General features: G+C 37.9%; 5 protein-coding genes across 7 annotated transcripts; 2 read left to right on the forward strand and 3 right to left on the reverse strand.

The window, feature by feature from the left end:
- Window positions 1-1,989: 1,989 nt before the first annotated feature.
- LOC115625287 (organic cation transporter protein) lies at window positions 1,990-30,284 on the reverse strand. 2 transcript variants are annotated; one of them, XM_030520298.1, is made up of 7 exons: window positions 29,913-30,284; window positions 9,912-10,318; window positions 8,522-8,795; window positions 7,377-7,644; window positions 5,333-5,624; window positions 4,317-4,643; window positions 1,990-3,114 (listed from the first exon to the last, which is right to left on the reverse strand). In XM_030520298.1, the coding sequence occupies exons 1-7, from the start codon at window positions 30,052-30,054 to the stop codon at window positions 2,962-2,964; spliced, it is 1,863 nt and encodes a 620-aa protein (XP_030376158.1). In that variant the 5' UTR covers window positions 30,055-30,284; the 3' UTR covers window positions 1,990-2,961. The 2 variants fall into 2 exon arrangements, with proteins under 2 accessions (XP_030376158.1, XP_030376159.1); XM_030520299.1 differs by lacking the exon at window positions 29,913-30,284 and adding an exon at window positions 23,558-23,875.
- An 11,176-nt stretch (window positions 30,285-41,460) lies between these two features.
- LOC115625072 (helix-loop-helix protein 13) lies at window positions 41,461-44,489 on the forward strand. Its single transcript, XM_030519960.1, has 6 exons — window positions 41,461-41,586; window positions 41,701-41,882; window positions 41,951-42,161; window positions 42,315-42,382; window positions 43,978-44,127; window positions 44,189-44,489. Exons 1-6 carry the CDS (start codon window positions 41,540-41,542, stop codon window positions 44,314-44,316), a joined length of 786 nt encoding a protein of 261 aa, XP_030375820.1. The 5' UTR covers window positions 41,461-41,539; the 3' UTR covers window positions 44,317-44,489.
- On the reverse strand, window positions 44,419-47,247 carry LOC115625070 (growth hormone-regulated TBC protein 1). Of its 2 annotated transcripts, none has more exons than XM_030519958.1 (5): window positions 46,935-47,247; window positions 46,700-46,868; window positions 45,497-46,125; window positions 45,328-45,440; window positions 44,419-45,270 (listed from the first exon to the last, which is right to left on the reverse strand). In XM_030519958.1, the coding sequence occupies exons 2-5, from the start codon at window positions 46,717-46,719 to the stop codon at window positions 45,052-45,054; spliced, it is 981 nt and encodes a 326-aa protein (XP_030375818.1). In that variant the 5' UTR covers window positions 46,720-46,868; window positions 46,935-47,247; the 3' UTR covers window positions 44,419-45,051. The 2 variants fall into 2 exon arrangements, with proteins under 2 accessions (XP_030375818.1, XP_030375817.1); XM_030519957.1 differs by having other exon boundaries at window positions 46,700-46,871.
- A 23-nt stretch (window positions 47,248-47,270) lies between these two features.
- On the forward strand, window positions 47,271-48,318 carry LOC115625071 (MICOS complex subunit Mic26). Its single transcript, XM_030519959.1, has 3 exons — window positions 47,271-47,359; window positions 47,439-47,651; window positions 47,703-48,318. The coding sequence occupies exons 2-3, from the start codon at window positions 47,488-47,490 to the stop codon at window positions 48,238-48,240; spliced, it is 702 nt and encodes a 233-aa protein (XP_030375819.1). The 5' UTR covers window positions 47,271-47,359; window positions 47,439-47,487; the 3' UTR covers window positions 48,241-48,318.
- A 1,473-nt stretch (window positions 48,319-49,791) lies between these two features.
- Window positions 49,792-55,910, reverse strand: LOC115625451 (serine proteinase stubble; the record flags this gene model as incomplete). The annotated part of the gene is made up of 9 exons (XM_030520499.1): window positions 49,792-50,040; window positions 50,105-50,254; window positions 50,326-50,623; window positions 50,701-50,890; window positions 51,832-51,960; window positions 52,222-52,309; window positions 53,000-53,256; window positions 53,517-53,725; window positions 55,429-55,910. Coding segments are annotated over 9 exons (1,938 nt in total), but the record flags the coding sequence as incomplete, so codon positions are not given.
- Window positions 55,911-72,089: the final 16,179 nt, after the last annotated feature.

Genomic DNA, 72,089 nt, shown 5'->3' on the forward strand with positions numbered 1-72,089 from the left:
TTGTGTAAATTAATATACAAAAATAAAAATAAATAAATTGTAATCATGTAGGCCCAACATAGTCATCGAGAAGAATTTTAACAGCTGCTAATCTTTTTTCAGAACTCCATATACATATCTCCTATAGGTTGCGAAACATTATCGTAATAAAAAGCATTGTTTTCCATTTAATTACACATAAATTTATATGTTTTATTTGTTACCCATTAATTGGTTGCCCTTTAATTTTGTCAATTTCATTTACATACATATAATTCATAAATTAATTCCTAAATATATTTTTGAGGGTACAGGCGACATTTGCCGATGTGCAGATAACAGGACTCAACATCTTGACGTTCATGATTGAAATTTTATTTTATGCAGCCCTAAAGTTTTTAGTTTCCATTTTAACTTTTCTTCTTTTTTTTTGTAAATAGAAGACTTGTTTAGAACCCACCGACATAGGAAAGTATTACACTTTCTTCCAGTCTAACATAAAATGGGCGTGTTCATCATTTTAGGACAAGTTTTAGGTACTGGTACATTAACATTTTATTTTCTCTTTTAAAATTTGTATTGGGTTTTTCGACTTAGCTAAAATACATACATACATACATTTATTTGCTTATACATAAATATTGCACAAAATTGGTTCGATGCATGTTAAATGAAATTAAAGGGCCACTCTTGCCTTCCTACACATATTGTAAGTACAATAACAAACAAATGTTGTAGTCGAAATAAATACGTAATTAACAATAATAGTATTAATAATAATAATAAGTACAACAAGCATTTTGACAGGTAGCAAGTAAAATTTGCACAGAGCTGTAGGGACCCCAATGTACTCGTAGCCTTGATCCTGTTTACACATTGAAAGGAACTTAAATAAAGCTCTCACAGAATGTAAACAATAGCTTTAATTTGACTAAATTCTACAACGAATACATACATAAACAATACATGCTCACATACACATATATTAAATGCATTGATATTGGAAAATGTTCTAATATTTTCAATCTTAAATTGTAATATTTGAGAAAACTTGTAATTAACAAATAATGGCGCTTTATCTCTCCCCCTATCCCTCCCTATCCTTCTGTCTACACATACATACTATATATGCCTTTATATACAAATACATACTATACTTTGTATATCTATGCATAATTGACTGATTATTAATTGTTGTCTTCTGGTTATGTATATTATATATGTTTATATATATGTGTACATAGTATATTTGATTTATGCTATGCCGAAATGATTAATTGACTACATAGTATACTTGAGATAATATTTTCATTTGGCTTTCAAGCACATCTACAAGTATGTATGTATGCCACAGGGATACCAACTAGTAAGTAATTTGAATTTTTTCGATCGCCAAAAAATGTAGATTTGCGTTGTGCTGGTTGGTGGTTGGGATAATGACTAACAGTTAACAATAGACGACCATACGGAAGACGAAATCAATGCGATTATGTACTATATACGCTCACTATAAAGCTTTATTTGGTTATTAGCCATAAATACTTTAATAACACATCCCATTTAAACAAGATCGTTTACCTGCCTTTGACCTTTCACTGATCATAAGTGTAAATACGTAATTAACCTACAATGGGATTATTTTAGAGATAACATTCGATAGACTTCATTAATAACATCAGTTAAAGAACATCAGAACTGGCAGAATGTTCGGTTTTTTTTTTTTGTAAAAACATGATTTTTAGACTGCTTCCTAATTTATTCACAAGTGGTATCATTTATCTGATCATATATTGTGCGAAAGGATATCCTGTAGATTTTAATGTTAATTGTTTCATTTATCTTCATTTTTGTTGGGATTGAACAGCAATGAACAACTGCTTTTCAATTAATTGATTATAGATATATACTTGTTGTATGTTGTATCAAATATTGAATGCTTAAGTAATACTTCAAAATCAAATCGATATATTTATAGTTGTATAATTAAACCTTATTCTTTCTTTAGTGCAAAATAATATGTTTAAGGAAATTCGATTTGATTTGGAGTAACATGCTTAGCGGTTTATTGGCATAATTGGATATTATAGCAAAAAAAATGTACCGTTGCCAAACATTGCTATTTTTATGTAGAGTTTTTTTTTGAGTAGGAGTATTCCATTCTAGCACAAGATACGTTCGGAAAAGTGATACCACGTTTTCTTTCACGAGAAAAAGATAAGAAAATCGGTTGAAAATTAACGACAACTTTTCTCTATAGGGTTTGGTCCAAGTCTCGAGTGTACCAGAAACATGACGGCCGTAGTCAGTATTTATATGGCTTGGGTGTTCTGCGGATCAAACTAAATTTTTAAAAACAACATTGCGACCATTTTGATTCATGTACTGTAGATTAGCTGACTTTTTTAATAATCCTTTTAAAACACTTCCCAAACGTACTCTGCTTTCATAATTGATTTCTCTACATCGTCTATTTGAAATATCACACAATTTGGCATTTTCGCCAATAAAATTGACTATTTTGTTGTGTTGATTTGGAAGGACGTTTCGGAAATATTCGGATTGTATCTCTGTCGAATAGATGAATGCTCTATAACTAGACACTTAAAATCCTTTACATATTGTGTGAAATTTATATGCTCCGATGTAACCGGAGAACTTCAAAGAGTAACTAAATTACTTAGATGCTATATTTATTATTTTTAAGCTAAAACCCATTTTGTTCTTCTATAATAATTAAAATACTCACTACGTATTGCAAACAAGGTCCTGCCTGACTTTTCGCATATGGCATAAATGGACATTTGATAAATTGAGTTTAGTTTGAAATTGTTGTGGTTAGATGAGGCGGGCATTAGAATAGATTAGATTAGGCTGTTGCTTGTTTTCTTTTGATTTACTGGGAAGTTTTGTTCTCCCCTAATTTGGACCAGCCAAATATTCATGTTTCAGGGTGCAAGAGTTAAAGGGCATTCAAATAGCCCATTACACTTGCTTCGCAGTGCTGGCATCAGATGAAGCATTGTGGTTCGATGTGGTGCGACGCACTGCTGTTTCGGGCAGAAAAAGTACGACAAACCCTCCAAAGATGCTCCAAGCCGTCAGAAGCGTCATGAGCAAGTGCCCCTCGATTTTGTTCTGCAAGTTGACAAAATTAAAAAACACACACACACAATTAAACATTTTGAGAATAATGTTTGATTTGAACCAAGGACCGACATGGCTCCTTTATTTATTTATTATCTATACATTTGTTTCTTATTTTCAGATCCATGGAAATATTTTGAAGTTTCATCCTTATATAGCATGTATTTCGTTATTGCATAATACTTCTTTAATTATGAAAAGGCTGTTTGTAATTTTCAAAAGAGAGCTAAACTAGAAACCGTTTAAAGTCCTTTTCAATTTTTATATATACTTGTAGTATAGTACAGGTATCGGTTCATATTTGGAAGGCGTCAGTCTGTCTGCCCCACAATTGAACTCAACTGAAGAAATGGTGTGGCCTGCGTCGGCTTTTTGAGATAGAAAAGCAGGTGCAGCTATTATTAACACTTTATGTGCGAAATGTGGTCAAAAACTTTTCAATATTTCTATGAAAAATAACATGTAAAGTGTGTCCCTAATATAAAATAGCCTAAGATTCTTCTATACTATAGATGAGTGGTGCTCTGGTTTCCCAGTATCTATCAAAATAAACAGCAGTTGTATAACAGTTTATTTAATCCCAATAATGGTGTAATTGAATACTACCTAAAATATATTGGAATATGTCTGACAACGCAAACTTGACAGTAAAGGAGCTAACAGGAAATTCACAATGTGAGTTCGTTCTTGAGTAATCGCATACAAAATTATGTAAGAGTGGTCACTTATAGTATATAAATGTCAAATTGTTCTGGTCTAAGCTGCGGGCAGATTCTTAACATAATAATAATACGAATAAAAAAAAAAATGAAAACAAGTTGTCGAGTCAAAAGAGTAGCATAATCTGCAATCTAAATAAATATGTACTTATATTTACGAGAATTATATTCAAAACCGATAAATTTGGTTTCTGAGCTTCTCCATTTTAACTGTTCTACAACAACGGACAGACACAAAAAAGTCTCCTATTTATATGTAGTAGTAATAGTATGTTTACATACAACATTTGAATAATGAACGCTACAACTGATTGTAGAAGAGTTAGAGTTAGTTCTTTCAGAAAACACATTTTAGATGGTTGAGACAGACTTTTAAAATTAAGACTGCCTGGCCGTGGATGAACGTTAAAAAAATATGTATGAATGTATTTTGTGATAAAATGAATATTGGCTTTAACATAGAGTATTTCTTACCAATAACGACAAGTACGGCGTGAGTATCAGTGCTAATCCAGCGGCCACATTGCAGGCCCCGACGCCCACATTACGTATGGCGGTGGGATAGAGCTCGGCCGTATAGACGGGCATAATGGTGTTGCCAGCACTGATTGTGAACTTTCCCATCATGAGGAATGTGATCTTTAGCCAGAGCATCTCTTCGCGACCCTCGGTGAAGCCCGCACAGCAGCAGGCGACGCCTGTGCAGAGCAAGGTGGCGCAGAAGAGCCACTTCTTGCCCACTTTGGTGATAATGTACATGGCCACAGCAATGGCGGGTATCTCCACCAGACCGGCTAGTGCCTGCAATAAAAAAGAGCCAGACAGCGACGATGTATTAAATCAGCGCGGCATCAAAGGTGCATACCATACGCTGTCATAATAAATTAAGCTATAAATTAGCTGAGAAAGCTTGTCGGGGTGCGGGTGCCGAAAGCCTATTGCCTGTCACGTCTGTTTGGACAGACGCCAATGCGGCAAAAGCGGCAGAAGCGGCGAAACTCAGGTCGAAAATTCAAAAGATTTTCGGCTGTCATTATGCGCTGCAGGATTTGTGTTGCGTGGGTGTAACGGGCGCTTGTAACATCATAATTTGATTGCCAACACATTTGCCTGTCTCCTGTCGAACTGTCCATCGCTGACATGGACATGGACGTGGCACATACCAGCTGACAAATTCAATTAAGCGCGGACAGCAGCGGGGAATGGAGAGGCTGACATGAGACATCTCTATCCATCTCATGGCTGTCCACTTCTCACGATTTTTGGGACTGTGGAGTGGGCTCGCACTTAGCGCTTGACACTTAATAAGTATACGCAGCATTCTTCTTGATAGATAGAAGTTGGAAGATCGTTAAGTTCTCGCTGCTCGGGGGGTTATGTTCCCTTAATTCGATAAATCAACTGAATGGCTACTGCTGTGTTCATTTAATGGAAATCGCTAACAACTAATTGCCGCAGTCATGGCTCACCTTCACATCTGAGGGACTTACCGAATTCAAATAAACATTTCCGCCAAACGAGCTCATGTTCAGAATAATGCCATAGTAGACCAGATTCATGGTGAACCAAATGCAGAGAAAGCATATCGAAATGCGGCGCAAGTAGCTCGATCTAAACAGGTACGTAAAGTCTTGGGAGCTCATTTCCTGAGTTGGCGGCGTCAGCTGATAATCGGCGGGTAGTTCGCGTCCATTAAATTTGGCAGCTGCCTCGATGATGCGTCGCACCTCGGTAATACGACCCTTGACCAGCAACCAGCGCGGCGATTCCGGCACCACAAACCTGCAATGGAAACACATAAATCGAGATCTCACATAAGTTAATTTTCTTCTTTTCTTTGCCTTGTTTACATTAGAATTTCTTTAAAGACAGGGAAGAGCATGTGTGGATTTATTTAAAATAGCGGCACCCACGCCAACATGTCGGAAATTATTTATTGCCGCTTCTTGTACACTCAGAGAAAAATAATAGGTGTTGCTATAGGTTCCATAGAATCATTTACTTAAAATATGCTTTTCAATATTTGTACAAGTATATAATATAATTACACAGCATTGGTTCAATACGTTTTATCATAACACCAAATAGCTAAAAAAAATTATCTATCTCTCATTAAGAGTACAGGAACAATAACAGGAGCAAAACTATTCGATACACCTAATTCTGTTTTTACAGGGTATATTGGTTCCAGAAGCAGAAGAAGACATTGATCATATGCAAAAATAGGTGATTGGTTCCTCATCTTTAAAGAAATATATATGCAATTTTTAATTTTCAAACCGTGTTATATCGAGGTAGGTATATATAGTTACCATATGTCCGCCAGTCTGTTTCTGGGTGAACTAGTCTATATTTTCTTTTACCAATGTACCTTTTATGCCAGGAAATACTAGTCGATTTTAACAGAGTTCTTTGATAATTTAAACTAAATCGAACTATTATATTATTATAAATTTATAAAATGAATATAATCTGTATATTTATTAGCGATATATATTTTTTTATGTTTTTTTTTTTAAGCAGAGTAGTACATTTGCAAGGTTTTTAAGTTCGGCGCCCTTCCGAAGCATTTAGTTTAAAGAATTTTCTTCAAATCTGGTATAAAATACTGGGTGCAGTATTCAAAGGTCTATGATTTCAGTTTTCTACATTTTTGTAATTTATCAGAATATATATAGAAGAATAATAAAATTAAATTTTAATTTAATGTAAATGGAATTGCGCTTGTTTGATATTTTGTAAAAAAAACTGCGAATTTAAAACAATTTAAAACCACTTTAGAGCTCGGTATATTTTAACGACTTACAGCTGTTAACAACACAAACTAGAACACTAACACTTATTGGAGTACAAATTCCTTCCATTTGATTTTTTCATTTATCCAATAACTTATGTTATGAATGTATATATATTACTTTATTTACACTCCTTTTCTTATCCCGTTGGACCGATGTCCATATGAAGTTAACATCGCCTTGTTGGGCCATATCGTTAACACCTACGGCAGTCGGTGATGATATTGGAGTTATAGAGGTTGAAATAAAAACGTTTTGTGAGCGCCGCTCGGTTACCCGATTTAATGTAAATCGGACTGATACTTCCAGTCACTGGGAATAGGTGCCGCGAAGCCTCCGTACCACAGAAACTTCCGACTGGTATATACTAGAGTGGTCGGGAAGATAGAAAGTTTTAAGACTATCTCCAGGTCCAGAGAAGAAATTCTTTCCGAGACTCTTCCTTCTAGCTTGCAGAAATCGTAAATAAGTTGATGGCATGGCAATGTTTCAAAAATTAATTTCTGGTCCGCATTAATCTGCATGGCCTTTACATGTTTGTTACTTAATCTTAAATTTGTTTGCAATTAAATGCTTCTTTCTTTACCCACAAACATTTGAACTGAATAATTTTTTCTGAGTGTACGCATTGTTCTTTTCATTGTATACAAGTATAAGGTTTTCATTAAATTTTTTATGACTGCAATTAATTTATTGTTTACTTGGATAATTTCTATATACTTGTATTCGGCTAACTTACCAAAGGAAGCATAAAAATATGCCCGGCAGGCCAATACACAGTTGCAAACGCTGATAGTCTTGCGTCAGATAGGCTAGGCCCGAGATGAGCATATAGGAAATGGGCAGCGGGAATAGATTGTACATGCCGGCTATTGTCCTCCATTTTCCATCCACATACTCGATGGCCAATATGAGGCCGGAGTAGGTAACCGACACTGAGACAAGGCCCAATAGTGCGCGTAGTGTTAGGTAAAATTCGAAGGAGCTAATAAAATACAGCCAAAGACCTATAAGAACAGACAGAAAAAGAGAAGCGGGCATAAGAACGTCGAAAGTGAAAGCAACTTAAATAGTAGGGCTTAATGCATTCAATCAAACAGCTTTATAGTCTAAAGTTGATATGAACACAACAAGGTAAAAAGTTGCATTAAATTTGTGTCAAAAATGATTTCCAAGTACCCAAGGAAGCATCATCGACGAACAAATTTTTTGTAATATTACAATTTCCTTCTTTTAAAGTCCTTTAATTATTCTACACATATGTACAGAGCATTTTAAATTCGGGCTTCTCGGCCTTCGCTTCCCCACTTGTTTTAAAAGTAAATCTGCAGATTTGAAGCTCGTTTCTAATTCGACACTACTTGTAAAGTACATTGCAACTAGCTAAAGGCATGTTCAAAGCTAATGACTTGCCTTAATTATTTCATACTTGCTTAAATATATATTTTCTAATCAAGCTCAGTAACATTGACGCAAAAGTAACAACGGCAATAGCAACAAGAACTGATGATTCTGCTTCCTGATGCATCATGGCAAAGCTGCAAGCTCTGCCTGCCCATCACTCATTAGTAATGTCCTTTTGAATGCAAATTTCAATTACACTGTACGAGATTTAATCAGCAAGGACAACAAGGCTGGCAGCACACTCGACATCGACCTCCAGCCACGGCTAAGTTCACAGGCGTCCAGTCCCCAATGCCAGTGCCATTTCCGTGTGCGGCGCACTTGTGAATGCAAAATCGAAAGCAAAAGCATAGTGGCCTTTGCAGTCTGTACAACGACCAGAGCACGCTCCTCTCAGCATGCTGATGAGGTTGATGATGGGCATTGTAAGTATGTATTGTTCGCCACCCCTTGTCCCTGCACCTCTTCACACATACTCACCAAAAATGGTCTGTAGCACGGCCGATATGAAGAGCATTGTTTTGCGTCCAAACCTGTCGGAGAGGTAGCCGGAAATGATGCCACCTGTTGCCACACCAAGCAGAAAGAACATCTCGGCCACGTTTTTCATATGCTCCTTGTCGCACACCAGATCCCACTGAGAGGTCCATGTGTTGCCCACGTTATCATCAGTTGCGTACTCCCAAGCCTCGCACGCTAATATTTTCCCGCCAGCAGCATCCGTAGTAGCATTCGCCTTTGCCTTCGCCTGTTGCTGCAACATACGATAAAATGGGTGCTTAGCTCTCTCCGAGACTGTGAGTGTGCTTGTTCGTGTACAAGTACAAGTATATACTAAGTATGTCATATAGTGCTACAATTTAAGCGAGATTCGCACTGAAATCAGCTTGTTTTTCATATCGCTAGTGCGTAAATAAATGGCAAACACCGGAAGTTCCAGCAAATTCTTATGATAAAATCATGCTTTTGCAAAATGCACATCCAAACAAATTATGTGAAGGTCGAACTCCTTTTAGCGTATGTCTACATTTATTGCTTAAAAGAAGAATCTTAAAATGCTGAGATCGAACCTAGCGGGAGAATCCAGCTCCATAAACTGTATTGATATGCGAATGAAGACATGGTTGAGCTATTTTTTCAGCGTAAAATAGTTGTCAAATTTTAATTTTAATTTTTCTTAGACTCAATAACACAATAACCCAAAAGGAAAATAGGCCGTTAAATAAATCCTGAAAATTTATTTTGTTGTCTTCTTTTCATCATTTACTACCATGACGATGTCTCTGGCCATTTCAACAGTATTTTTCTCAACTGTGATCTCTTATATATTTATTTATTTATTCATCAACAAATAAAGCTGTCGATGTAGAAAATCAATTCAATAATTAACTTAAAGAAAACTAGATTCAAAAGTAATGGAAGCCAATGTTCACAAAATTACCTAGGTTTATATAATGCATTTGTTGTTATTCTTTTAAAAAAAAGAGAAAGTATATTTATCAATTGAACATATTAAACAAACAATTATCTCTTCTACTTTTCAGAAAAGATTTATAACGATTTTGGAAGAGTACTAAAATTTGAAAAATGTACGTTTCATTGAAAATTATTTGCATTTGTAACAAATATTTTTCTAAAAATATTGTTCAATTTTCTTATTGCAAAGTATTGTACATGACAACCCATCGTAAAATTTGCTTTCCTTTGGTTGCAATTAAAAAAAGTGCCTGCAGCTTTTTTTTGCCCCATTTGATACTTTTATTCGGCGTGTGTCGACCGTTAGCCATGGACAGCATGCTGCCTGTTGCTTGTGTGTTGACGGCATTGGACTGTGGCAAATGGGATTTCTCGAATGAAATCAGGGTCTTACCTGCAAATGCGCCACTGATGTCGTTTCGTTGCCCACCAGCGACCAATCGATGTCCGAGCGTTGGTGACAATTACCGATGGAGCCGCTCACATTGCGCCACACGTCGACGGGCAGCTGTTGGAGATGAGCTGGCCGCTGACACCAGAAATCTTTGTTGGCCGCCTGGTATACCGAGGAGGATATGTGGAAGGTGTTTGGCACTTGGAACAGCGACAACAGCACAGTCATGATTAACTGCCATTTGCCATAGTGACCCATGAGGTCGCCAATCACATCGGTCTCATCCTCATCGTCCGCTGCCGACCCACTGTGTGGCGATTCTGTAGCGGCGACGACTGGTGGGCCAGCTTGATGGACCGTTTGTTGGAGGGACGGTTTGACTGCGTCGTGCATTTTGCAGAAAGGAACTGCAAGAAGAGAGGAACAAGAAACAATTTGAAATTAAAGCGATTACCAACTGGATGACGGTGCTTGTAGAAAGGACGAAAAGGAAAAATATTAATTTTATTGCGCATGTCAGCCACACACAAAGGCGCAATTAGTTAAGTGGTTGGCAATAAAATAAGTCAGCCAGTCAGCGGCCGACTAACGCACAATGACCTCTCAAAAACAGAAACTGAAGCTGAAGCAGAAGCAGAAGCAGATTCATTGCCAAGCAACTTCTGCTTAAGCCCGTTTAGGCCAACTTACTATGGGCAACGGGAGCGCTCAAATGCAGTTAAGTCGAGCGGTTGCTGGCTGGCTTGCTTCATTTATTACGCGCCCTTGTGACCTGCCCGCCCCCTTATTATTGGCAGGCACGCCCACCTGCGTTCGATGGAATTCAATCACGTATTACACGATTAAATACATCAGCCAAAGTCAAAGCCAAAGCCAAAGCCACAGCATCAGCATCAGCTAGAGCAGAGGCAGCAAAAGTTGTGCACGAAACTACAAAATAAAAGAATAATAGCGGAGATTTAATGTAATTGCGTCGGGGTGGTGGCGGTGTCGGTGTCGGTGGTGCTGTTCGCTGTTCGTTGTTCGCCGTCAGTGGCTGACTATGCCTGGGCACAGTGTGCATGTCCTTTAGTGTGTTTGTTAGTTAAACTTTTCTTTTTCGCATTGGCTTTGTATTCGAAGCTTTTGTAGCGCTTTGCCATTGTCCTGATTTGCCAACGTGCCGGCGAAGTGCCGGGACATCAATGCCAAAAAGTAGGCATTGCTATAAAGCCAGGGTGCGCAAATAATACAAAAAATAGGAATATATGCTTAAATAACTTTTTTCTCTTCTCTTTTCCAATTCCTTGTTGCTTAGCCGCATTAAATAGTTAATCTTTTTAGCTTCCAACTAAGCGAACTTTTCCTATTCTTTTGCAACATAATCAGCAATTCAGTGCAAGTAACAAATTGGTTTTCAAATTCGTTCAATTTTTGTTCGGCAATAGAACGGTAGTCCGAGAAGTGGTCGCAGGTAACTAATTGTGCAGATTAGGTGATTGATATTGGCCCAATGGTAGTGGATCGGTTTCCAAGTACGTCTCTTCAAATTAATCAGAAACGTTGACCAAAGCGATTTATGAGCGATGACAATGTTCTATTAATATTACATGTACTATTGGACCACAAAACTGGTTTATTCATGAAAACAATGTGAGCTTACAATTGACGTCAAGTGGGAATTTGAAAGTAGTGTAGCAAGAGTGCAGACCAAGAAAATAACACTTTATAGTTCGACTATGCTTCACAAGAGAATATTTTGCCTTTTTACTTGTTTATAGACAAGCAAAAAGTTTTTGGCAAGAATCCGTTTAGATTTTCGTTTTTTCCTAATATTAATACTTGTATGTCGCCCACAAACCACGACTCAACCCCCAAAGCTTTTAGTTTGCTGAAAAGAAAGGGTATTTTGATTTATTTGAATAGCAAATTTGACTTGGCGTGAAAATGTGTAAGCAATTGTGAAAGCAGTTGTCCTGCCCTTCCCCTGCCCTACGTCCAACCCAAAACAATATCGAGAGGACGGATAGAACTAGAGGCGCACAATAAGAACTTGAAAAAGTTTTCAACTGCATTGCTGCAGATTCTGTTGAGGTGTCCCAAAGAATTAATAGCCAAGGCAACTGACGACAAAACTGGTTTCATTTCTGCCACAGGTGGGACCGCTTCAGCACTTAATAAATATTAATATAATAACAATCGCCTTTCCTTTTTGAATACAAGCTGATTGGCAGCTTAAGCTGAATTACGTTTTTAAGTACATACACATGCTGAAATAGTTAATGTATTTACCAGCACACTTGTACTTTTATTAAAATGATTAAATTAGCCAAAAAGTTTATGTCCAAACATCATCTTCATAGACAATTGTTGTAGTTTTAATTGAAAAACACAATATAATTTGTTGGCAAACGTAAAAAATTAGAAAATTGAAATAATGAATGAAAAATTGAATTACAAAACACTTCTACATGAAGTTATTGAGCTGCGAATTATCTTAACTATGTCGATCCAATCAAAAAAAGCTTTTATTAGGGTTATATGAGAGCTTAGTTCGCTTTATTAAAAAAAACATTTTAAATGTTTTTGCTTTAAAAAAAACGTTTTGATCTGCATCGAAAGTCGATCTATCTACTATATTGATCCGTCCACATTGACTATACTAATCCATAGGCAATACAAGTTTATTTCATTTGTTTATCCTGCACCGATAGCTTGAGAAAATCCGAATTCTTCAACTCAAAACCGTTTGCCTGTTAACTGGTAAGTATATGAAAACGGCAAACATTTAAAAGGCCCTTGGAGTGGAGAAGTTGTGAGGCGTCTTCGAACCCATGCAAATTTTTTAGCAAGGCGTCTACTGAAACGACGCACTAAGGGAGGAGGTTTAATGAGAAGGAGGCTGAAGAAGTCTCACCCTATTGACCTTACCAATAGATTTATATAAATTATAAATGTAAAATTGTAAAGAGGACTAAAATCCAATTATTTGTGTTTAGCTACAAGTTTAATTTAAGTTATTCACATAACAGTATAAATAAAGTGTAAATATCTGGATAAAAAGATCCCAAAATGGATCCACAAGTATATGTACAAGTATATTTTGATTGTCCGAGCGTTGATGAACTTAGTATGAAAAATTTGGTAAGCATTAAACAACGCGGGTTTAATGTATATGATTTTGCTTTCCCCTCCCTCTCTAACTATTTAATTTTAATTTCATTCACATCCTTTAATCGGAGGATAGCTGTGGCAACACTTTCCTTCCGCTTCTTCTTTTTTTCGATTTCAAAGAGGCTCGTCTGTCCGGCTTGCTCGACGGTACCATTGTCTAAGGTTCTCTCTTATAGCTGTTGCTAAGACGTGTTTTAAAAAACGCCATTGACTAGTTTCTGTTCCTAAAAAGAACTGACTATACCAGTTAGCAGGACTGTTTTTATTTCAGAATTGAAGAGCTAAACTGAATTGTATCAAGGATTGGATATAACGCAGAATGCATTTTTACACGCCATTAACTTACGTTTGTTCTTAGGAAGAATACAATCTACAAATCAGCGGCACTCTTTTATGTTAGAACTGAGGAGTAAAACGGAATTTTATCAAGGATTGCTTAATAGAACATAGAATCCATTGTAGCATGAATAACGCTCAGATTTAAATATTTAAACACTCAGGCTCAGATTCGCCAGATGTCGCCATTTAGCCGCACAGTAAAACTCGCGCCATACGCCACACGTGATAAGCAGTTAAGCGAAAATTTTCACGCACTTGTAAGCATAATAAACGAAGCGTGCCTGCAAAAAGCCGCAGGCGCCAGCATGAGCAAAACTCAATGTTGAGCCCAGCAAGCTGACAGCTTGCAGCAGCCAGCCTGCGAGGGTGCCGGGATAACTAATTATCAATTTCATAGGAACTGCGCAGGCAGTGTCCCTATGCACTGATGCTTGCACTCTACACACATACAGTTACAGCTACAACTATTCCAACACCAACAACAACAACACCAACAACCACGACAACAGTAAAAACACATTGTCTATAACAGCCGCCGTCGCAGTAACCGTCGCTGTCGTCATCGTCATCGTCGTCGTCGTCGTCGTCGTGTTTTCGGTCAGTGAAGTTGTATCGAACAACGTGTTGGCTGTTGGTTGTTGGCATCCACAGTCCGTCCTCGTCGTCGTCGTATTCGTGGCCAACGCCAACGCCGTCGCCGTCGCCGCCGCCATCACCACCACAGTACGAGTCCGCCTGTCGAAGGTCGACATATGGAACGGCTCAATGCTAAAAACTACGTATGCACTGGCAGGGGCCATCTAAATTGCCTTCAACTCGTGGCGCACATGGCGTATTCGCAATCTCGCGGCGTGCTGAAAATAACAACCCTAATTGCATTTTGCAGCTGCCGACTCGTTGCTTCATTTGCATGCATTTTATAATCATCATTCCCGCTCTCCCAACGATTGGTGATCAATTGTTATGATAAAGCACCAAACAGTGACAATTCATCTAACGAACAGCCTTTTCTCCCTTCTCGTCTTTTAAGCCTTTTGTGCACCTTTTAACGATTCGCACAATGTGCCCCAAACGATAAATCATAAAACGAATTGTCCTTTCGTAATAAGTTAAGTTAATAAGTACCTACTTGTATTTCCTACCTACAAAAAAAAATTGTATTTAAATAATTTACAAAGTTAATAAATTAAAATTATATAATTTAAACAATATTCATGCATTAACTTACACTTGTAGGCATACATTAGCTTATGAGTATATGTCTTTATATTGTGAAAAAAATACGCAGTTAACATTTCAAATCAAACAAATTTCTTAGTGTTGGACTGAAGAAGAAGTCTTTGAAATAAATTTTACGTATCTGAATTGTAAAGTGTTTCAATCGAAAGTTTTAGAAGACTGGGGGTACTTTCTATTGCACAGCTCAGGGAGCCTTACATAAGATTAGATCTAATTTTGTGTGGAGCTCTTCCAATCAACTTTTTGAAAATTTTTGTCCTTTATGGAAGCGGAAGCACGGCTGAAAGTTATAGAATGATGATCCCTAAGTATAGCCTAACTTTAGGGCGCATCTTTAGTAAACAAAGGGGAGGAGCTGCAGAATAGGCTACCTCATCTAATCCATAGATTACACAATGTTAAACTGCTTTTTAAAATTGGTATGCCAATTAGACAAAAATAGTACCAGCTCATCACTATTATTTAGTAGTCCAAAGATCAAAACATTCCTTAATTATAAATTGAGAATTTTCTGTAGCAAAGTTCGCAGTAACCTGCGACAAAGAATAACTAATAGGCTTAACACAACAAGCGTTTAAATGCAAATGTAAGCAGCGCATGTGAAAGTAATAATTAGATAACTTTTAAGAATACATTTCCATATGCATTCAGCATCCATAATAAAGAGAATGCATTCGCGTGAGTAGCTTCCACTATAATGCATTCTCAAGTTCGCACAGACGGACCGACTTTCGATACGGATGCGTTTTGGCGCGATCTTTTGACACGCTTCAGCAACTCGCTCAAGCTTGGATACTCGGAGCCGACTCGCGCCCAGTTGATTAAGATATATGCTGCTAAAAATAATGATTTGTTTCAATTGAAAAGTCAATGTCAGACATTGGTGTGTGCACAGACCATCAACGCCGACGCCAACATCGTCATCATGAGCCCCATTAATAAATTTAAATACTATTACGAGTTGGTTTATTGGTATTGTTAATTAAAAATAAAAACTACACACAGTCCCATTATTTGTACTCAACACATTCGGGCCCTGTGTGCTCAGCTTTGAGTGTCACTTTATTTTTATTCCACTTAGCTAATCAAACTACAATAGCAGCATTCTAAATTCTTCTTAAAAGAAAGATACTAAACTTTTGTTGAGGTTAATTACGGTTGACCAGTTGGGAAATACTCGACCACCCACCTTGAATAGCCACTCTGGAATACTATTTATGCACAAGCTACTACTTCCCCAACATTATCAAAAAAGTTCGTATAAATAAATAGTTATTTATTGAGCGCTAATTGAAGTGCAATAAATAAATAAATAATCCCTGAAGTTGACTCAGTTCTGCTACAATTTGTTTTAGCAATCTTTTTATTATTCATTAATTCTGTAAATTCAATTTGCTCAACTTTTATTAATCAGTTTATGATAATTTCCCAATTAATTCAAGTCCACTGATGCCGGATATTTAACCAAGCTTTTTCCCACTTGAGCGTGGGAACACAAGTGTGTGTTAAAACTCCAGCTCTATTTCTTCAGTTGTAGATAATTTCAAATATTTCAACTGTATTGCATGTTCTTTGGCACTTTCTTATTAAAATAACAACCAAATGAGACAGGAAAATATGATATTCCTTCTGTAAGAGGCCCAATCAAGAAAGTAAGCTTAAATAATTCTTTAAATGTGTTGGCAGCAGACTAGCCATCACTTGTAAGACCTTTAATCTAATCAGTGAATAAAATGAAATATTATGAAATATGTTTTCATTGTAAAAAAAAACAAAAACGATTTTAAAAAATATGTGTCAAGAAATATATAAATATTATGCAGAACCATATAAAAACGTTACAAAAATTTGTCACATTTGTCAAACGAGTATGTAGAATAGGCGCAGTTTTTAGTCAGAAAGCAACAACTATAACATAAAGCGAAGCCAGTGCACTGAGAAAAACCATTTAATGAAAAAATGTAACACTTTTTAGGCGCAATCATTTTAAATATATGCAGTTCTTCAATCTTATGTACTCCAGGCAACATCCAACTATTTTTATGTTGAATCCTATATAAGTTAACATTTTGTTTGAAATTTATGACTTAAATGGAAAGGTTGGAAACATGAGCCTAAAAAAGATCAACTAATTTGTTTATGAAAATACAATAAATATTGTGCCGCTGCACATTAATTAGACAGCATTGTTGTAAGTGCTTTCCTATTTGTTTCCTAAATGCTGCTGTGTCCTTGAACTGAGCATAATGTGGACAAAATATTGTGTTTGTTTTGTTTATAAATGTGCGTATTGGATTTGTGAATAATTTTGTTTCTATTTTGTGGCAAAAGCGAGGATTCCCAGCACACCTCTGCTGTTGCATTTTTGTGCTCACATTTGTTAAAAACTGTTTTCAACAATAGACTTAGAAGTGTGGAAAAAAGTCCACCTGCCGTATACTATATACTTTAAGCTTGTTAGCATCCAAGTATATACATACATTTTCTAAAATGGCATTTTCCCATTTTCTCAGCAGAAAAATGGCTGGTCAGCCTTTGCAGCTGTCATTAAAAGGCTTTGTCATGACTAGCCATCTGAAACGGCCCAAAACGATGGAGTAGTATTCATTTTAAAGATTTAGAAATCGTTCTCTTAAATGTTAATTGCAGAATTATGAATACTATACAAATACATCTGCATTTGCATTATCGTATATCGTATCTAACTTTTCTCCGAGTGTGCTCAAAAACTCGTATAAAAACAAAAAGCTACGGAGCGCAATTATCACAGCCAAATGTATTGTATTGTAGTACTTAATACACTTTTTCACACAAAAGCGAACGCTTAGCTCATGGGACTGTCGCTGTAATTAGCTGCTATGTACATAAAGAGTGCATTCTCTTTCCGAACTGAAGACGATAATAATGATGTTGGCATGCTTTATGCATTTACATGCATACTATATATACATATGTACATACATTCTTATATACAAATATATTAAACTCGGTGGATATCATTTTTTTTTTGTATCCAGATGCTAGTTGTGCCGTTATTCAGGTCTAGTACGCACAATTTTCCACAATAGGGCAATGGCACAAGGCAAAGATAAAGCTGTGATTAGTTCATTATATTTAAGTCATGCAATCCGGTATGAATTGTGAATGGTTTTAATTTATTTCTGAACAGAGCGACTTAAGAAAAAGTCTATACTTTAAAAAACATTATAAAGGATGATATAGTGAGCAGACAACATTATTTAAATTAGAATACATTAGTCTGTATAATTATTTGTATAAAAAAAAAACACTTCATAGACAAGATTAGCATTGACTGAATATATATTTATTGCAAAAGTGCACTAATCAATAACTAATTAATTAATGTAAGCGCGTTTACTGAATGGCTTAAGAAGTGCTGGAAAATATCGCAAATTTTTGGGTCAAAATCTTTTTACTGCATAGGGGTTATGCTTATACTATAGTTTTAGATAGTTTTAGATTTTATTTGGGCTTACTGTTAAGTATTTTAATTCTAATTGTATTTAATGTTTAGGAAAATATAGAAGGTTTTGAGCATATAGGTTTCTAATGAGCACATTACCCCAAGTATGTGTTAATTCTTTTATTATACCCTGTACCCAAAGGGTACATGTAACACACAGAAGGAGGCGTAGCAGACCCCACAAAGTATATATATTCTTGATCAGCATGACAAGCCGAGTCGATATAGCCATGTCCGTCTGTCTGTCCGTCTGTATGTCCGTCTGTCTGTATGAACGCAAGGATCTCAGAAAGTATAAGTGAGCTAGAATAACTAAACTTGGTATACAGATTCTCCTGAGCCCGAGAAAGGACGAGTTTGTTCATTTTTCCCGTTGCACCCCCCACTCCTCCCCTATTCTGTAACTTCCGTAATTCTTGGAATTTTGAACTAAAATTTGGGTGACACATCCATTAGTGATTATATATCCGTATACCAAGTTTCATTATGATAGGTTGATCAGAAAGAAAGTTATAGCCATATAACCAGGCCCAATGCACACGTACATACATATGTACAAGTACACAAACACGCATAGACACGAGCCTGATGTAAATGTAAATTTATGTATGCATGTATGGAATATTTTATATTTAATTTTTTAATTTTATATTTAATTAATTAATTAATTAATGTAATTAATTTATTTTTTGTGGAGTGGTACAGGGTATTTAAGAGTTGAGCCTGCTCGACTTTAGCATTCCTTTCTTGTTTTCTTCTCAGAAGCTATATTTCAATTTTTAAGGACTTTCTACCTTCAACTTACAATTCAAAAAAAAGAAAAATAATGAAATATATGCTTATTACAAATAACTTTATTTGGGAAGCAGGCGCACACCGAATTTTTAAGGTGGTACAACGCGGCGTATGCGCAATATCCACCGTTAAGTTATTGCAACAATTTCGGTGAACTACTTATCAATACTTAGACGTGCATTTAAACCAAACAGGCATATTTCAATAAACACTAATTGTGTGATAATAACATTATGAACAACATTTGTATTTGCATAAGCAAACAAATGTGCTAAGATACATATGTTCGTGTACAAATTTTGAAATAAGTGTGTAGATATACATGTATGTAATTGTTTACCCTAACGTGTTCAAGTACGTGCCGCAATGGAAATTTCGCACTAGTCAATTAAATCGATTTGGTGATGAGAATTTCGCGTAGGCAAGCTGAAGAAATATGTGAATTCGGGTATTATATGTTTGCTATAAATTGTGGTTGATTTATATAGAACATTGAAACTAAATGTGCAATAAGTCAGGCTATGACGATGCATATCGAAACACTTTATTTGTTTTCAGACATTAAATGCCAATAAATAAGGATATACTCGTAAATTAAACATTACAAATTGAAAATCCAATTCTAAACCATTTTCAAAAATTAAGAACTACACAAAGCAACACAGTTTTCGGTACAAAGATGAAAACCGATTTGGGATAGCTCTAGCTAGTCGATCTAAACATGCCGATTAATATAATGATATATGTAATTAAGAAATATATGAAAAATAAACATTTTGTAGAATTAGTTGTAAAAATCCCATTTCTCGTAAATTAAAAATTGAGAAAAAAGTTGTCAAGAAAAGAATGCATATCTTAAATATTCTCAATGCATATCCTAAATATTCTTTTTAAAGACTAAGCGAAAAACATAATTACAAGACCTATTTTAGCATTTTGAACACATATATTTTTACATCCAAAGTATAAATGTAAATCGAAAACAAAATAAATATGTACAAAAAAATCGACATTGTTGTGGAGTTTTATTTTAATTTTAACCGACTGTTCGCATTAAATAGCCGGCTGTTATTTGATTTATAGGTACGTGATGAAAGTTTTTAAATAGGTTTTAAAGTTACAAAATAGTTCAAATTGGAAAATCACAATCAAATTAGAGATCGGCTTGAAAATCATCACCGAAGCGTGTAAAATTGAAAAAACAGTTATAATTATTCTAATTTTGTTATTCTTTGTGGAAACGAGAGGCAACTGCATAGTAAAAAATAATAATGAATGAATGATGAAATAAATTGAAGCGCGTAAAGCATTTTCCGCTATATACGCTTCACTGCATCTCAACACAAACTTTACTCCTCTATGGCAATTGCCCGCAAACTATACGAGTATACCCTACCATGTCAGCGCATCTTATGCTTAATTAGTAAGTATTTTAAGCTTTGCGCAACTCACGAGTGATGGATCAGATATGACAACAATGCCAATATGCAGAACGGTCTCTAAATGCCTTCGTGTTTTAAAAAGGACCATTACGTAAAGTTCAGAACGTTCTATAACTGTGGGGGGAGTAGGAATAACATACACTCCACACACAAATAATAAAAGCTGTCGCAAAGGACAAAAAGGAGTTCATTTCCGAGGTGTAAGTCTATGAATAAACGTGCGAGTAAGTAATAGAGCTAGTAGTTATATAGATCTTCTTAGAACCACAATCAATTATACAAACAGCTTGAATCGGCAGGATCTTGTTTTCCACCGACTTCTTACCTAAAAGAATACAAGAATAGGCAAATATTTTGTTCATAACAAATGACTGGAAAGCTAAACATAACCAATCGAAGCTAAGTATAACAATTCCTTGTCTATTTCTCGGCTTTATTAATCAGTGCATGCATTACCTAATACTTAAATTTTTCCTTTTTATCCATTTTAAAATTATTAGCTCGGCTTTTTCACATAAAAGACTATACTAACTTTTTGTTACTTTTCATAAAGGAGAATATTTTTGTAAACCTGAAACTGGGCCATTTTCTAAAGTGCTTGCAAATTCTTTGCAGTATATGGTTGGAGTATCATTCAAGGACTATAATCCGTTAATTGTGCTCAGTCGGAAGCATTCAAATGAAGCTCCACACTTTAAAATTGTGGCACGCCTTTTCCGTATCACAAGCACACAGTCTGAAAGGCACTTAACAATTTGTTATCGAAGCGCAAGCAAATTTCAACGGAAAACCAAATTTGCACATTTTACGAACTTATCTCAAAGTAGGCGGTCCACACATACATACATGCACGCACACATCAAAAAGCGCACACACACACAACATCAAATCAATTGGGGCTCAACCACAATACAAAGGCATTAAAAATTTCATGACGTGGGCGTTCATTATTGGTTTGTGGGCGTGGAACCTCTTGCTAATAAACTAAAAGGTATTCGCGTATATAATGTAATCTGAATAAGAAATGCAACTTGGCTAAATGAGAACGTCCCCACAATCAAATTCAACCCAGCCTCTTTGTGGCCGGAAATACCTTTTACGTTCTCAAAAATAACTTTTTTAACGCTGCAAAGGAAAGATATAAAGCAATCGTCTTTATTCTCCCATTGAAATATTTTTTACAATTTCGTCTTATTAGTATGTTTCTCCTTGTGCTATTTTATAAGGTTTGCATATGTTAGCCAAAATCGCACAAATCCTCTAGCCACTTATACTCTATTCCAAAGCCGCAATTGGGCGTTCAGCTTTCGTGACAATGTTATCATTATCAGAGCAAATGTAATCCAAATGAAAATTTGAAATATTAAATAAAATTGATACAAATAATCTTATATCTTAGGGAAAATAAACGAAGAATAACTTTTTTCAGATAGTACTCAAATTATAATCTCATATTTATAATCTGTGATTTTTTAAAGGCAATATCTGATGCTAAGGTGGTACGCCTCTGAAGCTTATAACTTAGAGTTTATTGAGAAATCACTAATGGTTTTAAAACGATTTTTAATTAAATAAAAATTTAACCGGATTGGATAAAGTGTAAATGGAGGCTTTTATTTTGGTAATATCATCATAATATCATCAGAATGCTCTTTAAAAGTTCGTACTTATTTACGAATTTATTTTAAATCGGAATTGAAATTGCCTCGAAATCATAGTTGTATTTATAGGGTATCTGAAGTGACGAAATCTTTCCCGTGCTTGTTTATTGCTGTTGTTGTAGCTCTGATTGGTTACCAAAGACATGCGGTCATAAGCTATAAGCATCCTCACTTCGCGTCTACATGTTTTTGTACTTTTTAATGTATTCTATTCTACTTATTTTCCATTGTTATGGGGGTGATTTGCAAATCAATTTTCGTTGGGATTTTGGCTCGCTGCTGCCGTTCATTGTTGTTACATAGTTTGTGTGTGCGTGCGTATGTGTGTGTGTGTGTGTGTGAAGGAGGCTCCTCCATTCCTGGCTTATTAATCGAACAACAAATCTCACACAAGCACAGTCATTCTGTCATTTTAAATTAAACAGCTTTCAGTTACAAATTGGCATAGCGTTAAATGAAATTTAGAAAAACGCTGTCTGCAGACTATTTAAAGAATTTTAAGGGCTTGGAAAATCATAAATAAATAGAGCTTCTGAAATCACTAATAGGATAGGGACAATAGAACCATTTAACTGAATGAACATAAGGAACTTGGAAATTAAATTTATACTATAGATACAGCCGACTTACTATATGTTAATATATACTTAGTAAACACTTGCCAGGTCTGTTTTTCTATTTTTAAATATAATAAAAATAAAATTTAGAACCCATGTAATGGTTAAATATCAATCCATCCAGTTAGATAAACCGGAAGAACTTAAAAATGTGGATTATTAAAAATATGGAAATCAAATGATGTGCTTTCTATTTAGGATAAGTATAAAGGCACTCAAGTTGGTTTTTGCATATGATTCCTGCTTAAGTCATATTTCCGTATTCTCAATATTTTCTTCTTAAATCCTTGAGCAGGACAGTCTCAAGAAATTCTGAAATAGTATTCGTTCTCTTTAAGAATTATACATGTACTAGTTCTACTTTAAGAGTTCTGGCTCTACCGTCTTCCGTACATACATAAGTACCACATAGCGTGTTTGCAAGTGTGATTTTTTTTTTTTTTTTTGAGATATTTTGTTAAAAACATTTGTGTTTACTTTACAAATACGTTAGCAGTAGTAACAGAGTGACAAGAGAGCTAGCTGCATGCACAACTGACAGGATAAAGTCATTGTCGTTGGCATTGTAGGCCCTTTAGCTGTTATTGTTGCATACAGACGTACTTACACACAAGCACACAGCATACGCATGGATTTATGTATGTATGTCGTGTGTGTGACTGTGTGTGTGTGTATAGCCAGACAATGTCAGCAGAAGAGCGCAAATAAACAAACAAGGCAAATGCCGTTGGCGGCACGTCCGCGGGCAATGTTAGCCCAGAGAGGGGGAAAGAGAGGGGGAAAGAGAGTGGGTGAGAGACATCTCATCGCGTTTGATGCGCTTTATTAATGTTGTTGCTGTTGTTGCTGATGTTGTTGTTGTTTTTGTTCGTTGATGTTCGTTGCGTTGCCCACGTTGTTGCCGTAATGAGCTTACCTTTCAAATACAAAAAAAGCTTTTGTTGTTGCTGGTTGATGTTAGAGAGTAGTAGGAGTAGTCTAGGATGGAGGAGCGTAGGGCAATCGTAATCCTACGTATGCAGAACTCGCTCGTATATGCTGCACAATTGGCAAGTGGCGGCAAGGTGGCTGCTGTTGCTTCTTCTTCTTCTTCGTTTGCTGGCTTCCTTCGAGTGCTTCCTGTTGCTGTTTGATGCCTGACGGGAAATCCGTTAGCGATTCTGTTGCGTTTTTGATCAATATTGAAAAGCGCACTAAACGGAAACTGACACATAAAACTGCTCGCGCTGTTGTTGTTGTTGTTTTTTGTTGTTGTTTAAGTCGTTATTGATGACACTGTGAAATTGTTGCCATCAAATTTATGCGCGCTTTCGCTTTCGTTTTTATGATTTTACAGTACCTTATACATGTATATTATTGTTGTTGTTTAGCTCTTTGGCCTTTTTTGAGCGATTAATGTAACTGGCGCTGATTTTTTTTTTTTGGTTACGCATACGACACGTTGCACCAAATTTGCTGCTCTTTTGTTTATTTATTTGCTGCTGCAATGCACTGAAATTTGTAATTGCGTTTTTGTTTATTATTTACCGACACACACACGCACACCCTCGCACACACACACACTTACACTCACACAGTGTTTTCAGGCGCACACGGACAGCGTGAGAGCACATAACTTATATTACTCATACGCCGCATGTACGCTATGTGTTTTTATTTTTTAGTATTATTATTTTTTGTTTCTTATGCGCGCGGGCTTCGTCCGTATCGCGTAACTAGCTGCAATTTTGTAATTCGTGGGCAATTGAATTTGAAATAAATATGAAAGAGGCAGAGTTAACAGGCAAGCCACAAGCTACATACTACATACCCCTACAATCAAATATATGCTTGCCTAAAAACAAAAACAACAAAAATTAAAGACAAAAAAACTTAAACAACAAATGAAATGTGGCAATGGCAATTTGTGATAAGTTAGTCTGGGTGTCATGTCAGATCTGTTGTTGCTGTTGTTCTTGATGTGACATATGTGTCGTCTTCTTCTTCTTTTGGATTTTGTTGTTTCTTTTTTTGTTTTTTGCTATGTGGCCGCGCGGTTCTTTGACACTCGTACTTGCCGTCGCATTCGACTGCTGCCACTTTAGCGTTGCCTAGCTCCTGCTTTCCGGCCATCCTGTCTTACTATCTGTCTGCCCGCAAGTTGGCCCCTCATCATTTGAATCTATATATTTTGCATTACGCAGCATAGGTAGTGGTTTTTTTTTGTTTCCTAGCATTCGAAGCTGCGTTACTTATTACTTATATTTAATAAATCTCAACTATATACACACAAGTGTATGTCTGGCTGGGCACATATTTGTGTATATAGGCAATAGGTCTTGTTGTTGTCTTAGATTTATGCCAGCTCGCAGCTTCCTAGGTTGTTCAGTTCGTTCTTTTTTTTTTGGATTTTGTGTCTGTTTTATTTATTTATGTATTTCAATTTTATAAGCAGTGGACCATCCAAAATCCAAGGCGCTTACGCACCCGTGTCGTCTGTCATTATTTGTATGTGTTGCTGTTGCTGTTTCTGTTGCTGCTGCTAGTGGTCACTGTTACGTGTTATATTTTTTATCGCACAACTTCCTGCTAGTGGCTTTGCTTTGCCGTTTGCTATTAAACAACAAATTGTGAGTGCTTCGTACTATTTTTCAATACCTTTTGACTGCGACTGCTTCGCTTCGCACAAGTTCACACAACGAATAACCGAGAACAACTGAGCGCTCGTGCGAATTGCGAAGAACTTTTATAACTTTTGGCTTTGCCTCCTGCAGAGTAACGCGTCGACGGCAACGACGACGCCAACAACGCTGCCAGTGGAGCTCCGTCCAACTATGCTAACTGTGTGTGTGCGTATATGTGCGTGTGTGTGGTTGTATGGATGCTGCTTGGACCATTCTTTGTTGCTGCCAACGCCATCGCCAACGTCGACGTCGACGCATTCGACGACTGCACCTGTGCACTCTTCTTAGCGTTTTTACTCTTAAGTTCTTGCCCTCACCTTCAGTCCCCATTGGCGTTCTGTCTCTCCCTCTCTCTCACTCTCTCTTTGGCTTCCCTTATTGGCGCGCAAAACTGTTGCTGGCTGCGTGCCTCGTTTGTTGTTATTTAATCGCCGGCATCGTTTTACCGTTTGACACTTTGTAAAGCGCCATGGGTCATAATTTTAAGCTTAATTGCTGAAATTTTAATCAATCAGCTATTACCGTACGTGTACAATGCATTTTTGTGTGAATCTAAGTTGCATTGATACTGAATCATTCACTTAATTATAAATACAGACGGTATATATGCATGTATGTGTGTATGTATGAATGTGTATTTATGTGCATTTGTAAACATACAAATATACATAGCCGGCACGTGCCCCGCCGGTAATCAGCAACGGGTGTCAACAGCAATTCGCTTGATAGATCACATCAAAAAGAATGCTGACAATTTGTTGAATGCCCGCTATTGACACATTTTGCATACTCTTAGCTAAACAGAGTACTCTAATTTTTCTCTTCCTCATAGCAGAACACAATAATAATGCCCCATTAAGAACTAAATTTAAAATATGATATACAATACATACTTGTATGTATGTGAGTAATGTACATACACATACATATGTACATATGTATGAAAATGATGCGCTCTAATCCTTTAGTCTCCTGAAAAGCACACACACATACTTGTAGAAAAGGCAATACACACACATGGAACCGAATATAAATTCGTTTAACTCTTATCTATCATAAGAAACAAAAGGGATCACAACCCACCCATCAACTTTACCTAGACCCGCAATTAAACATTATCCTTCCAAAACGTATTGTTTTGCTGATTTATAAAAGCAATATTTAATTAAAGATTATGTTATTCCAATATAAAAAACGATACGTTATATATAAACATACATATATATAATAATTATTGTATTTTAATTATAAAAATAAAAAATATTACAAAATTAAAAAAAGGAAACCAAAAATTCGAAATCAAAAATTTGAGAAGTTATGGAAAATTACTAATATTACACATTTTCTGCATATTCATGTAAGACATCTTTGACTAAAATTTGGTGTCCCTAGAACAGCGTTACGTTAAATCCCCATTATCAGGGAAGGGGGCGTAAGCCAAAAAAAAAAAAAAAAATTGTCTCTAGCTCTTATAGTCTCTGAGATCCAGGTATTCATACGGACAGATGGACAGACAGATACAGATCGACTTGTCTTGTCATGCTGATCAAGAATTTAAATACTTTTGGGGTCTGCCACGCCTCCTTCTGCCTGTACATTTTATGTACAGTGTATCATCAGTCTCCATTGATCAGATTTCACACTCTCCACGCCAAATACGAACTTTTAAATTAAATAGTCAATATTTTACAAAACATAGGAATTTAAATAAAAAAAATTATAAATATAGAAAATTGAACAACATTAAAAATAAATTAAAACGCAAATTATTACAAATTAAGTCAGACACATTTTCAGAATGCATTGGATGGTCGTACCATGTAGTACACGTATGTATTATATATTTTTATATATATGTATATTGTTTCAGGCTACAAATAAAAGACTACATACATACATATGTGTATTAGAAAAAGTCACCATACATGGTTGTAAGTACATTTTATAATATAAGGGACGCTTTAATACGTATTACGCCCGGTACATTTCCTTTTCCTGTTTTATTGGTAATCAATTGAAATATATGTGAGACCTTACAGCTGAAAATAATATAACAGATCGACGTAGAGTTAACTTATTTTGTTTCAATGCTAATCCAGTTGTTCGAAACTAATTGATTTTCAACGGCACTTACTATAGATACGTTTGGTTTTTTAAAGAGTACAAAAGATTCCGTGTGGGGCAATATTAATTGTTTACACTTTTTGTTATTATTTTTGATGGTGCTGTGATGCCGATTCCAAAGAGTGTTTATTGTTTTTGTTTAGGTATGCTATTGACACTGACATTTCAGCATACTTATAAATACAATAGCTCGCGTAAATTGTTTTTAGTAGTCAAGTGGGCACAATTAATTAACATTTAGAGCATTGAATATAATTGCTAATAGAATATAGTCACCCAAAAAAGCCTGAAGAACTTAAAGAAGGGCAAATTTTGGGAAGCATCTATATAAGTATTTACTATGTGTAGATAGATAAATCGAACAGAACGTATCGCTTGCGATAATACATCCAAGCTGTGGGGCAAGGCCTGCTTTTATCAATGAAGCAAAACAATCAAGCGGACGACATGAGGCACTTGACAGATGAAACGCAGCTCAATATTGCTCACAAATCTACAGTAAACATCAGTTGCAAAAATTCCACTTTACTAAAAAATTTAAATTAAACATTTTCGTAAACATATTTCGAAGAATTTTTCTAAAGTCCAATGAGACCATTGTGTTTTTTGAACTATAAGACAAGTTTTTGCAAATTCGATTCGTCAGTAAGCGAAAATATTTTTCAATTACTTGAAGGTCAATGTAAAGTGCGTGTGTGAAGAAGTAGGAATTGTCGGTTGGATGAAATGAATATGAAATAATAATATTAACATTTTGCTCACAATATAATATTTAAAAATCTCAAGCCCGCCGAAGACAATTTAAATTATATTTGTATTTGTTATAAAAATGAAGTTTGTTTTAAATCTAAGCGAATGGAATTCTTGAGCTAAAATAAGAGGTTACTAAAGTAGAGAACTATCTGAGACACTTCGATTAAGCAAAGCCCCACTCCTGAACGAATATGTTTAGCAGCAGCGATCCTAACAAATTTAATGAAACAGCAGACGTTTTATCAAACTAACTCAAAAGATTTGCTAGTTTTCCCTAAAATATGTGATGTTCTTAATTATTCGAATTTTATGTATACATATATTAAAGTGCCCTTTTCAGGGCCTGACATAACTCAACGAGCTAGCAGGAATCCAATAGTGTAAGTTTGTTCTAGAGGAGGCTCTTCTTCGAATCGTGACACTACCATCTTAACGGAACCTTAACTTAAATTTCCAGTTTATAAAATACTTCAATTCGCTTAATATATATTATTGTAATATATATTTTTTTGAGGGTTTTACATACAATATTATAATTTCCATTTTTCCTGCTCCTTTAAACTTAATTAAGTCAATTTTTCTAAATGCTAGTCAGCACCACTTAATAGCCAAAGCAATTTTATTAGAACTTGGAATTTGGGGAAATTCTTTAATTTGCTTAGCGTGTTTTTCATCAGCTCTTAGTTCTTGAATGTGGTTCGTCTTCAACGCTTTCTCGACCCTCTTTAAACAATTTAAGCCATTCTGTTTTTGACATAGCTTGTTTGTTGAAAACCTTCTGCGACACTCTTTTCTCGTCTGCAGAAACTCCATTCCTTATAAAATATTCAAAGGAACTTCTTTGTTGAATAATTAAGGGCATTGTAAAAATGGAAAAATTATCTTTTAGATATTCACAAAACACAACCCCCCTTATGTACATACATATGTAGGCAATGAAAAAAATGAAAATTTGACACAGCCAACAGTGACAGTGGTGGCTACTTTCAAATAAAAATATTATGTCGACAGTCACTGCTTGTTGACATAAAATAAAAAAACAGAAATAAATAAATAAACATTTCCGATTATTATTTGTACACATCAGGGCAATGCGAAAACTTCCATCGAAACGGAACTCAAGCAAAAAATATTAAGCCAACAGGTTAGTGAAAAGCCTTACGTCGCAAACATTTCTGATGTTATAATATGGTGATGCTTTTGTGTATCCACATCGGAAAAATATATATGTATATATATGTATATCCATAACAAATTCTTGAGAACACTTAATAGAACAACTTTTCATTTTTCTAAATACTCCATAGCCAAAAACACTTAATTACAAGTATATCGGTAAGAATCTCAAGCCAAACCGATTTATTAGGACCCCAATAAACAGCACTGATTGCAGCAAACGGAATACATTTTGATGTACCCTCAGGCAATGACTACTGTATATTCTAATTAGTTATTGACGTGACACGATTTCAATAAATTAACAGATAAATAATTTGTTTGATTAGAAGACAAGAGGAATGTAGCAGTTTGATTCTACAACAATTGCCGCTTTGAAACTTTGCAAGTGTCACTGATTTATAGCCTGAAGTATCTGCATATATACATACATATACATGTATGTGTGTGTGTGTGTTCTTAACAGTTTGTTGTGGCCAAGTTGGCGGGTTCAACTTTGCATAGGTAAGTATGCAATTGGAGGGAGGTAAGGTGTTTTAAAAAGTTGATACTTACTTTTTGCAACATTCTGGCCTTTATGCCCCAGTAGCGGTATTTGTTGTTGTTGCTGCTGCCGTTGGTGGTCTGCCGTTTCATTGTCAGCGAGTTCCAAATAATCAAATCGTTGAGCTACGTCATTGCACGGATGATTTTGCATTTTGATCGCTCTATATACTCGATTTAATTTTATTGATAAACAAATACTAATTATTATTAGTTGCGAACGCAATAATAAATGTTTTGCGCGTAATTTACGATTTGACGCTGCTCTATGGGACAAGGCTACTAATCACAAAAAACAAACCAAAATGAAATGAATAAGAAAATCCTACGCTAGCTTTTCGATAGAGTCTTATCACCGGCAGTCACTATAGAGCCCCTCCCCTAACCATCCGTCATGCTTTAATTGCTGGAACGCAATGCGATTTGTTCGGCTCTATCGATAATGCTGGGCTACTGGAATCGCACCACAGGTTTTCTCTTTTCCTTTTTATTTATTTTTTAAATCTGTAGATATGTATATTGTTTTTGCTTGTTTTATCCACGAAAAAATCACGTTTTTATTGCTCTGCTCACATCCATGGGCCTATGAACACTATGTGGGAAACGTGCTGGCACGATTGGTATTTGGCATTTTTTAAATATTTTTTATCAAAAGCCTCGTTTGCCTCGTTTTGGTGACACACCGCGCCGCGGCGCGCGTTTTGCTTGACCGACTCGACTCGACTTGACTCGACGAACTGACGCATCGACAACTTGACGACTCGTAACGACAGAGTGGTGTGGGGCGTAGGCGATGGATCTGGGTGCTTGGTCGCTCACTTGACTCGGCTGAACGCGGACGCGGACGTGGACGTGGACGCGGACACGGGAGTGGACAGACCTGAGCCTCAGTCTCTAACTGCTTCTGTTTGTTTTTCGTGCGAAACGTGCGAGCTGGGCGGCGGACTGCGACTGACTGACTAAATAGTCTGTTGCCCCTCACTTAATGCCAGTCGACGGTCAGCGTTTATTTTTGCCAAATATTTCGCTATAACATTTGGCTTTTTCCATGGCTATATTTATTTGACAACATACATACAACATACATGTGCATACTTACATATGTATGTATGTACATGCATACTTGTATGTGCATATACGAACAAATTGTCTTATAGCTGAAATATTTCATAAGTAGTATGTAGTAGTATGGACTTTCAGCAAAGGAGGTAACAACAAAATGCTTCCCCGAATGCAAATTATCATATTAATGATAAGTCCTACAATTTGTTAAAACCATAAAAGTATACTTATATATAAGATTGTTTAAAAATATGTTTAAGCTACAAAATAATCCTTGGACTGGGATATTCCTAATCAAAATCTTGTGTTTTCATACCTATCTGAATATTCTCAAACCAATAGAACAGTCAAACTTTGTGAACCCCCAAGAAGCTTCATTCAGTCGACAGTTTACTGTAGGGCTGCCAAGAAAGCTCCACACAGTCGCGTTTCACACCAAGCTTTTACCAAAAGCTCATCACAAGCCAAGCCAAGCCAAGCCAGGCGAGAAGAGCTTTCAGAATCACACCCCATGGCTTGTGTGGCATCCGCAATCAACTCACCTCGTCTCCCCAAGAGCTTGTTTACTTTTCCCAGGATATGGCATCGCAACCGCAAAAACTGACACGGATTTAGATTTGGAACGCATTAAACAACATCAAAATAAACAAACAATTTCGCAGACAATTGCTTCAAGCAGTTCTATTTGCCGCAGCATATGCTCAGTGCGGTCGCAATTGTGGGTCGGGGCTCGAGGGTTGGGGTGACTTTGGTTCGGTATGGATAATCCAGTAAAAGAGAGCGCGATGGTCGGTCGTGTGCCGCTGCTGCTGCGGCTATTAACCGCACAACTTCAGAAGTGTGGCCTGCAGAACACTAATCGATATGTTTCAGATGCGCATTGCTGGAGAGACTAAAGCACTTGAGTTTTTCATGGGATGGATAAAGGTGCTCGTACTTATGCATTTTTAGCTTGCCAGAATCTACAGCGCTGATTTATTTTTGCAAACCCTTTAATGTAATTCCCAAAAAAAATTTAGTATATGCCTATTTTAAAAATGTAAGCCAACACCACTTTCACTTATTATGATAATGAGAAGGAAAATTAACATGTAATTTGTAATGATATTGAATTTATTTACTTACTTACAAGGGCTATACTTACAACCCACAAAACCGAGTTCCGCTAGAAAATGTAATTTTGATTTTGAGTTTCGATTTAATAAAACAGCTATGAAAAAACAATGCAAGTGTTTCAAAATTTATTTGCTTGAAATGGATTAATAGAAATGGTAACAGAATTCAAAGCGTACATAGCTGCTGTAGCATTTTGCTAATTAAGTTTTCTTAAAAACAATTGGAAAATTTGAAGTTTATATACTTTAAAGCAATGTGTATAGAAATTAAAGAAATTTTGAAAAAGTTATGAAAATTGAAAATAACGTTGAAATTTAAAATGTATTAAACAAACAAAGTTTTTTGATTAATTATGCCTCCTTGGGTATTCGAACTCACGTAAGAAGTCATTACATTTACATCGGAATTGTCTCTGCCTGTGAGCATGTGTGCAGGAAAATTTTGAAATAGAATTGTACTTATGTATATAGGGTATCTGGGATCAAAAAGCGCTTATAATCTCCGAGATATAGCTGATTATAGGAACGAAGTTTTAGATATTCCCCTAAAAATGTTGCACAGCAAAATGGGAAAAATTTTGTGCCTTTAGCTCTTATGTATATTTTCTGAGACAGACACCCGGACAGGGCTAAGTCGACTCGTCTTATAATTCTGATCAAGAATAAATATACCTTTACCTTAATTAATAGCCTATATAAAGGTGGGCTTGAATAGGGCTATACCATTAATTTAAAGCCATTTATAACTTTTCTACGAAAACATCAAGTTCATATTCATATTTTAATTAGATCGATGTATCTCAATTAATTTAATTTTCGTATTCACCGCTTCCTAACTCAACCGCTGTTTCCAAAGTAAACATTACATGAAGTACTTATGGAAGTGGGTGACATAATATTATTACTTTCTGAAATATTCCTAGACCTGTTTTTTAGTTTGCAAAATTCTTTGCCCTTTGGAACTATGGACAGTATGGAAAAAATTTTGTGGGCTTCGCCATTTACGAAATTTTGTATAATATATTGTACAAGTATATTTAACATATTTGCTGCCTTGTGGTTTTTAATTTGGTTTTTCAAAACGAGGCAACAGTGCAACCCCACAGTGCATATACAATAGATCTGTGCGCTCATATACATGCATATACATACATATATACAATAATTATTATTTTAAAACCCGCACTATTTTTACATACATTTCGATCCAATAATTTGAGCTTCCCTTGGCTAGGCTGCCGCTCAATGTTCGTGTAAAGCGACACCCAATATTGTTCTATGCGTTTATATTTATGGATGTCGTCGTGCACTTATTTGTTGTGCATTTTATTGTTTTTGTTATCTGTTTGAAATGGCTGTTGATTATTTTGGTTCAAGCGCATCATTCCCAATCTGTGGTGCCGGGCAAGTTTGCGATTACATGGTATAGTACCCTCGGATCTCTTTCCAATTTCGATATAGGTCTCACTTTTTATTAAGGCATTGTTGCACAGAAACAGACATGAGATCGATTAAGAATAAGTATATTAGCTTTATGGTGTCTGATATGCTTTCTTCTCCGCGTTACAAACTTTGCACAAACCTTATATACCCTTTTTACTACTACTATTTGATTAGTTACTTAGGTCTACAATGTCTCTGGCCATATATGGCTGTGAATAGGGGCATAGCTGGCCAAAGGGCACATAAAATTTACCCAACGAGTCGGAGGCATCAATAGACGTTATTGTACAGTTTTCATAGTTTTTCTTATCTTTTAAGCTTAAATTATAACGTAATATGAAAACATATCTTTATTTTAATTTATAATAGATATATAATAAAAGTAATAGTAATATATACTGTAATAATTGTAGTAGAGTGTATCAATTGCAATACATGCTGATTTTTGACTCTTCCTGAAATAATTAATTTCCCCTTGAGTTATATTTTCTGTTATCATTATTTTATTAATAAAGGATGAAGCAAAACATTGGCAATCAACTTGTACTTGTATATGTTGTTAATAATTGTTGCATGTTGGTGTTGTTTGCAAGCCTGGAAGAATTTAACAAATATGCCAGGCATCAAAAATGAAGCGTACCCGAGTACATTCTTTCTGCCCAACCCCTTTCACCATTTATAAGCCTAATCAATGTGTTGATTTTAAAATTCCCAAAATGTAAATTTATAAACAACTCATTTTTCCATATTTCCCACAGTCATCGGAATTGGTTCGGACGATTATTGCGCACTCGTCTGAAATGCGATAATTTAATTGTGGTGTGGCCGTAAAGGTATACCCCTTAGATGACGGATCTCCCGACAGCGACCGTGAACAGAATGTATAGGGGATGTATGCACCAGGGCTGGGGTTGCAACGATTATAAAAACTGAAGTTAACAATAGTGTTTACATTGGTTTGTAACAAGATTTCACTTAAGGATGTCAGTTTCGAGATTTCGACTGCCGCTATCTCGTTCTCAATCGTCATCCTGAGTGCTCGGCTCTGCATCAAACCTGATTACTGTCATCAGGTCGTGTGGCGACTGCAGGGACGCGTGTGCCAACAAATTTGCTGGTAATGAAAAGGTTTGCGCATCCGCATCCGCCCCGACATACAAGTATTGTTCCCTTTCACATACCGCATTGGTTTTTCGCGCCTCGGGTCAGGCAGCGCATGCAGGACACGCGACTTACTTGGGCGGCAACGATCCGAGATGGGCGACGGACGGCGGGGTGCGAACGACATTGACGTAGCTAATTTGCGAGTAAACCAAAACATCAAATAAACATAATTCAATTTCAACAATTGTCCAAGCAGTTAGCTGCCGATGACAATGCGACAAAGCGCGGTGGTTTGTCCTTTGGCTTGTGGCCTAAGTACTTGCTCAGTACTTGCTGGCAATTGCTGATCTATCTGGAATTCACGCATTCGGTTAATGAGGTGTAAAATTTGTCTATATAGCGTGTCACTACCTCTGCTTTAGGGTTTCCTTGCGGTCTCGTGGGTATCTGGAGCACACTTTGCAGTGGTACCACGATTAGTACTACGAGAAACTACTATAATCATAAATACATTATGTCTTCAATGCATATCCCTGTCGAAGAATTTCGCTTGTTAAATGAAAATAATGTAAATTATGTATGTACAAATTAGTATCGTATTGTGACATACATATATGATGCGGTTCAGCAGTTGTTAACTTGTTGGTGTGCAGCAAACACATAAAGTGGTTTTATGGTGAACAACGTTTACGGACTGCAATGCGAGTTTCAAACCTCTTCCAGTTCCTAGGTCTTATATTTCGCTTGGTTTCATATACAAATTATAGATAGAAAAATTACAAAAACATTTATTAGGTCATTGAGAAATAAAACCTTTAAGGATGTCCTTCAAAAATTGCATTCATGTATATCTATAATAATATACCTCGATACAAATTTATTATTTTTATTACGTCCATCCAGCTGCCTGGATGAACTTGAAGATGTCTATCGGCTTCTTGTTTGCTAGTGCCGATAGATTTGGTAGGAGGCTGTCTCCTAGGAATCGTTGTCTTGTCCTTGACAAGGCCGGGCAGTCGCAGAAGAGGTGTGTTACCGTTTCCTCCTCTTCCACGTCTCTGCAGCTTCTGCAGAAATCGTTATGGTGGAGTCCTAGTCTGGCGGCATGGGTGCCCACCAGCCAGTGCCCTGTGATGGCTCTGATTACGACTGAGCATTGGCTTCTGCTCAGTTTGCAGAGTTCAGAAGATCGTCTCTTGTTGAGGGTTGGCCATGTTTGTCGTGTGATTTTACAGGAGTCTGTGTCGGTGGTCCACATTTGATTGGCGACCAAGTCAAAGTAGTTTCGGACTGACAGTTTACAGCTGGCCATCGGTGTACCGACGCTCTCCTTGTCTGGAAGGAGGGAGGCGGTAGTACCGTGTCTTGCCAGCTCATCGGCTATGCAGTTTCCCTCGATATCCCTATGGCCTGGGACCCAAATGAGGTATATAGAGAGCTGTGTTGCCATCTCGTGAAGAGATTTGCGACAGTTCTGTACTGACGTCGAGTTCGACGTGATGGCGTTAAGGGATTTTATAGCCGCTTGGCTATCCGAGTAAATGCAGATTTCTCTGGTATATGTGGCTGGGCTTGGCAGTATAAGAAGAGCTTCTTGAATGGCTATTACTTCCGCCTGGAACACACTGCAGTGATCCGGTAGCCTGAAGGCTTTTCTGATTCCGAGTTCTTCGCAGAAGACACCCCCGCCTACGCGGTTGTCCAGCTTAGAACCGTCTGTATATATTTTGATGGAATTGGTTGGGCCTGGCGGGCCGAAGTTCCAATCTTCCCTAGAGGGAATGATGGTGTGGAAAGGAGTATGTGGAAACAGCTCTAAAGACTCTTGACTCGAGGTCGTCCAAGTCTTGTCTGGCTTCTGAAGGTACCCTAGCGTTGAGGGAGTTTTAGAGAGGACCTTCCTTAACCTTGCGGCATCGGAGGTGTTCTCAATATCTGAGCAGAAGTTCTGCCATGAAGATCGTTTGGCCTGTCTGAGTATTTTCTTGTACTCTGACAGGCTTTGTTTGTATGCATACCAGTGTTGGTCTCCCCCTTGGGATCTGGCTGCATTGAAGAGTTTCCTAGCCTTTTTTCTTGGAGTCCACCAGGGAGGCTTGAGTTTGCCTCTTGGTTTCCCAGTGGGGCATGATTTCTGCAGCGCGGTGTTGCACGCTGTGGTGAATTGTTTTATTAGCGTCGAGGTGAATTCGACTGTGTCTGGGCCCTCGGGAGGGTAGTTTGGAAGTATGTTACTTAGGTGATTAGAGTACAAAGACCAATTTGTGCGTCTAGGATTTCTAATCGCGATTGGTCTTTCATTCTTTAGAGATACTTCGAATTGGATGTATCTGTGATCTGAGAAGGAGTGTTCTAATAGGACTCTCCATTTGGAGATACGATTGTAAAGTGCGCCTGACGCCAAAGTGAGGTCAAGAACCTGGCTACGGTTCCTTACCACGAAAGTTGGATCTGATCCAGCATTACTTAAAAGTATGTTAGTAGACAGGATGGATTGGTATCAGTGCTACCCCACTGAGCGTGATGAGCGTTGGCATCGCGTCCTATGAGCAGATCAATGTTGTTCTGCCTGCTGTCCTCTATTATCTGTCTTGTCAACAGAGGTGGAGGGTTAGCTTCCTCGTAAGCCATATAGGCTGAGCATATTCTTAGAGGCTTTGGCTTAGCCTCTATGCATGCAGCTGTGTTATCTTCATTACTGAAATTAGATAGCAGAAAAATGTTTATGTTTTTCTTGATTAAAATGCAGGTTCTGGTCTTGCCTGAGCTCTTCGCTGTGATCAGCTTATACTCCTTCGTCCCCAGTCCAGAAACCTTGTCCCTACAGACCCAAGGTTCCTGAATGAGGACTACGTCGATGTCGTCTTTGCTCAGACGATGTATTAGGGCAGCTGTTGCTGTTTTGCAGTGGTGGAGGTTAATCTGTAGAAACCTCAAGGGCATCTACCTCCATCTCCACCACTGTCCTATCGGCCTCGTCGTCGTCTAGGTCCTCATCCTCGTGGCCTAAAGTCGCGAACCCTTTCGCCAGTTCGGAGGTTTCGGAGGAATATCCTTCAAGGATATCCTCATCATCCGACGCGACCTCTGTTTCAGGACTGCCTGGAACGACCGGTTCTGCGTCTGCTGGTTCCGCGTTTTGTGTGGTGGGCTTACTACTCGCTGTGTCACCTCGGTAGACACGTATGGCTACCGATTTGTAGCCATACCTGGCCAGATTTCCACATCTTGCCAGCTCGTTTATAACGAGTACGATCTGGCGCGTGGTCCCTTCCGCCTCCTCTACCTTGACCACGCTCCAGTCGTCCCCTTGTCATGCTCGGGTTGCAGATCTGAAACACCTTCAGGATCTCTTCTGGCTTTTCTGGTTTCGCCGATACCCTGACCCTGGCACGTGGTCTGCTGGGTATGTCGCACCAGTCCACCGCAACCAATTTTGCACCTGGATACACTTCTCCGAGTGCTGCAATGGATTTCTTGTAGGCCTCGGCTGACCGCTTGTCATGACAAGCGATGGCCTTGACCCTGCCTTGATGCCATCCTGCATCGTCGCATATAGGTGGTGGTCCTCCACTCGTTGCCAGGTCCGTCAGAAACCGACCTTGCAGCTCGTTTTCGACTCTTGCCCATCGGTGTCTCGGGATAAGACCATCTTTGCTGCCCTTGTCAAGGACACCAATGAGGATCTTATCCTTCGCCACTTCTGCGAAGGTTCGATGCAGAGGCTGCGGAGGTCGTGTTCTTTTCGCTGGTTGTGGCGGCGTATCTTCTGCCGACCTCTGCCTTTTCGGGGCATTTTTGTTTCTTCTTACCGGAGCTGGCTTGAAATCCGGTAAGATTTTCTTCGCCCATTCCACCATCCTTTGACCGTCTGGTGACATCTCGGGGGCGGAGTGGTTTTTTCGCAGAATGACTGCTGCGCGTCTCTTGTCTTGAAACGACGTTTTTGTTTTAGGTGGTAGCATTGCCGAAGTTTCTGGCTCTGCAGAGTTACCAGCCTCCTCCAATTCTACTGCTGGCTTGGCAGCTTGGCTTAGCTGCTTCGCCTTCGAAGTGGAGGGGGTCTGATGCTCCCCAGATTCTGAGACAACCGATTGGCTTGTCGGATTGTCTCCACCTGCACTGGCAGCAATGGGATGGGAGCTGCTAGGAGTTCCCATCCTGGCGACAGTCAAATCTATGACCATCTGGTTAGAGGGATTTGAGGTCCCGTCCGGCTTATGGCGAGTTCCGGTCTCATTGTTTTGTTTTGTTAATTTGTTTTGTTTTTTAATGCTTGGTTTCATATTGGTCCCACGAGTAGTCGGGAAGGGTTGGGTCACCCGTGGCATAGCCCGAGTACCACGGGAAGCCTGATTTAAACTGGAGGTCGGCAGGTATCCAGAGTTCGCATAGTAGAGACTGAGCACCCCCTCAGCCACGCATCCATCGGCCTAAGCTGTTCCGCTTTGGATCTGGGAAAATTTTATAGAGTTTTCAGCTCTCGCCCAACCACCATTAGTCAGCACCACAAGGCAGAGACATGACCGTGCCAAGGGCCTGCTTCCAGCCGCCCTCGCGAGGAGAGTATGGTCGCACTTCCCATGGTGTATCACAATTACGGCGCGTACAACCTGGCATGGTGGTTACACGTGATCCCCTTGTGATACCCATTGGCTGACGGCCTCCAAGGAGGTATAATAGATCTAAAATATTTTTTTTTAAATTAATTTTAAATTTAATCGTTAATTTTTGCCAATTTTCTTAATTACTTTAATTTCTATAATTATAGTGCACATACAGCCATACATAAGTACAGAGTATTTCAAAGTCGAGATACTCGACTTTAGCTTCTCTACTTGTTTTAATTTGCATAAGTTAATAACAATATTAAATTAAATTGTAAAATATTTTTATATTCGTTTTTTGGGGGAGTGGTTGCAGCATAATTAATAGGTGGACCCTATTAATGGCGACTTTTCATGTGCATTTCTTGAATTAAATTTGGTTTTAAAAGGAAGAGGATGAGCAGAGATTTCAGCCGATGACATCCTATTTAAAACTACTTGTAGTCTCGAAATTATTTTAAAAAAATTATTGTATCTTGTTAGCTTATATTTGGAAAGCTAGCACATTTTTCGATCTATATCTGTTATATTTTGTTCTTTGGTGATAGTTCCACCGCAGCTGTGTCTAATTAGTTATCGCCCACAAATTACTCACCAATCACAAGAAACCGGGTGCGCTAATTGAATCAATGAATTAAGTATTTTAATAGAACTAAGCAACATCTTGTCGTTAAGATCTAATATTTCTTATACTATATATAGAAAAGAAATAGATCGCTTTTGTTTATTTATAGGAAATAAAAACCGAAGCTGTATCAAGCATCCATATGAAAGACATTGCCTACATTTATATTCTTTATTATGAGCAATTTATTTTGGCCTTCAAATTATGATAAATGCCGAACCACTGACTTCCTTTTTAGTTAGGTTGAAAAATACAAAAAAAATTGCAATTTATTTCGTTTACAATTTCTGGTTCAATGGATATTTATTATGACATTATGACAATGTATTAAATGTGTTCCACAACATTTTACAGATATAAGGACATGTATGCTCTCACTGGATAAGTATATAGGTAAGGACTCCTCATACGAAATACTTGTATGTATAGAGTTTTTCATTATTATCGTACAGCCAAAACAACGTAATACTTATTATGTATTTTGTACACGTTGTGTTATATTAAAACTTTAAACAATAATTTCTTTATAATACAGATATAAGTTCTTAGGGCAACTAAAAATTATTATATTATATTTAAACTTTAACCAAAACGAATATTTTTACCATAAAGTACTAGTAAAGTAAAGTACCATAATAATAAAGATAAGGCTACTAAAAATTATTGGATTTAGATAGAAGAATTACAAAAAATTCATATGGAAATAGCATCATTTCTGCTTTTTTATTATTTTTTGGGATTGACACTTTTGACAGCAACAAAAATTACAGACTGGTGTAAACAATTAGCAATTCTTTGAATTGAATATGGGGGAAGATGGCAAAACAAACCTTTGGACGCATATTATTGCTTATGGTTTTTAGGAACATATTGCCCACGCTAAAATAATCGGAAAAAAATTGTCGCCACCATATGAAGATCAGATTACTAACAGTTTGCGCATTTATTTAAATCGTTACGTTTACCGACGCATAGGCAGTAGCTTGTCTGCAGCAGTCTGGCCTCCCACCGCAGAAGTTCCTTCTCCGGGAAGGACAAACAAATATGGCGGTCGCCTGCTGTGTAAAATATATTGGCAAAATGTCAAATGCAGGTGAACCAAGAGAGACGCGCAAAAATCTCTTTGGCTATGCTGATTTTTGAGTGCCCTTCAGTCATATTTTATGGAGATATATGGAGGGATTTTATTATACATATAGGCCTTTGCCTTCACTGATGGATGTTTGTTCTAATTTTTTGTGGAATGACTGACCTGTAGTCTGATGTTTAACAATTAAATAAAAATATTTGGAATACAAATGACAGGCCTGTTAGGAAACCAATGCTGCTCCAGATTTCCTCATGGAATCAACAGACTCAACAAATATTTTGCAACATATACTTCTAAAAGTCACCCTGCTTGCAGGCATACCATACACACATACTTGGCAAGCTCCGCCCCGAAAATTCAAAGGCAGAACGAATAGTAGTTGCAAGGACTCTTAGGGGTTGAAAGGCACGTGCCATCGCATTTCCAATTGGAACAGTTTTGCTATAAAAGGAAATGAAATCCCAGGAGACGAGCTCATTAGGCATTTAAACTTATGTGGGTCTAGGTGTACTTGTATATCGAGACTTTTTGTTTGTTGCAGAGAAACTCAATTCGCAGTTAAATTAAAAGAAGTAATTTAGTGATTTATTAAAATGTCGCGAAATCAATTGCCGGATTCATCTTCCTCGCCACCCATAAGGTACGCAAAAGTGCATTATCATCCGGGAAATTCAAAAGTGCATTTTGTGCTATAACCGTCGGCAAACCACAGCCTTCAAAAAATATTGTAATTTAACCCTCACTTGTTTCGCAGTCACATGCCCTTTCACAACTTCGACGATGACCTAATCAATGACTTGCCCTCCTGCATTTATGCGGGCCAACATCCAAGCAGTGGCGGCACCGGTGGCGGTTCTCCAGCTGGAGGCAGTGGTCTACGGCTCAGTTCAAATAATTTGAGACACATACAGCAGCATTATCTTCAGCACAGTGGCGGTGAGTGAGTTTTGCTTCCGGATAATCGATTTTCTAACTCGAATTTCTTGGCTTTCCGACTCGGGCAGAAAACTTACTGGACTCCTCGACCAGCTCGCTGCTGAATTCCAGCAGCACCACGCCCATGATGTGCAACAGCCCGACCACCAATAGCAGTGGTGCGGGGACTGGCCCAACCTTGAGTGCGGCCAGCTATACTACGGTGAATGCCCCAAGCGCTTCGACCTATAAAATGCAGCGCCAACAAGCCAATGTGCGTGAACGGAAACGCATCCAGAGGTCCGCACCAACTGGGTACACTAAATGGTCTTTTCCATTTTACTCATACTATACTTACTTCAATATTCCTTGAAATTCGACATATTACACGCCAGCGACTTCCATCTAATGTGCTTTCCCTTTATCCAATTACCCTTTCATTGCATAGTACAGCAGCATAAATTCTGCCTTCGATGAGCTTCGCGTCCACGTACCTACCTTCCCATACGAGAAACGTCTGAGTGAGTATTCCATTTCACTTCAAATTATAAGTCAAACGATCATCTACTTCTTCGTTCATTGTACGATCTTCCCGAGTACTACCAAACATAGGCAAATAGCACAAATACCACTGCTTAACAGTCGGCACAGTTTAAACTTTATTGCTCTGAAACTTTTCGAGATCTTTGTGTTCTCATTCGGATTAAAAATTAAAAACAACCATTTAACACCTAAACTAATTGTTTACCTTTAAAAATCTTTTTTTTTATTTTTCTTTATTTTTTATTTCGTATTGAATTTATGTCGTAATTTCATTTTAGCGCAGAAAGTTATTTTAAAGAATTTCTTAAGTATTAGCGACCTGCATTACATTTATACTTCAAAACGCTCGAGATTTGAGTTTTATAAGAACCTGTCTCTATAAATATTTTGGAAACCCCAATCTTTTAACAGTTCTGGCTATGAACTCTGTGCGAATAAATATATACCTACTTCTCAATTACATCAAACCGCGAAAATGTTGGGATTTACGAATTGCTCTATTATAAAAGAATTTCTTATTCGGTGGGTGGTTTTATATGTAAAATGATTGCAAGTTTAGCAAAGTTGGGCTGTAAGGTATGAATATCGGTATGAATATACCACAGTTTATACATCTCCGCTTGGCATAATCGGCATCTGGAGGATATGTAGCTTCCCAGTATTTGACTTGCGGTTAAAGGGTAGGTAAACATTGAGAGAATCGCTACGTCTAAAACCTTAATATACATAGAACGGGTTCAGGAAATTGGTTCGGCCTAAAATTGCTTTCTTTAAATTAATGGGGCATTATCTGCCTAGGGCTTATGGGAACCTGGATACCAACATTGGTAAATTAGTAAATCTTGTACTTGCTGAAATTCTTGCGCACAGATCGACGGGGATGACCATATCGTCATATTGTCATCCTGATCATGATCATACTTATATACTCATTGGTGTTACATACTAAACTAGTATGATCTTTCACTGGAATAAAGCGATTCCAAATCTTCTTGCTCTCCATTGAGCAGAGAACAAAACCTTTCACCCTTTGGGAAAAGGGTATAAAATGGTTTATTTGTGCACAATTTATGTTATCTTACGGCGTTGAAACTATTTTATTTCATTTACGCAGGTGGGGTTCAATATCCGCCTATCTGTTTATAGGGATATAAGATATTAAGATTTCCCGATCATTGAACCGATCATCTTTAGCCATAAGCCCTCCGTGTTTTGTTATCTTACATTTTGGCATTTGATGTAAACGGTCTCTGTGCTCAAACATACATATTTTATACTCGTAAATCCTTTTTAGTTGTGATAGACCGTCAAAAAGTCTTAGGCCAGCTGCTACCAGAAACTACTTATTTTTGTTCGTATGCCCTTTTTATTTTCAAATCAAAAGTAGTTTTTACGCTACACAACTGTTCGCATATTTCCTATCAATTTTAAATGTATACAAATAGTATAACGGATAAACGGTGACCACTTTTTAATGGCAGGCTTTTATTGTTAAGTGATATTTGTTCCTACATACGTGGTTGTTCTGGTTCCATAGGGAGTTTACAAATTTTGCGATATTTTTTGTTTGCAGGTAAAATCGACACTTTGCGTCTGGCCATTGCTTATATATCTCTATTGCGGGAGGTTCTGGAAACGGAATATGAATACGATCCTTTGACCTATGTGGAAAAGTGTTTGCGGGGTGAAATCAAAGCAGATCGCGCTACTTGGAATACGAGTGGTACGTTTAGAATGCGTTTCGAATAAATTTAGCAGAATAAAGAGCAAACACTTTATTTTAGATCTAACTGCGCGTCTCTCCTGGATTAATTGGGAGAATCTGGGTGTGCATCCTGGTCGTCGCACATTGCTCACTTCACTGGCTCTGTCATCGGAGCCCATGTGTGGAGCCCACTGTGGCATGCCATAGGCAAATGCCAAGTGAGGCGGTAATATTCGCAACTAGAGCAGCGTTATATTATTTATGTCTTCCTATATATTTAAATAAAATACATACATTATAACCGTAAAGTACACTTTGAATAAATTCATGTATTTAAGAAGCGTTTCTCAGTACAAAATAAAACAAAATTATGAAGCTTAGTTTGGTCTTGCTCAACACCCTACTTTTCGTAAACCGCAATACCTAGTTATAGAGCATTGGCAATGATTCATATGAATCATTTAATTACATAATAACTTAGACAACTATATAACAATTGAAGTACAACTTACGAATGCAATTGTTTTGTGTATGGTCTTTAAATTGCTTACGTACACACATACCGAGTGGTAAATAAATACAAATAAATAATTTGTGATAAAATAGAAATGACCGAGTTAATGCCCTACAAGTCTTAAGCATAGCTACATATATTCGTATATATGCCTACGTACACACATTTATATTGACACTAATTTTGGCTAGAGCTACTAATACATTCAGACACATTTACTTTAAAATAGTTCACTTTTCGATGGATTTCGCTTTGGTATTTCTCTATAACATTGATGTAGCATGCTCTGATCTACAATGGAATGAAGCAATGTGCATGCTTGCATACAAAAATGTTACATTTATGTATTATTGAAGACGAATTTACGCTACATTCCTAATAATTGATTTCTTCAATTGCTGTTCAGTTGTGAATTTGGATATTGTTGCTTATATATTGTCCGCATTACACACCTTCCGCAAGTTTTCAAGTTCGCTACGTTTCAAACGCAATGCAAACATAGTTTTTATAAAGCTGTGACAATCCGTCACAATACTATCCTGGGTCATTGAATCTCGAAATAGAGGAGCCAGAGCGCCTATATCCTGGCAACTGAGTATTACATCTTTATGTGAAACAAACATCGCCAGAGCAGCGCGGAAAACAATCTATGGAAATTTAAATTGGAGTTAGGTCAAGGCCTATAACATTATTGTAAGACTTACCTTATAGCCCTCAGCAAAGACACAATCCCATATGCGAAAAACGGTTTCTACAGGCAGTACCTCAGCAAAAATGCAAATAAACCACTTGGTAGCAATGACTGGATAAGGCAGTCCTAAAAATTAGGCACATTTAGTAAAGTTTTACGAATTCTGTCACTCTCAAACTTACCCAAAGCCTCCACGTGCCGATTAAGATCCGGATACCGCCGAATAATTAGCTCCTTAAACACGGCTAAATCCCGTAATAGATTGGCCATATTCTTTGTGTGATATTGTGGAAGGATTTTCTCTACGATATGCTTTAATAGCCAAAAAGATTTCTCCTCGTCATTGGTCACAATAAGCAGCAAGCCTGCGATATAGTTTAGCCCCTGACAGTATCCCACATCCTGGTTATGATGGGCATACGCAAGTAAAACATTGTTGAGCCGTTTTGTATCGAACTTAATATTGTCAGGAAAAGTACGAGGTAGATCGATTAATATAGAATCACTAATTTCCTTGTTAAAATGTTCGATTTTCAGTAAACTAGTATAGAGACCAGGTGAACTCTTTTGTTGAGCCGCCGCACCAGACGTTTCCATCCATACTGCGGCGCGATAGGAAAGTGGTACGCCTTTGCGTATGTAACGCTTTAGTACAGATCTATCGACATTACTGAGATCTCCTTTTTTTTCCAGTAATTTTTTCCATTTGGTTTCTCGTCCTGCAAGGACTTTCAAATAGGTGGAAAAGAATTTTGAATAATTCTCATAATCAAAATTAGCACCGCGTTTGAAGCCATAAGGATCGATATCGCTGCGGAAATATAAGAGAGAAATTATGGAAAAGAAATACTAAAATACAGATTGAGCTATGCAATAATAAAGTTCGAGCTTTAAAATACGGCACCAATATAATGAGATAAATGCAATTGATTACCAATTAAAAACTGTTGAAAGTCAGAATTAAATTCTGACAGACGCAAATGCCTGTGACAAATGCTTTAATGTTTATTAAAATAATCACGTTAGCAATTTCGTGGTCAGAGCTGGTATACGTCACAAGCTAAAGAATGATGATTTCACAGTAAATAGTCATCAATCATTTGGCTTTTAAGAAATAAACTAAAACATTTGACATTTTACTCAAAATAACACATTTCAATTGAAAGCTCAGCTTTCGACGGTTCAATCGAAAATAGTTACGAGAACGTTAAAAACCGCTCAACAAGCGAGGTCCGCACAATATACACATTTTTATTTATGTATGTACATATAGTACACACATGCATACGCAGATTAGTATATACATACATATGTATGTACATGCCTACTGCGGTGGTCAACTTAAAATAATATTACTTGTCATAATGGGCTACCACTCGACTCACCTAATAGTTGACTTTTCCATATGAATTAATGACTAGGTATTTTGCAATGATATCGGTTTTTTTGATTTTATATTCCAACTACTTCCACATACACAGCAGACCATTTAGTTGTGGTAACTTAGAGACAATCATGACGCAATTGTTTGTTGGCGCAAACTCTTAACGTCCGCTGCTGGCGAAATTGTAATATACTTTGTGTTACTTGTGTGAATTTGTTTACAAGTGACCTTTTTACCTGTTCGGCGTTCGTCCTTGAGATCAAAATATTATGTGTATATGCCCCACTGTACTATAGGGCGGCAATGATAACATTTATGTACGAGTGTTGGTGGGATTATGAATGCAAGTGTGTCCAAAAAGCGAAAATTTTGCTTTGTGATGCTCTTTAGCACTTTATGACACTGTGTTTGCAAATGTTGTGTTGTTCGGTAGGCCTTAAGGCGGATTAAAATTAAATTAGTTTGTTTCGTTAAACGGGCGTCAGTTTTGATGCCATGGTGTGCACTTTTGTTTTGGCGTTGCCAAACGTCATTTTCACGCATGTACACATAAATTCGCCATATGCACATACGTACACAGACGATGTGGCAATAATGTGTTGGGCCGACGTGTGAATGGCAAACAGCTGTTACATGACACATTACGCAATGATTCTCTAAGGTAACAACAAATCGGTAGAGGGAATAAAATTAACAAAATTTTGGGTTTTTATTGACATATCGACTTTCGGTTATTACAGACGCCAGTACACATCTAACGACGCTCGAACTACACAGCCACTTAACAAAATGCTGCCCACTGCGACGAGGACGATGGCATTCACATTTGCAGCCGCCGCTGTCAAAAAAACGAGCGATTCGAAACCGAACCCGGCCCAAAATGCTGAGCAAGACAATTCGCTCGTCTGCAAGCCAAGTGAGTTGCCCATCTACGGCTCGCTGCGGAAGAAACCGTAAGTATGCACAATTGTGCATCTTATCGGACTGACAATAATATTCCATAGTTCCGCACCCTGTCATAAGGAAGTAAAGGACTCTACTCTTCATCATAACGTGGAGGAAGGCGTGCGCTATGTACGTAAGGAGCTTCAGTCCGGCTACAATGTCGTTGCCGATCAGGCCGGTGTTATCACCGACTACTTGGAAACGGCCAAGCTGCACACACAGCGATCCATTGACTACCTGAATGAGCCTCAGAATTCGTTGCATCGCAGTGGGGCCATTGTCATGGGTGGACTAGCGGGCTTTATCTTCGCCGCCCGTGGTGGTTTCATCAAGAAGGTTGTGTACACAGGTATTGGCGCCGGCGCGGTAGCATCGCTGTGCTACCCGCGTCAAGCAGAGGAAAATTGTCGCGTCGTGCTCTACGAGGGCCGCAAAATATTTGCTGTTGCTTACAACTTTATTAAAGGCGTTAAGCCTGGCGAAGAAGTGCCCATTGAGCCCCTAAAGAAATTCCCGACCTCTTTGGAAGATTTAAAGTATTTGGCCCTAGACTTGGTGGATGAAGCTAAAGATACACTATTTCCCAAAAAGAAGTAATCACTAATTGAAGAACTAAGCGCTTCAGTTTTAAGTTTATTTGTGCGAGTGCTTAAATATACTTATTATATTTCCTGATTTCTGCACGGTTTCCTATTTTATTCTGGCCCTTTTTTATTCCGGGTAATATTAAAGTCGCCATGTCGCAAAAGTGAAATCAACCTAAAATGCAATGAGAGTTTAAATTATGCAGTTTATGTTTTAATTAGCAGATTTATTCCGTATCTTTTTTATATTCAATGTATTATGCGGAGTTTTAACAGGCTCTGACTACTCCCACATTTTTAAAGTGCCAAGCGGATCCACGTAATGTATACATATATGTATACTTCATTGATAACCAGATCTAATGACGTTATCTTAAATGTATAAATTGTCTGTCATGACGCAATCGATTTTCAAGTTGATCTAACCATAGGAGTCTGATATTAAGATTTAGAATTTGCTTTAAGGATTAGTATTAAAAATTATATGCAGATCTTTCTTTAGATTTAATGAAGGCAGAGTTTTACTGTACCTCGGTAAAGTAGAAAGTACCAGTAGCTTAGGAAAAGAATGTACTCTATCTAAGAACATATCTACATCCAAACATATGCATATTTCTTGAAATAAATATGTATTTCTTATATATAGAATGCAAGTGGGGCGCATTTCAGTTATCTGACATTCTGAATTATAAAATTGTTGTCGTGCTCTATTAAAAACTTTATGGGTTCCTTATTGAGCATTCTAGCCCTTTCCGATTTTCTCTGCACACACAATAAAACAAGTACAGGGTATCCCGCAATCTTCGAGTCCAGCACAAGTCTCACCACTTGATGTTATCTCATTTATGTTTGGCTAATTGCGAGAATCTTGTAGATAGCTTGGCTTTCAATCAAATCGTATTTGGTATTTTGATATATTGATTAATTGCCGTTGTGTCAAACGTCAAAACGTGTTGATGAAAAGTGAAATTTTTCGCGCTGGGAACAAACTTGGCCCCTGGGGTCTGCCATAAAAGGCCAGTTAGAAAGTTTCGCCAATTCATTCCACGACCAATTCAATACGCACTTCATCGGAAGACTTGAGTTCAAGTTCAAGCGCTGAAGAGTCATTCAAAGAATGGTCATTCATCAGGTTACGAGTACCAATAAATCATAGTGACCGCCTTATCTGTTCGACCAAGAATTTATTAGAATTTGTGGCTTAATTTTTTCTATTTTATTTTGGGCTTTTCTTTATAAATAATTTTGTTCTTTGGGCAAGATACAACATATTGTTTATATGCAATTTTTTATAAATTATGCTTTAAAATAATTATTTAAAAAATTAAAGTACCAACAACAGGACGTGAAAATGACTTTTTCCGGCAGATGCTAAACATAGCACATGCACACACATGTATATATATAGTATATACATACCTATGTATTGTATATAGTAATTATTGTGAGATGTTGGAAACATTCGCTAGACTAACTTAATATTGACTGTCGAACTTACATACATACTCGTACATGTGTCAATGCAATTTTGAATTGGAGCTAACTAGCTTAACGATCTTAACGATTCTGCTGATGCACTTTTATAATATAAATCACATAAACTTATTGTTACAAATACAGCTAACAGTTAAAACAATAACAAGTGTTGAGTTGAGCATCCCATCCAACTATCCATCCATCATCTGACATGCTCCAAAATCCAGGGAACGAATTTCGATATGCGCGTACAAACGCCGGGCAAGTTCGCCTCGGCACAACCAATTCCCCAGGAAATAATCCCAGCTAAAAAGAAGCGACCATCTGAGGACTTTGCCTAAATAGGGGATATGACAAAAGCTAATTAGTGGCAACTAGACAAGAGTATGACTGCAACTCACCTGCAGGGGACCGCCTGAGTCGCCCTGACAGGAATCGTGGCCACCAGTTTCAAAGCCAGCACAGAGAAATATGTCGGGAATGAATTCCTGGCGGCCAGCGCGCAGAAACATTGACTTGCAGTTGTCATTGCTGACGATAGGCACTGATACCTGTGGGGAAGGCAATACCATATGTGTTTAATGGCCAATCGCATAATGGATGGAACTGGTTTTTAATTTACCTCCTGCAGTACTGACGGCAGTGTACCACCCTCGCTTAAGCGTCCCCAGCCGGTAACCGTGGCATTCATGCCAATGAGGAGACTGTCAGTTTCGGGCAAGCAGATCGGACTAACGTGCGGCGCAAACTCCAAGGGCTGCTCCAGCTTAACCAGGGCCAAATCGTATTCATAGGTGAAGAAGTTGTACTTAGGATGCACCACCTTCTTGGCCACACTGCGTTCGATGTAGGGCAACTGCTCCTGAACATGCGAAAAATCGTATTCACCCACACGTATGCGTATCTGAGAGATGAGTAGGCTGCAAAGGAATCGGAGACAGAGGGGAGAAGACATTGAGCACGCCTTGTAGGCTACTTGTCGGCGCGGTCCACTCACTCGTCCACACAGTGCCCTGCCGTCGCTATCCAGTTTTCATTTATCAAAGCGCCACCGCAACGATGTGTGCTGGAGAAGCCGAAGAACGATGTGCGTCGCACAGACACTTGCCAGGGCCAACGACCGAAGGCCGCACTCTTGCCGCCCACAATGCGCGTCTCAGGGCGTGCCAGCATCGGCATGCCGCATTCTGTAAGACAAAATACGCTGTAGTCGACTACGGGATAATCTACTTATAAGACTGTGCTCCGACAGGCAAATAATTTGGTACAATTTCTTTATTATTCTTATCTACTTATTACAGCAGGGCTTTTCGCACATAACTTTTCAACGGCTTTTTCTAGAATAAAACGAGTCTGTGCACAAATTATTTGTCTGTCGGATCGTTGTCAAACTACTTTTGAGAATACCTTTCAAGCTGCACGAGTCTTAGAGTTTAAATACAAATAGGAACTTCTTTATAGCAACCTAATTATAGATTTTCTACAAATTCCAGAAAAAGAAAGATGCGCTGCACTAGAGCTGAGTTTTTTTTTTTTTCTTCAATATTTTAACGAATCTGAATGTGTTCAGTTTAAATGCGTAACTATCCATTATGCTTTAATTTTATAATTGTTAAATAGATATGCAATATAAGAACGTTTTTATATGTTTCCATTTGTGGGGCCACATCTAGTTAATACCAATTTTTCACGAGATCTTTCGTTGGTGGAAACAATAAACTACCAATCTGAAAACGGATGTAAATTTCTCCATTACCGATCACCTGAAAAATATTATTAGTATCTTCATTCTGTACAAGTTAGCCTGATCAATTGATCAATTTGAATCTTCCAATGCTAACGTATCGTAATTATGTAAGATTCTAATGCTGATGCATAGATATTCCAGATCTTTATAACTCCACTCCTTAAAAACTAAACATAGTGGTTAACTAATTGTGATTGAATTGTTTTTGTTTTGGGAATATCTATCACTTATCCTATAGTTCACATGCCTGTGGATAGATACTTCCTCTATTCATTTAATGGGCATAGGGTATCAAAAATTGGAATGTCAAATGTAGGGGGCGTAGGCGTGGGGCGTGGGGCGTTGGGCGTGTTGCTGCTTGGAAGGCGTTGCTCAACTTACCGCTGCGCGCAGCCGATATGGTCTTGACGCTAGCGTTGCCCAGCGGAGCGTCCAGCACAACATGTGTGGAGTCCGTTATTTCATTCGTCTCGATGGCTGCCGTGGCTACCGCGGCCGCCGCTGCCGCCGCTACCGTGGCCTGTTGGATGGGCCGGCGCGTGGGTTGGGTGGTTGAGGAAGTGGCTGTGGCTGTAGCTGTGGCTATTGATGCGGCCGTGCTAGGTCTGTTGGAGCCACTGCTACTGGGCCACGGTTGATGGTGCAATGTGGTAGGTGGCTTTGCTGTGGTTGTCGTGCTCGTCGTCGCTTTCGTTGTCGTCGTTCTCGTTGTCGTTGTTGTTGTTGTTGTTCTTGGTGGTCCAGCGGGCTGGTGATAGGGCCGCAATGTGCTGCTTGGCTTTGCGATTGTGGTCGTGGTCGTGGGCCTTCTTGTGCTTGTGGGTTTCGTAGATGTGGCTAATGATGTCGCCGGCGACAGCTACAAGAGGGATACAGGGATAGAGAGCAAAAATGGTAAACGCTCGAAATATTTTACATGCAAAGAATCAATTTTTCATTCCTCCGCACAGAGCACTCAACACACCCAAGACGTTGACTTGACTTGGACCCGACTTGACTCAACTTGGCCGTTGCTGTGGTCGCCAGGCAAATCTCTTACATCAGCATCGGGCCTGTGTAAACAATAAAATGTCCCCCAAGGCTGTTTATGCGGCGGCCTGCCATTATGCCCAGGCCTATGTTTGTAGGTGTGTGTGTATGTATGTTCGGTCCCCAGCTAAAGGAGTAAATGACCTCAAAGCGACTTGTTTGTTTCGCTTTCGACATCAATGCATCACACACACGTCGACGGACATTATGCGCGGACTAGGGATGGACACGTGACCTAATTATTGGTAGCGTGAGGCGAAGTATTGAAAAGCGAAGATTTCGAAAATCTCTTGAGTAAAATACAACTTTTCAGATAACCAACCCGCTTAGGGCAGATCAGACCACTATAATTTTACTTTCATTAGCACTTAATTTTGAAGAATTCCCAGTGCAATTGGATCAGTTGATCTCTATTTTTTTAAGGAGTAACTAAATCAGACATTTTCACGTCGTCTTGCTCACGACTCACGACGCCCTGCTTTAGCCCAGACACATAGCACGCGCTTATTTACATACATACCTGTGGCTTGGTGGGCTTCGTCTGCGTCAACAGAACTGACGTCTGCGTCGATGCCGCCGCGCTGGGCCGCTCGTACAAGATCGGCTTCTTTGTGGGCTTCGCAGGCTTGGAGGGCCGCGCTGGCAAGTTGACGACGCCAGGCCTATTCCAACCGGTGGGTCGAGGCTTGGTTATAAAGCTCGGCTCTGTTGGCATGTGCCAGTGATGCTGCTGTTGTTGTTGCAGCTGCTGCTGCGTTGACGTATGCCAAATGCTATCTGTGTATTTTTGTGTTAGTATGTTTAATGTTCCTAATTACATTATCAGCTACGGCTGCCACTTTCAAAATGATCCTGCCCTACTCTATGGAAAAATGTGGCTACTCTTAACAAGTCTTTACAAGTATAGTTGTTTTGTATGTTAACGGGTGCATTTTTTTTATTACTTTTGGGCATCATAGAGCATCCCACAAATCTAATAAACTGAACTAGTTGGACCCAAATAAAAGCGACAGCCTCAACACCAACCCACTACTTACTCGAGGACGCAGTGGGCATGCTGGCCGCGCTTTGCAGATCACCCGCTACCATAGTATTAGCCGCTGAAGTCGAAGTCCAGTGCGCGGTGGAACTGCTCGATGTGGGCTTGGTGTGCTGAGGACGCGACAACGATCCCTGATGATGCGGACCCGATGGACGTATTACCAGAGTTCCTGCACCATGTGGCCGCTCAATGGTGGTCATGCCGCTAAGGAGAATAAAGGAGATGAAAAGTTGAATTCCCTCGGATCTTGATCAAGGATTATCTTCTTTTTTATACTTATTAATTCAAGGACATTTTTATACTCTGTACATGAAATGTACAAGAGTATATTAGGTTTGCGGGAGCTGAAAAATGTAACAGGCAGAAGGAGGCGTGGCAGACCCCACAAAGTATATATATTCTTGATCAGCATGACGAGACGAGTCGATCTAGCCCTGTCTGTCTGTCTGTCCGTCTGTCCGTCCGTATGAACACCTGGATCTCAGAGACTATAAGAGATAGAGACACCAAATTTTGCACAAAGATGCGTTATGTGTGTATTCTATACGAGTTTGTTTTATTTTTTTGATTTTCCCCCCCACTTCCCCCCTATGGGGGTTTTCCCGATTTTCCATTCGTATAATCGCCTATATCTCGGAGACTATAAGACCTAGGAACACCAAATTTTAGTCCCAGATGCCTTATGTGAATACGCAGAAAATGTATATTTTGGAATTCCCCTCCCTCCCCCCTCTACCCCGCAAATCGTAACTCCCGTAATTCTTGGAATTTCGAACTAAAATTTTGGAAATACCCCCAGTTGGTTATTATGTGTCCGTATGCCAAATTTCATTATGATAGACCGATTTAACAAGAAGTTATAGCCATAAATATATTTGCTGATGCAGCGCTGCTGCAGCGCTGCTCAAGCGCTGCCCGCGGCTGTTGTTGATGTTGCTGTTTGGTTGACTGCGAAAATGCTTACACAGACACGAATAGATGCGCATAGGCATACATACACTCACACAGACGCAATTGCTATGTAAATGTGCAATTATACACCCTTTACGTGAGTTCGAATACCGAGAGAGGTAAAATCGATCAAATTTTTTTTTTATTTTCTTAATTTTTTTATTTTCTATAATTATTGTACACATATGTACAGAGTATTTCAAAGTCGGGACACCCGACTTTAGCTTTTTTACTTGTTAATAATAAGTATGTAAGACCTTTCCAATTAAGTGGTTTAGTTAACTATTTACATGTCAATTTAGTATTGTTGACACGGATAGGATCAATAGGATCTGAATTAATTTTTTTTTTTTGGTTTTTTGTATATCTTTAATTAAGAACTGTTCTAGGTTGGGCAATCATTAAATATAAAGTCATTTTTAATAATATGTAAGACCTATCCAATTAAGTATGCGCCCTGTGGTTTAGTTAACTATTTACATGTCAATTTAGTATTGTTGGCACAAATTGGATCAATAGGATCTGAGTAAATATTTGATTTTTTTTTGTGTAAATCTTTAATCTTTATTTAAAATTTAATCATGCTTCTCTCATGGTGGTCACGGCGTATTTGGAACCGAGGGCCTACTCAAGGAACGAAATCATATTGTGGGATTCTTGCCAGCTTGTTGAGCTACGCTAGTCCCCAATTTTCTACACATGATAATAACAATATACACGTACATAATATATATCTCGAATATAGCAATACTTTGGGTTCTTTAAATATATACATAAATAAAGTAATACTTTGACATAAATGTTAGAAACTGTTTATATGCACATTTTCTTTATTAAACCTTCAAAAGGTCCGATGATTTAATCGGAGATACCCTGCACTATCAAGAACAGGCGGGCATATGGGCTTGCTTAATCGACTTGATAAAACTTAAATTTTTGTAAAATGTATAGCTTACCTTATGGCTGGCTTATACGGCTGTGGAGGTGGCCGTAAATTCAACGGCCTTGTGGGTCTCGTGTATGCGAACATGGTCTGTGGCAGCACGATATTGTCCGTGTAGTTGTGCGTGCAACACGATCCAAACATGAACGAGTCCACACACATGCCCACGTGCCGGCCCTCAGATTTGATGCACTCCCACACAAACATGCAGGTGCCCTCGATGCGGCCAAAGGAGCAGGGCTTGGGGCTGATTTTAAAGTTTTGGCTGCGTTGCAATAGCTGTTGGCGTTGCAGATCCGCAACACTGCCACTGGCCACTGGAGGCGTATAGTAGCCATCGATACGATGCGGACTTCGAAAATAACTGCTCGGCAGGGGCGAGGAGGGCTCTTCGTCCAGCAGGAAATTGTCGGGAGACTTGGCCAGCGATGAGGCGACGGCTGAGGCAAGACAATTGACTAAAATTAAGGCTACTAATACTTCTACTTTTTGGTTTAGGCTGCTTCCGCTGCTGCCACTGATGTTGCTGTTGCGCCACACTGACCACACTGGCTTCACTGGACGCCCTGATATCGTTGTTATTGTTGATGCTGATGCTGGTGCTGTTGCTGTTGCTATCGTCTTTCTCGTCGATGTTGTTGCTCTGCTGCAGCAGCACTTTTGTGTCCGCCACATCATCATCTGCGTCGTTTCTGGGGCGCCGCTGCAAAAGTAACCACAGTTAGATGTTTTGCAGCAATTGTTGTTGTTGTTGTTGCTGCTGCTGTAGAACTTATGGCGTACCCCAACCCATACCCAAACCCCCTCCCTCTCTACCAGTAGTCGCCACACTAATTAAGCGCACTTGTTGCAAGAGACGTCGGAACATTAAAAAAAGCGACACGTTGCTGTTGTCGCCGCTATGGCTATGGCTATAGCTATGGCTAAGGCTCTGCTTCAACGATTTCTACTCGTTATGATTGCCAAAGTTTCTGTTGTTGTTGTCGCTGCTGCTGCTGCTGCTGCTGTTGTTGTTGTTGTTGTTGTCTTGTATGCAGTTTTTTTTATCTGTGTGCTGCCATTTCTGCTGCAACGCAGACAGCCAGTGACTGGTTTAATTACAACTTTTCACTTTTGCTTCATAATCAGTTTTTTTTTTTTTGGTTTTGGTTTTGTTTTATTTTATTCAACAATACAAACAAAAAGTTATTGTGATCACGCGAATATATTTTACAGCAGCAGTTGCAGTTGAAACTGCGGCTCCGCTCTTGAATTAGCAGAGACGACGACGTTCAACAGACGACACATAATGCAATTGAAAAATTTCTTGTCGTCTGTCTTACGAGCATGTGGCATGCCACACCACCGCCATCACGAAGAGAAGAAGCCACTGCACATTAATGCCACACACATAGCAAATTGAGCGCTCGCGCTCATCAAAGCGGAATCATTTTGAAACATAATTAAAGGTTACTCAATTCTACCACGGTAAATTACATATACAAGTAAATACAATACCGGTATGGGTACTTAGCCAAATCCCTTGGCGTAAACAAATTGAACGCTTGCGACATTCTTACGAAATGCCTAAATTGTTCTTTGGCACGCAAATCACTTTTAATTTAATTTTACAAAATGAGCAGCGATATTATTTGTGGTATGAGGCGAGTGACTGTAAAATAAATCCCCGTACTATCTCAACCTTTCATCCCAAAGCCCAGGCTCTGACCCCAAGAAGTGAAAGACAGGCCCTTCCATCTAACCGTCCATGCCAGTCGTGGTGGACTCAACCCATGCTGTTCGCATGACTGACCATCCCTCAGGGTCCAGTCATTACACAAAACTGTGCTGAACAGTTGTTTCAACAGAGATTGCACAGCTCGCGTGAGTGCAAAGGAGAAAGGACTTTCCAAATATGTGCAACTCAGTGCATCTCATAGCTTCATAGCTTCCTTTCAGGATATGAGGTCTTCTGGAAGTGGGAATGTTGGAATTGACCAAATATAACGAAAATGTCCTCTTAAATAACGTGACCGATAGTGAAACGTGATGCTTTCAATACAATCAAGGGAGCAAGTGCCAAAATGTCCTCAGAATCTCATGTAGAGAATTCAAATGCGAGGGAGAACGTGAATATGCTTGAACGATTCCAAGGACATTCGTTCTCTCGTTTTTTCTATCGTGCAGAAAGATAATCAATATTTGAGCAACTTTAAAAAAAATTAGGTTTTTGAACAAACATGCATTTGTGACTAAATTATATGAATAAAGATCAAAGTAAAAATCGTATTTTCAGAAAATTACGTTTTTGATTGGTTTTTTTCAATTCAATTTGAAATTTTTAATATTATTGCTTCAACTTTCTCATGTAAGCCCACATAACTAGTTTAATTGAAAATCAAGAAGATGCTGCTGTTTTGACTTTTATGAATTACTATACTATATAGCAACTTTAAAAATAATTATTTATATTTATAGCACCCGTATTAGCCTATAATTGTTTGGACTTTCTCCTATTTAAATTTAAAGATTGTTTCTCTGATCTAATTTTTCCACACCTGTTCTGTTGTACCTCAAAATAGCCCTTATATTTTGACTCTGTTTCGTAACTCATTTAGCTCTGTTTCCCTCCTATAATGTCGCATTCTTGCTGCCTACTTGTATGACTATACTGGTTTGGTGGATGAACTAAGCTGCCTGCAGCTCTGGTGCTTTGATATACATACACTTCCACCTTAACTGATTTAGACTGCTAGTATTATACTACTTGGTATTGTGTTCCTTCACAAATTGATTGTAGGGCATGTAGGTGCGATTGCCCTTTTGAGCCATATTAACTGTCCAGTACCTTATAGAGCAACGGAAAACTTTTTGCATCTACTACTTATCTGGTACACATCGAATAATGTCCTAAGTTATTCGGTTTATAGATCAATGTATATATTTTTACACCCATTTATATATTTATAAAAGCTTCAAAGTGATATTGTAACAGGCAGAAGAAGTCGTGGCAGACCCACAAAGAATATAAATTCTTATACAGCATGACAAGACTTCCGTCCGTCCGTATGAACAGCTAGATTTTAGATACTATAAGAGCTAAAATAAAATCACCCCAACTAATCTGATTCGTATTAAGGTATTATGTATAATGTTAATTTTTTGTATATATGTATATAGCCAGTCGACACATATTAAAAAAAAGCAAATAATACAAAAATCCCGTTGCATTATTTTGTTTATTTTTTAATTTGATTTTGTCTACCAGTTGGTAACAAAAAAAAACGATGTCGTCGATTTGTTCGATCTATGTGGATCACTGCATTATTTGTCTGCTTACCTCTGATGTATCAAAGTTTTTGGAATCATCGGTTCCGTGTCGGGCGCATGTCTGTAAATATTGCAACAAGAAATTAGTTTATCCATTTCAATGAATTAGGAAGATTTGAGGATGTTTCAGAAAAAACTGCATACATATATTTATGACTATTGCTTATCTATCAATTCTTCAACTCAACGCTTGAGTGAACGGGAGAAGAAGAATTTAATTTCACATTAAACTAAAATTAGGCCATGGGCTTAATTGATTTCAACACACCTGCGTAAAGGTAAAATAAAGTCTAACTAAATGATTTATGAGTTCAAATGTGTTGAATGGCTACGGCAATCACAGATTCGTCTCAATGTTTAGCATTTTCGCACACGACACGAAATATACATACAAGTAGATCGTAAAACACTCAATGGATATCATTGAATAACAATCGTAACGTGACGTATACTCTTAATAACTCTATTCCAAATTGATTCATCAATTCGAGGGGGCTGTCTGGCCAAGACGCTGCCACACGCCACGCTAGTCGGCTAAGAGCATAAGCCGTTGGAAATCGATTTCGTTACGTTTTCATTTTCTTGACGAACAAACTATTTGGCTTTTTTGCGGTGCTGGTCCAAAGATAGCCAAAAGGTAATTACCCCGTTTAAACGCCCAAAACAGAAGCAACTACAGCCAAAGCAGTGGCAACAATCTTTTGTGCTAATGACTACCTTTAGACATTTCAACCAAAAAAATAAAAATAAAATTTAAAAAAATGAAAAAAGACGGGTGCACGCCAAAGACAGACAGACAGACAGACAGACAGACAGACAGACAAAAGAATAGCACAAGGCCAAAGAGTTTAGTAGCAAACATTTTTCAGCAATGGATGGATTAGAAAAGAGCGCCACGTAACTGACGACTGACTGGTTGGATGAGTACGCAACAAATTAAGTATATAAGTACATGTACATGTACATTAGACCATGCCTCCAGCCTACAACCAACAGCCTAGAGTGAACAGCTACGACTACAGCTGACTCTGCTGCATGCTACATAGTTAGAGAGTAATTGTAATAACAATTGCGCAATTTGCGTCAATCAGTTGACTCTGAGGTTGCCTGGAGCTGAAGCTTCAGTTGGAGCTAGTGCTAGAGCTAGAGCTCGAGCTAGAGCATTGCTTCCCGTTCTCATTCCCGGTAACAGGCTCTGCTTTGGTCTTTCTGCGCTAAAGTGCGAAGAAGTCACAGACAGTTTGCGAGCAATGACCAGGTGCCAGGTGCAGACGGTAGGCGTTCTGATCGTCGATAGCCGATTGATGACACAGATGACAGGCCGCCTCAGTTGTGTGTCAGCTAATGAAAAGATAAACAAGTGGGCTAGTGCGGGTACTGGTATGGGTAGACTCCGACTATGTATGTACGTGTATGTACAACTGGAGGCAAACATGCGGACTATCTTTGGAGTCGAGGCTGAGATGGCAGTTGCGTGCCTTAAGCGGCGGCTTTTGATCCGCTCTCTGCCGCCCTGTGTCACTTCGTCGCTGTTTTCATCTATGTATTCCATATTAATCAAATAACTTTGAAATTGTGTAATGTGTGTGTGTGTACTTAAGAATCAGGTCTGGGAAAGTCTACTTTCTTGGTACAAATTGTCAAGCTGATTTGGAATGTTTCCAGACAGACACGTACTTATAAGAATATACAAGTAGAATACTCGAAAGGGCCGAAGCTACTACCTTCTGTCCATTAAATAGACTTTGACAAACATAATATAGCTATTTTTACCCATCAGATCAAGGTATATCCAATGCTTTGAACTCTCAACACTCGTTTCTTTTGTATTTGTGTATTAATTAGCTTACATTTAAAATAGTATTTTGAAAGTGGGTGTAGTATTTAGAATAGCACAATAGTTGCTTTATTTAGCAGAATTAGGGAAATTTTTATAAACAACCCTTGTTCTCTTCTAAGACAGATGAACTATCGGCTTGTGAGTGTAGGTAGTAAAAACATATCATGAAGGTAGTCTGAAAAAGCAATTTGTTTGAGAATTAAAGCCACATGGATTGATTGACGAATAAGTGGGAAATTTCTATCTGGCCAAAGCATTACTTTTTCGTAGCCCTTTCTATGTAATCCTTGCGTCTAACAGAACTTGATATTGTACAAGAAACATCTAAGCTAATACTTTCGGAACAATATATAATGCTCATTTCAGTGATAAATTATACGAAGGTATTCCGGGTATTCACCGCATAGATGGCGCTTGTTGTGCCTCTAGGGCCATACATTTATCATAATGCGCGCTAGATATGTTTGGCAGGTGCTGTTTGGCCACAAAGAGCACTTTCTTTGGACTCGCCTAGAAAACCTAATGAAAGCCACATGTTTTGGAGCTGTTAAATGTCAAATGCTGAGCAAACATAAATCACCTGCTCGAGCATCTAGTTTATTAACCTCGACTAATGGCCCGACCGCTAAGCAACCTATACCAGCCCAGTTAGACACTAAGACGGAAGATCTGTGGATCGAAGCTGCTGCTATAACGACACGCCTGCACTTGCACCTTTGGCGGACCGACTTGAATCGGAGACCTTGTACACATGTTGCTGCTGTTGTTGTTTTTGGTTTGTGTTGGCTTTTGTTATTTATACGCTTTTCAGTTTACCTTTTTCCCATTCGTCCAGAGCCAACAGAGTTAAATATTTTGCCTTGTCTTCATACTTTTTTCTGACCGAATATTTGTTGTCTGAATGACGTTGCATCTTTTACGAGTAGGGCAGCGTTCTGGTTTTGTGGCATCATAATCATACGATATATAACTTATTTGGAGGTAAATGCATTATAATTAATTTGGATTTAGTTGTTTGGTCCCGAGTTCGGCTAGAGCACCATTAATGTGCTGCTTCATGTTTCATTGTTGTGCGTGTGTGTGTGTGTGTAGCTTGATTGGCTTAGCATTTAAATATCGGTGTCATGTATTCTAAATAACTTTATTTTCGATATCATAACGGCTGCCATCCACTGTGCTGGCCAGGCAATCAGCTTTTCAAAAGTTATTCAATAGGGTGAAAATGAAAAAAATGCCATAAAGCGATTGTTCAGTTGGTATACAAACACATAACAGTCATATCATCAAATCCATATAAAAGTATTCGATTGTTTGTCCGGAAGTTGAAAACCGGCACACGTGCTTCAAACTCATGACAAACACTTTAACGAAATTCTACGGTTGCAACAATTAAAATCTTACTGTAAAGGTGAAGCAGCAACAGCAGCAACAGCAACAGCAATAGAAATAGAAATAGCAACAACAACCCAAATTGTAACAGTTTAAGAGATCTGACGGAGCCGCCATTCAAGCCACTTCACTTGACAGCATCAACAAAAAATCGTGCCGCCAAAAAGCAATCACTTTTCTTCAATATTGAGAAAACATGAACTGGAAAAAAGTCAAAAAAGAAAAAAGGTGAAGTGCTACCACAATGGTCTCCATTACGGATCTCTGTCGCTTTCGTGTGTGACAATTTGACAGATTGAAAGTGAAATTCTCAGACACGCTTTGTTTTGGGGAAGATTTGTGGCACAGGTATGTCGTTTTTGTTAATCTACTTGAAGCGCAGGTTGAGCCTTAACACGCCCCAAGGGCAGTCCTCGAGGCCTCACTCGACATTCATTTACATACGGAAAAGTCTATTTCCTAAGGCACATTCGTTGCTCTGCTCTGCTCTGCAGGTTTACCCTTTGGAACCTTTCAGAAGTATACAAAGAAATCAGTCTCACTTAGATACGAGCACTCGTTCAACCCAAATGAGATTTCACAACTTTTTAATCCAATATTCAAATTTTGAGGCAAATTTGAAAAATGGGATAATGAGTACTGAAATTGCCTAACAGCCCAGTCACAGTTGATGACTTGCAGGTGCGTTTACATACTTTACAACCAACCTGTATGAGGCATCATGAAAACCGCAACAAACATGCCGACAAATATAAAAGAGTACAGCTTTTTGTTATGACAGTTTCTGTTATTTGTATTTTTGTTTTTCATTATATGCAGGGGAATTGTTTTCATAAATAGGCGGGGGCTTTGATTGTTTGCTGGGTTGTGGGTGGTTGAGTACGATCAGTGAAGCAATTATTCTGCTCGATGACTTTCGCTAATAAAACACCACTACAACAACAGCAGCAACAACAACAACAACAGTAAAGGCACTGACTCAACACAAAGCGCAAGATCACTTAAAGTTTTATAATACTCGTACATAATCACACAAAATCGGTGTCGCACATTCCCGCATTTACTACATGTATGTACGAGTATGCAACAAAAAATTATGAATACATAATAAGGTTTGACAATTTAATGTGAAAACTCATTGCGGAAACTACGCGGCCTTGCCTTTTGTTAGCGTAATGCTGTATGGTCCCAGGTTCCATACTTATACATACTACTCGTATTTTATGTGTGTGTGTTTGTACTCTTAAGGATGTGAATGTTTGTATCAACATTTTGGCCCCATATCCTAAATTGGCTAACGATGTTAAGTTCGCTGTATAAACTCAACTAATTAGGTACGATTCTCCGAATTTATTCCCACAATACTTTTTAACTTAATGTCTCCAACATTAAATGAAAACAAAAAACGATCAAGTCAGCTTAATCAAAAATCAATAAAATACAATTTTTTTAAATCGACCTATTTCCGTGAAATGGTCGCGGCTTTTTCATTAAATTTAATTTTTTATAGAAATTGGTTCTTATCGTTGCCTGCGTAAGCGTGCGTGATCTTAAAGGTCCGAAAAAGTTATAAATTTCGTGAAGGTGACGAATTCCATATAACCATGGGAATGACGATGAAATTACGAAGCCACGAGATTTCACAATGCCGATAAATTGCTTTTAAAATTGGGCCAGCACATAAAGTATCGTGTTGATAAGAAAGTTTGTCCATTGACCAATATAGATGACATACAAGTAGTTATCAGAGGCAGATAATTGAATTATTTTAACTGATGTAAAGTAGAATTGAGTAGAACATAAAGTCGTGTCAGCCTGTTTTTGGAATGCCTTAAACAGGGTGTGTTAAAGCCCCCATTGCAGTCGTTTTACTTAAATGAACTTTGTTGTACCAATTATTCCTATGAAAGCCTTTGTGATATAGTAAGTCGATTTGGATTAAACATTAAATAGCGGTGATGCAATAAAAAAATAATTAACACAAAACTAAGTTAACATATTCTTGTGAATAATGACCTAACATATGGTATCTAATAAAAACAGACAAGTCTACATATCATATTATAATGGATTTTTTAAAAAAGGACTACTTTGAAAATAAAAAACTCTATGTAAAAAACTCAACTAAGAAGTGGAAAAAAAACCTAAGCCCCATTTATGATGAGTGATGTAAAGAGCCACGATCACAGTTTTACTTTTTCTGTAAGGAATGGTTCTAAGAATTTTTTGCTGATGACGGATGTGCGACTTAAACTTGTGGCTCACTAGTTTACTAATTCAATGCATTCTTAAGCAAACATAAAATCAGAATAGTTTTTTTTTTTAAATTCCAATAGAAAATATTAATCAGATGCTTCTTTTATATGCATATTAAGTGAAATAATTATAATAATTGTTGATCCAAATTTTATAGCAGAAGTGCATTCTATTATCTCCATTGCTCACATAATTATATGAGGAAATAGTTTTTAGTTAGTTAGTTTCGGGAAACGTAAGCTAACCTCAGATAACCTTAGGGTAGTTGCTACTATAATTAAGCCGTAAATATACTTTCAACTTACTAGACTTTCAATGAACTCGTGAGATTCTGTCCATGTGCTGCTCGGAGCAATCAACGCTTTGCGTTTCGCAGGTAACGCGTTGTTTTGTTTATTCTTCAGCTCAATTATTCTATTACTTCTTTTTATGGTTCTTAAAGCCACATTTATAGAACAATGCACTGTAGTTTTCGGCTGAGTCGACAGACCGCAACTGGCACTCACACTCGCACTTTCTTATCGTACTTTGTTTTTGTAGTTTTAATACTATATACTATATCATTTCCTTAGGCACTGAAACTTTCATTCACTTTCATGGCCACAAAACACAAGCCACAAAATTTAAACGGCAATAAAAAATTATTTTATTTTTATCAATTTCTTTTCAGAAAATTTCTTTCATTTATTTTTTGCAACTTATGATGCAGGAAAATATTGGAAACGACTTGAGGTTTTCTTTGCGGATATTTTTAATATCAAATTGCAGGGTAGCTTTTTATTTCTTTTTGTTTGGGGCTAATTGGTTGAACGCTGGAGTGTTTATTTATTTATTTGATTTGTTTATTTGTTTCTACACTCAAGCTCTTGTAACTATTCGAGCTTTGCTTTGTTGTTGTTACACAATTTTGTAGTGTTAGGTTTCGATTTTTGATTGGATTTTTGTTTTACAATTCTTCACTTGTGGCATCAGATGTTGTTGTATCGGCTTTCTCTTCGCATTACGTAGGCATTTTAAACTATAAAACGAAATAGAATAAATGTGGTTATAAGCAAAAATATTAAGCTTTAACTTTATTGCTGAAACGCTCACGCATCCACCAAGAAGAAAACATACGCGGCAGTTAACCTTATTAAGCTTTTAACCATTCTCGGAGCCAATTTACATAACATGGGGCAGTAGCAGACGGAATGACCAAAAACGAAGCACAGATTTGCAATACAGTGTGAATTTAAATAAAACATCTTGGGCTGGCCAAAAATGAATAGGTAGCTTTGCAAGTTTGTTGCCTAAGTCTTTTGTTTGTTTGCGATAACTTCTACTTATTACTGACTTATTTGGGACTACATGGGTTACATATGTATTTGAAGCGAAAATAACGCTAAGGCTGTAATAAACAATATTATACAAGGACTACTATTCCTATCGGAAGGAGGGCTTTCAATTCTAGACCTATGTTTTCGTTGCTCCTGAACTTAACTTACTATCCAAGAATATAATTATGATTGGTATATCAACTGTTGAAATAAATAAAAATTATAACTAATTAACTGAAATAAATTGAATGAAAATTCTTTAAAATCTTTCAATTAAAATTATGAGCTAAATGACAAAGGATTTCGAATTTTATTAGAACATTATAAGTTCACGTTGAGCCTGTTAAAAATATCAATCTTGTATCCAGCTAATTACATTTTTTAAAATAGGCTAACTCCAAAATATTTTATTTTAATCCAGTACATCATAAAATACACATAATTCGGTTTTTACACGGTAATTTTTTACATGGTTTCGATTTAACACGGTTTGAAAATTAAAAATTTTATATGGTTGCACTCCATTATTCTATTTAGCACGATTCAAAATAACATATGAACATATTTTTTTTTTAACCGTTTTTTTGAAAAAAAATCTACCGTGTAAAAACAGAATTATGTGTAATTATTTATTTATTTAAGTATTAATAGATATCAATTCATTGAGTAAAATGCTGGGAAACAATAGGAAAAAACATATTGTATAGTTAGCGAAATACTCATAGAAAACAAAACATTCTAGATATAAATAGTACATTTTATTTCAAGCTTTCGCATGGAAATAATTTGTAGCAAGTCTTTTGAATCTATCCACAGATTATATAATTAATAAAAGTCCGAACTTAAATGAAATATAACCAAAGAAGAAGTACCAATATTTTAATTTGGAGTTCTTAACAAAACAAAAGGTAAATGCTCTATAAATAATAATAATGATGTTCACGCAAATGAACTAATAGCTTTTCGGCTTGACCCAATTTCGTAAAACCAATACTTCCCAGCTAGTACAAACTATGTATCTAGAAACGTTCTTTGCTTTTCAGGACTTTATAGAATATGTAGATTTAATTTAATTCTTTTCCGCCTATTTAAATAATACAACACAGAACATAAAGTCAGCGTCCATTTGCAAGTCAGGCCAATAAAAAGAATAGTTAGCCAGTTCGTTTCGTTTGTTGGCTTGCTAATAAGGGCAAATTCTATTCTTATAGTTCCGCTCTTGCACCGTTAGTTGGCAAAGTTGATTATTGTAAAAAAAAGAAGAAGAAAGAAACAAACATTAAACTGTTATCCCATGTGTTCTTTTTGTTGTTTTTTTTTTGGCGTTGCAGTGGCAAATACTATCAGAACTAATTTATATGCAAATGCAGTGTAGTTAGTAGCGAACAAAACGACCAGCAACAGAGTACAACGTGCAACGTGCCACACACTCACATACATACGCAAACGATCTTTTCAATAAGTCAAAGCCAAGCTGGCCGGCTAGGCGGTCGACGCGCTGGCAGCCACCCATCACAACAACACTTCAGAACGGCGGTAACAACAACAACAATAACAATCACAACAACAACAAGAAGTACGTTAGACAGCCACTTTCAAGTGGCATTCTTTGGCGGTGGTAGCGCGTGCACGTCCCCGAGACTTAGTACAAAACTTCAGACTCAAAAGACGAGCACGAGTAGCAAACGGTACGTCGCGGACTCGGACTCGGACTTGGGCTCAGTCTCGGTATTGGTTTCGGTCTCATCTCACCTCTGGTCGTACAGACAGAGCTTTCTGCAGCAGCTGCCCCTGCAACGTGCAACGTGCATGATTTACCGTAGAATACAACAAAGAAATTAATTAACTACACATGTGCTTGTGCTTGTGCGTCTGCATCTTCTACTACCTATGTGTGCATCTGTGTGTGTACCTATGTGTGTGTGTGTGTGTGTGTGTGCAAGTGCATTAGCTTTGCAGTTAAATGCTTTATAGCACTAACTCGCCGTCTGACCGAACGGGTCTGTTTGCATTTGACAGTCAGCGCATCGCGACTGCGCACTATGGAGAGAGATGTTGAGAGCTTCGACCAAAACTGATCACCCTAGCGACTGGATTATCAATTTTCTAAATCTGAACTCCAACATATGTGCCAAATTCTTCTTAGTTAAGAAGAAGGCTTCTTTTATTTCATAGTCACCTCATTCCTTTAATAAATTTAAATTGCACATCTCTCAGCTTTGTCACACTAATTGATTATGAAACGGAATTCTCCTATTATTTGCAATATATGTAAGTGATAGAAGTAAAAACTTTGCATTTTACATTTATATTGCATTACATTTTTTATGGTCTTGTAGTCTTCTTGGAATTGGACAACAAACTAATCGTCCAACTTCGAAGTGTCTTTATCATAACAGAAATAGTTTCTTAATACAACTTGAAATACATCCCAAGTTCATGTCACTAGCGAACTTCAATTCAAAAAAGCGTCCCAGGATATTTGGGTGTGACCAAGAAAATATAGCTAGTAGGCCAATGAAAATGAGACTTAAGCTAGATGATAAATAATCCTATGCGTTATGAGGGTGCATTATTTAGAGACTGAGTTTTAGGCAAAATACGAGACCGCTATCCCATAGTGTTGCGGTTGACGCTGAGGTTGGGGCCTGGAACTGGGACCCAAAGTAGTACGGGAGCAGTTGCCGGTGCAACAAGTTGCAGGCAGCAGGCAGCAGCCAGCAGCCAGCTGAAAAACTGGCTGGGCATATTGAAAATTTAATGCCACAGCAACAACAACGGCGGCCAAACAGTCAAGCGTATTAACTTAGTTTTGCACGGTTCTTTTGTTGTTGTATTTTTTCACGGAGACGCGACGTCAACAAGTGCCAAGATGAGTGCGCACTTGCGCACAATTGTTGCTGTTGTTGCTGTAACTGTTGCAGTTGCAGTTTCAGTTGACTGTGCGCTTATGCTGGCGTTGGTGTTGGTGTTGGTGTCATTGGCTGGCTGGCAGCTTTGAACGTAAGCCACAAATGTCGACTAATTAGTGAGCATGTCGCTTGGACGAAGTTATCGGAGTATGGCAGGAAGCGTAAGCGTAAGGGGAGCATTGCTCGTAAGTGTTGAGATGGGTACTGCCAGAACTTTTCTTCTTTTTTTGTTGTTGTTGCTGTTGCTGTTGCTGACTGCTTCAAAATGGAAATCAGGCACGGCACATGAACGTCGCCGTCGCCGTCGCCGTCGCCGTACCCACAACATTGTCGCTGTTGCTGTTGTTATTGTTGTCGGTGTGGGTCATTCGCCTTTTGCCTGTCGGCGAATATTGACGTGGCAGATATGGAGCTTGTTTTATTTCCCCATTTCTAATTCAATTTTTTTATTTTCGTTATCAAATGGCGTGAAAGTTGTTCACACACACTCCCAAAATTGTTGGCTGCCAAAGGCTGATAAGATTTCAATTCTTAATTAGCTGTTGCGAATTGTGGCACATAATTATTTTAAAGTTAAAATTTCAACAGCTACAACGCACATCGGCGGCAATGTTGCAATTATCGTGCGTGCGGCGTTGACAGCCAATGCAATCTCTAAACTTGATAGCCTCCAACGTGACACGCATATTAATAAGTACGACAGTTGGTAGTAGCAGTGGCAGTGGCAGTGGCAGTAACAGCAGCCTGTCTCAACCCGGGCTGGCCAGGCCCAACCCAGCCCAGCCCAGTTTCCCGACAAAGCTTAGCGGCAGCAGCAGCAGCTGCGTGGAGGCGCCTTTTTTGAGGCAGGCCTGTGCTGATACTGGCTGGCGATTTAAATACGCATAAAAGCGGCGGCGCATGCGCAATTAGTCGTGATTGAGTCGCAAGTTTATTTAACAGTACGTCTCACTTTTCTGGCAGACAAGGCAGCAGACGAAAATAGCGGTAAAATAACTTAAGGAAAAAAATAACAACATGGAAACATGAAAACTCTCACTTTTTACGGATTTTGTATTTTTCGATTATGTTTTTTTTTTTGCGCACAATTTGTGTTACATTCGATTTTTTTTCTGATTTGGCTGACGGGCGTTTAAGCATTAATTTTGTTGAACCGTTTCAAAAGATTTATGCCTTTTGCTTTCTTGATTAATTGATTTGGATCTCTGAAGTGTTATAAGTGGGCAACAATTTGATTGCTGATTGCGGATTGTTGATATAGAAAAATGGTGTTGTGGTTATACCGTTTAAAGTAACGACAGCAATAGCTCTGCACCGGTCGGTCACACAGCCGCCTCAACGCACAGCGAAGAACGCGTTGTAAGCTGGGAAGAAAAGCATGCGAGATGTGCAGACAACGTGTAGACTACGACGCGATCGCGACCCGCACTCGTGCGCTGTGTAAACGAAACTGCGACCAGTTAAGCAGCACCTTGCGCATAAAACCAACCGGACAAAAACTTAAGCGACCTGCTGCTGGCTTAAGCTTCAGCAAGAGAGTGCGCATGCGCGCCAGAGAGCAAGCTAAGAGCACAGGCCGCTGCCACTGCTGCTGTTTCTGTTGCTGCAATTGATGGCTCGCCGAGTTCGTGCCTTAAGTCTTTTGTCGCAAACAGCTGTTGGCCACTTCGGATGGCGAGGTTGATGGTGATAGCGATGCTGAGGCTGATGCTGATGGTGATGGTGATGATGGTGCGTGCGCTCTTCGCCTGAGTATCCGACTATTTACTGTATCGTGAACTTGGCATGCATTGCAGCTTTGGCACCTCTGTCCCACACCGCCTGCCCACAACGAATACTGCTGGAAAATTTAGTTTGGCTAAATAAATTTGTTGTCTTTTTTTTAGGCATGTCGGCTACAACGTATTCATTGTCACAGTTATTTTGCGGTTAAGCGCTTATGCAAACATCTTGTGGGTGATTCATGTGCTCACGGTTATTTAATCGCCATATTAGCGCGGAGTCTGTGTGCAGTTTTGTTTATTGACTCACTCCACTTGGAAAGTGGGTCAGTGTTAAAAATTTGGGGCTTTTTGGTGACTTATGCTCGTATGTTGCATAATCCGACAGTTTTGTGTGGCCTAAAAATAAAGCATATTCTCTTTCCAATGACTGTTTTCTGTAATAAATAAGAATTATGGACAAGAATGGTCAGCCAGATTTCATGAAGTCGTGAGCCGACAATACATTTTTGCCTGCAGAGCATCAAGAAGAACAAATTTTAAATTATGGACTTACAGATGTGGCTTTATCGTGATTTAATTAACACGTTTTTGGGGCCTCCTACAAGATTCTTGTATATTTTTTCAATTAACAATTTGAAACCAAACTCATAACTATCAGTGCACACACGCTCTGTGGATATAGTACATTCATCTTGTTTTAAGTAATTTTGTGTTTATAATTAAATCAAATATAAACAACGTAATTTTTACTAAAATTTTGCTGATTTAAATACGAATAATATTTAAAACAAATTGTAAATCTTTATCATTAAAGTGCGTTGTGCTCAATTTAATGTTGGATATTATATATTATTATATTTAATATTAATATGCGTCAATTTCAAATAAGAAATAGTTAAATTTACTATAATCCATAGTCAATTTCAATGTTATTTCAACATTAATTTGCAGTTTTTTATAGTTGATTTAAAAATACAAGAAATATATTAAATTTTAGTATTTTGAATAGTTAATTTGACTATATTTAAACATAAATTAGAGGCAAACATTGATTAGAATTCCCAAGTCGGTTTTTAGAAGTTGTGGGGTATAAATACAAAAAAAATTTATGACATTGCTTTGTAATGAAAAGATGTGCTATAAAAATAAATTTCCATTACGAAATGTGTCACTATTAAAAATTATTAAATGCAGAAAAGTAGTATACACACACTGTAAATTTAGTACTTTATTATTAAACTCGAAATTGAAGTGTGGACACTTTAAATCTTCTAAAACACACACACGATTGTACAAAATCGATGGTGAAAATACTTAAATCTGAGTGTAAATATTACGTGTATTTTTTTTATCAGTGTAGTCATTTTTGCTTTAATTTTAATCTCAAAAAATGTGTCAAAATTTCCCAATCGGAAACTTTTTAAATATACTTGTATGTACCTTTATGTATGTGTTACCTTTAAGCCTTACTCGTTCGGCCTATTCTTTTACAACAATGTTTGTGTGATTGAAGGACACTTTCGAGTCGGTACGGAAACAGTTTTGATTTTTCGATTTTCACAGTTTGAAATTCCTTCAATATCCCCGAACACAATTAAACACTCACCCCCTTTTTAGTTGACACTTTAGGCTGATTGTAAAGTTCGGAGTTATATAGGTTATATTTTTACCCATTTTGGAATTTGGAAATATTCTATCAGAAAATCTGTTGATTTGGATCCCTCCCATTTGGCCTACTTTTATATATAGTAGTAGTAATTAATTCGTTGATAACTGTACAAAAATGACTTTGATCATATTGTATTACAAAAGTTCAAATATTTTAAATGAAAACGAGTTAACAGTTGCCTTTGCCCCTTTGTGTCTTAAAACAAATATTATTATACCCTATAAAAGCATTATCTTTTATTAGCCAGTTAGGTTAATTG

This window comes from Scaptodrosophila lebanonensis, unplaced genomic scaffold (assembly GCF_003285725.1).
Source record: "Scaptodrosophila lebanonensis strain 11010-0011.00,11010-0021.00 unplaced genomic scaffold, SlebRS2 tig00000072-arrow-pilon, whole genome shotgun sequence".
Classification (NCBI taxonomy): domain Eukaryota; kingdom Metazoa; phylum Arthropoda; class Insecta; order Diptera; family Drosophilidae; genus Scaptodrosophila; species Scaptodrosophila lebanonensis.

Coding starts and splice junctions, on each gene's coding strand:
- LOC115625287 (XM_030520298.1), bottom strand. CDS start 30,054: ATGCAAAATCATCCGTGCAATGACGTAGCTCAACGATTTGATTATTTG. Junction 5,625..7,376: donor ATATTTTTATGCTTCCTTTG/GTAAGTTAGCCG, acceptor TTTCCATTGCAG/GTTTGTGGTGCCGGAATCGC. Junction 3,115..4,316: donor CGCCGTACTTGTCGTTATTG/GTAAGAAATACT, acceptor GTCAACTTGCAG/AACAAAATCGAGGGGCACTT.
- LOC115625072 (XM_030519960.1), top strand. CDS start 41,540: ATGTCGCGAAATCAATTGCCGGATTCATCTTCCTCGCCACCCATAAG. Junction 41,587..41,700: donor TCTTCCTCGCCACCCATAAG/GTACGCAAAAGT, acceptor CTTGTTTCGCAG/TCACATGCCCTTTCACAACT. Junction 42,162..42,314: donor GAACGGAAACGCATCCAGAG/GTCCGCACCAAC, acceptor TGCATAGTACAG/CAGCATAAATTCTGCCTTCG.
- LOC115625071 (XM_030519959.1), top strand. CDS start 47,488: ATGCTGCCCACTGCGACGAGGACGATGGCATTCACATTTGCAGCCGCC. Junction 47,652..47,702: donor GGCTCGCTGCGGAAGAAACC/GTAAGTATGCAC, acceptor AATATTCCATAG/TTCCGCACCCTGTCATAAGG.
- LOC115625070 (XM_030519958.1), bottom strand. CDS start 46,719: ATGGAAAAGTCAACTATTAG. Junction 46,126..46,699: donor ATGGAAAAGTCAACTATTAG/GTGAGTCGAGTG, acceptor ATATTTCCGCAG/CGATATCGATCCTTATGGCT. Junction 45,271..45,327: donor TCTTTGCTGAGGGCTATAAG/GTAAGTCTTACA, acceptor AAATTTCCATAG/ATTGTTTTCCGCGCTGCTCT.